Consider the following 71,237-nt stretch of genomic DNA (forward strand, 5'->3'; position numbering starts at 1 on the left):
TTTTATAGTCTGCCAGCAAACTTTATAGAATTTTCCTGTGAAGCCATCGGGACCAGGAGCTTTGTCTGAAGGTAGGGAGTTAATTGTTTTCCAAACTTCTTCTTCAGAAAAAGGTGCTTCTAGTTCATTGAGAGCAATGTTTGGCATGTCTAGTTCGGATAAGTTGACTGTCACTTCCCTGTCTATGCTCCTGCCCAGAAGGTTGCTGTAGAAGTCAAAAATAACCTGCTCTTTCTCTTCGTGTTTGGTAAGAATTACCCCCTCATCAGTTGTGAGCTTACTGATAAAGTTTTTCCTCTTCCGATGGCGAGCATGTGCATGAAATAGGGCCGTATTGGCATCACCCTCGCTGAGCCAATTAATGCGAGATCTGCTCCTTGCTATAGTGCGCTGAAGGGAGGAGAGAGCCAAACAATATGGCTTGAGTTTATTTTTTAGCCAAATCTCAAGCCTGGAGAGACCTCGTGAATCCTGTGCAATTTCTAGTTGATGGAGATCCACAGTTCAGCTAGCAAAGCTGAAAATTCGTATATAGGATTTGTAGAAACAAGAATGGGGAAATAAAAAATTTGTCATCTGCTTGTGCTGTAGAAGCTTCCATGGACCATGGAGTGCCTCCCTCAATACTGTTACTTGGCCTCTGTAACTTTGTTATTCTTGTTGCCAATCCATTATTTTCCCATTCTGTAACTTCCTCTATATTTCTTTTATTCAAGTAAAAGTAACTAGAACATTCTTTCCCCAGTTTTTTTTCTCTTTATCCTAATTGATTGTTCTACAATTTGTTTCCAAATCTAGCTGTGTTCTTCTCTCCCATTCTGATACTTGATTCACTTCCTTCTCTTTGGCTTGACTCCACCACATTAATCTTGAGCTGCCAGAGTATTAAGTCTGCAAATATCACATGGCATTAATCACAGCTGCCACATACAAAATACAAGTATGTTTGTTTAGAAAGATCTTGGTTCACCAGTCATCACTGATCTGAGGTTATTCCCACTGAGATATGAGCAAAAGACAAATATCTAATATCATCCTGGAGAAGATGTTCTTAAGTCCATGCTTTCTACTCAAATCAGCTTCCTTTGATTTCATTCCTCCTCAAACTACCAATCACAGGCAGCGGCACGTGTAATCCGTATTGGTTCCAGAACAGATTTTATGCTTGGCGATATTTTGCATCCTGCGATAAATTGGGCTGATAAGGAGTCTCCTGTTGATGCTGACGAAATGGCCAAGGTAATGTAGAAGGGAAACAGTTTTCTCCTTGGGGGCAAATATATCTGTCATCTGTTTGAACTTTTGATTGGGATTTTTGTTCTGTTTACTCTCAGATTAAGACTGCTTTTGTTGGGAATCTGCCAGCAAATGTTAATGAGGCATACTTGAGAAAACTTTTTGAACAGTTTGGGGAGGTTGGTGCACCAAGATTGCTGTCAGCCTGTCACATTTTGCAGCTTCTATAACCAATTTTTCATGCAATGTTAAAACAACTATGATCTGATGTGAAATCAGGTAATACGGGTTGCTATCTCAAGAAAAGGACAATGTCCAGTTGGATTTGTTCACTTTGCCAGTCGCTCGGTAAGTGTTTCTCTTAAGTCTGGAGACTGTCTCATCGAATTAATGCACTTGTACATTCTTTAAACAACTGTATTAGGTGATTGCCATAATAAAACTATAATATCACTTGCAGGAGCTGGACAATGCTATAAAAGAAATGGATGGTGAAACAGTGAGAGGACCTGATCGAGGACCGGCTTTCAAGATCCAGGCATGAATAAAAATGCTATCTGTTTGGGCTTATCACTAGTTTCTTAGTACTGTTTATTTTATTTTTCTACTTTGGATTAGACAAATTAAGCTTTCATGTTTATGTCAATAGGTGTCAGTTGCTCGACCTGCAGTAGACAATGAGAAGCGATCTCATGAAGAAGTGAAAAATAGAAGATCAAATGTATCGGGAGATAGGCCAGATTATTCTTATGGAAGACATGGACATGATTCATTTGATCGTCAAGTGAAAGCTCCGAGATTATCTAATTATGTATGTATGATAATCAACACATCGTTAATTATTTTGATATTTTCTTCTTTTGCTTCCTAGTTTTAAAAACTAACAAGTTAGTTTCAAATAAAGATATAATTTCCTAAAATTGACTCTGAAATGCCTTGAACTACTAAGACTTGGAATTTTTTGAACTTAGCTAGCCATTCACTTGCTTGAGCTTTGGATTAGTCAGCTTCAAGCTTATGGGTGTAAGGGCGTACCCAGTGCCGTAGGCTTCCCGCACTGTGCGGGGTCTGGGGAAGGGTTGTTTTTAAGCCCCAAGCCTTACCCACACAAATGTGCAGAGGCTGGGGCTCGAACCCGGGACCTTCCAGTTACAGACGTTAGGCTCTACCGCTGCACCAGGCCCGCCCTTCTTCAAGCTTATGGGTGTACTGTTTTAAAATTGGAGCGTCCATCATTAACCTGCTACCTCTGGTTGGCCTTATGATCTATTTGTATGATAGCTTCTTGTGTCTAAACACCTATTATATTGTCATCACTGTACATAAAGAACATGAAGGCATAAGATTCTGCATCATAGGTTGCAGCTCAATTCTTGTTTAGAAGGATAGAGGCACAACTATTTTTCTGGAAGCTCTCCTGTTTGATAGCTTGGCTTTTATAGCTTTATTTCTCATATCTTTATGGTATAATTGCAAAACCGAGCATCAGATACTCCAGCATCAACCAGTTAAATTGCACTTTTCTAGTATTCGAATATGGTTTTTGTAGGCATGCTTTTTTGAAGGGAATAAATTTCATATTTTCGTTAAGGAGAAAGGATGATGTGTTTGTTGATGTATCTGACAATCTTTTCTGCTTGTTTATCTCTTAGGTGCATGATGCCTCTGACCCCTATGAATCAGCTCTTGCTTCACTACCTTCAGCTGCCAAGGAAGTCTTGCTTCGAATTCTACGTCTGGGAATTGGTACTCGACATGATGTAAGTAATTTGTACAGAAAGGTCTCCGTCTCTATCTTCTTTGATGTATGAACTGGAGCACGATGTTACTGTCCATCTTCCTTTTCCAGATTGACATCCATTGTGTAAAAAAACTCAATGAGCTTCCTGAGTCAACTGCTGTGGCTGTCCTTAATCAGGTATTTCAGTTGTTTACACAAATGTTTTCTTAGAAGGGCGGGCCTGGTGCAGCGGTAGAGCCTACCGTCTGTAACCGGAAGGTCCCGGGTTCGAGCCCCAGCCTCTGCACATTTGTGTGGGTAAGGCTTGGGGCTTAAAAACAACCCTTCCCCAGACCCCGCACAGTGCGGGAAGCCTACGGCACTGGGTACGCCCTTTACACAAATGATTTCTTAGCTCTCATCCGACTATGTTATCATTAATCCTCACAAAGAGCACATGCAGTTTTTGATATCTGGTAGAGATAAACGCAATAAAGGAGATTATTTTGCTTCCTTGATTGCTAAGGTTACTACCTCATTCAACATCTTCCACATTTCCTTTTTGCACTTCTATATTTCTTTCCCTAAAAGTTTTATTTTGACTTGCAGCACCAGGCTGAGGCCTATGGCTTAGCACACACATTACATGGTACTACTTATTTATCGAGAAATCCTGAAATGCATGGCAAACGATACCCACATGAAGATTACAATTACATGTCACCGGGGTATGTTGCACTCACATCCCTCCTCTGGCAGGCCTTACAGCAAATGGTTCATGTGGTAGCCAAGCTCTAATAGTGGTCTCGATTTTACTTGCAGGAGCAGTAGATACAACTCAGGCCATCTTCCTTCATCATATTACATAGATGATCCACCAATGTCTCAGTCAAGGACTAGAAGATATGGTGAAGAAAGATCCACCATTGTGAGAAAGCCGGAACCACGACAGGATGAAGTAGACATCAGAAGATACCCTGAACCAAGATTAGCCCATGAATCAAGGCATAACACTGGAAAGCATCTTGATCGAAGATACATGCAAGAACAGAGTTTAAGTATTGAAAGATCAGCTGAAGAATCTGTTCTGTCTAGAGAAAGGGGATTCATGCCTGCTGCACGGTACGGCACGGACTTAGTCTCCGACTACCGGTCCAGGTCGCCTGCTGAATATTCAGCAGAACGCCAACAAGTAAGGTTTGATCCCTTCACAGGGGAGCCCTACAAGTTTGATCCCTTCACTGGGGAGCCCATCAGGCCAGAACCAAATCAGCGGCGCTCAGGAAGCTTGTACTGATTGCAGTGGTTGAAGCAACACTGAACATGCCAGATAAGACCATGCTCCTGAAACAAAGATAGATCTGGATATGCACTTCTTATCTGCTAAGTGCCTCTGCGTGCTGTCAGATCGTGGGTTCCCGAGCCCGAATTCGTGGTCCAAGAGCATGCTTTATTTATGTCTGTTGAACCATCTTGGCAGGATTTTTTGTGCCCATGTTGCTAAATATTGTGTTTGATAAAACATTCAAGAATATTTTTTTGATAGATTGATTAAATTCAGCAACATGATATGTGGAAAGGTATGCTTTTGTTGGTATTCTCTTGCAGTAAATAATGTAGTTTAGGCAGTGTAAGATTGCAAATACTACGTACATTGCAAGTGCTCTTTTTTTGGTTAATCTTTACCTATTCACTGCGTTCGGCAGCTAGCTCCTGCTCCAGCCCAACAGTATTTTCTTCTCACACCACTCCAGCCACCAGCTCCAGCTAGCCCAACATTATTTTTCTCTCACACCGTTCCAGCCTCCAGCTCCAGCCTGCCGAACTTGCCAATTGTTGATTGTTAACTGGAACTTACTCATTGACTTGATAATACTTATTTGTCCACTTTGGATGCTGGCAAAGTGATCATGCATGCCTTTCTCTTATCTACTCATCTGGAGCATTTCAAGCAAGATGACTGTGTGGACAGATGTCAAGACCAGTGGAACTTGCTGCCTCCTAATGATGACATCTTCTCTTCTAATGCTTCAACACCAGTTCACATGTGCCCTCTGAAACTTGCATAACGTAATAAACTGGGTTGCTTGAATCATGCCACTTATGCAAGGTGTATGAACTAGCGAAAAAGGGGGACATTGCTATGCGTATCAACGAAATTTCTTGAGAAATAATTGTCAACCATGCTCTGTTTTTTTTAGCTCAAAGCTAAAGTAACAGGGGGATATGGAGGGAGCAAATGGTTATGGTGATTGATGCAATGACTTGAACCAAATTGAAAGAAAAAAAGTTAAATCCACAAGAAAAAAACATTTCCCCCCAAGTACGCACATTGCCCTCTTCGAAAAAAGTAGGCCCATTGAACTATTGGGAGTTGAATTCGCAAGAGTTTATTGCTCTCAGTCAGATCGGATGCTTCCATCAGCTCATTGGATTAAGGCTAATGGATACACTCTGGATTTGCATTATGGTAGGGTAACACTCATTGACCTACCAGCCAACTTGACAGTATCCTCGTCACATGTGGACGAACTTCTCGGATCATTTCTGAATTATGGCGATTCTATCTACAGTAATACTCTGCAAATTATTGCAGATCCATCTTTATCCATTTGGCACTGCTCACGTGCTATTATTCCACATAATTTCATAGTTACTATGATCCAAATTCCAAATATTAGCCAACTTGCTGCAGCATTCATGTGCGTGTGTGTACGAATTAAAAATCCAGCATATTCAGTTGATGTGACCAGGCAGAACATGCTCAACGAACAGATCATGATGAGCTAGTGTGCTGAAGATGAGATGACACTGCAGCTGACTGAGTTCTTGAAGGGAGAACAGTACAAAGAGCTGGAAGGAAAGCATCGCCTCACTCACCCCAATCATCAGGGGATTGCATCACAATTAAGGCAAGCAGCTGTGCCTAGCAACTACTTAGTCCATGCATGGATATAGGCTCTGGGACCCAATGCAGAACCCTAAACAAATGGTGGTTGTGGCTTTTTTAAAAGGGAAAATGCTGGTTATATTGTCATCAGGGATAATGGACCCCCAAACACCAGAGCACACTAAAGACTGTTGGATTATATGCTATGCCTGAATTTGTTTGCATAATTTTGTACACACACACATGAGTGTGCAGCTTTTCTTCGACTTTCCATTCCTCGCTTAATTTTGCCATATCTTCAGCTTTAGCATGGTGCCCACTAAAGACTGTTGGATTATATGCTATGCTATGGCTTATCTTAGCTATTTCCGGCACGAAAGAATTACGATATGAATCCATGAAATATGCTACCCGGATAATTTTATCAACTTCCAAGAACCTGTGTGTGAAGGTAATTTGGTTACCGATAACCGCCCTTAATTTGAAGTCCTGTGAAGCAGTAATCTCGACTGTTCAGCTTGCAACCGGATTGAACATTCAAACATGTGAACAACATTCAAACAACTCCTCTGACCAGCTTTAAGCTCCAATTGATGTCGAAATCCAAGGAGTCCCTATTCCGAAAGGACACTGACAGCAAGATGCTCAATTGCCGATATGTGGCCATGATGTGAACAGAGGAAACAGTTAGAGAGTAGCCGTCTCAGGAACACACTAAAGCCACAACAATCTGCTCCGGTCAAATTGTTAATGTTTTCAGAAAGAAAAAAAGCTGTGTGTGTGTGTGTTGATGCCAACAACCTGAAAGATTTGGTTGTGACAACTACTCTCCATGAGAACTATGCGTCACCGGCAGATGACCGACACATGATGGCGGTATATGAACTACAAAGATGCCTGAACGAACTGAATACATATAATACAGTTACACCCATGATACGAACAGCTAAACTGATGCTAACTAGAGCAGAGATAACTGCACGATTCACTGCGACGATGTCATGTGCTCATCATATGAATGGAACCTGAACTCTATGAGCTAGCTAGACACATGTGAGCAGTGGTCCTGATGTTTGCTGGGATGTTGTGGGTTCAGTGGTTGTTGCGTGCATTCCGGGCTCAAAATTTTGCTGGGTTCTGATTGAACAGAGAGGGCCCCTAGGTACCTCGTGCACTGTCTCCTAATCTTGGAGGAAAAAGCTTGCATAATTGCATGTATACATGTCTTTTTGTGGGTAAAGATTGGGGATATGTGAGAGACACTGAGATCCGAGCTTATGGTTGGGTAGACCGGGGTGCTGGGTGATAAAGCATTTGGTCGCAGCGGTTGACTTGAGATTAGGGTTTAGGCACTATTTTTTTTAAAAAGATCGGTTTAAAAACATTAATTACCTTGTGCGATTTTTGTGATATATTTCCTCAGTCGAATATGATTGTTTTGGCAAATTGTAGCAATATTGTACTAGATGCAGGGAGATCAAACAGATAATGTCGAATCAGCAACTAAGATCAATCATGTGCGTGTGCACAAGAGAAATGAAGTGAAGATTATGCAAAAATAATATACTTAAAAATTAGAAATGATTGATTGCACAAATTTTTTTTGAAGGGAAGATTGCACAACTTTTAGAAAAGAAGAATCAACTAATAGTTATAATAAACAGAAAGGAAAAGTTTCGAGGAAACATTTCTTAATAAACGCAAAAGATAAGAAAGGGAAAGGTTGAGAGGCCAGCAAGAACAGGTAGTAGTTTGGAGGCTTTGGATTATGCTTTTGCCACCAAATGAATTGACTTGCCACCAGTAGTAATCCAATACCCAACCACTCCTTTCAGGCCCCCTCCCCAATCAACCTTCCTACCGAATTAACTAACACTTCCGCATTGGCAGAATTATCATTGACGAGATGGACCAGTAGAGTTTACCAGCAGCTAGTAAGTAGGTCAACGCAACAGTGTGCATTGCCTCTTTGAGTCCCAGCTCAACAACCTATCTGGTCAGCTGTCCTAGAGAGTGAGAGTGAAGTGACACCCCCAAGTCAGAATGCATGCATGCATGGTGCATTTCTTGAACAGTAGTTCTGTCCGTCACTGCACAAACACTTTCACTTTGAGTGCAGAAGCTGCACAAAATCAAGTCAGAACTACCGTGCCTTCCTGATCCGATCCCTCTACCAAAAATTATGAGAGGAATTTAGGAGCGTTTGGTGGCTGCTCTGTCCTTTTGCGCTGTGTTCGTACGCGAACAGCTTAGCTAGCTAATAGCTGCCCCTAATTGCTGGTGGATCTTCCCTGCTGGAGTGCTGGATGAACAATCACTTGGCTACAGGAAACCGTTAATGGCGACAAAGTCTCGCGAACAAGGTTAGTGTAGATCTGTGGTCTGTATATAAAGCTCCACTAGACAGTACAGCCGCCCGTGAACCTTATTAGCACTTCATATGTACGATTACAGACTTGCATCAGCTGATCTCAGATTCTCTCTCTACCATGTCAATGGAGAATTAATTTGTTGAAATGAACAACACAGAACGTTGAAAAGTTGAACAAAAGTGTGACTAGATTAGCTAGCACTCACTACTTTCAATTTTGTAAGGCATGTTTCGTTTCAGGACAAGTACTATTTGATCAACAGTTACCAACATTTTCCTTTTATTTTTCTTTAGAAAGAATATGACCTAAGAAACGATCCTCTTGAAATAAAATTAGAAAAAAGAGAGATCCCAGCACATAGGACAAAGTTCATGATAATGCGAAGACCGTATCTTCATTCTAGTTTTTTTTCTTTGTAACGACTAGGACTTCTTGCTAGCACGGCACTAGAATTGTAATATATTTTCTTTCTGCCTGAGAAAAAAAAATCACCTTGAATCATCCCCATAGGGCCGGGTCGACCCTCTCCAAAAGAATCCCAGAACGTAGTGCCGATGACTCTGAAGTAACTTCCCTCCCAAGTGAAGCACACGCAAGATGAAAGCAACCCAAATCCAAGGAAACCAATCACTGGCCAATGCATGTCGACCTTCCTAACTGTCAGTCCGTCAGCCTTTCAGTGAATTCGGGCACGGGACCTAATTTCACCCAACAACGACAGTGACAGTCTCGCAACCTCCCTCCACTCTGCCATCACCAGCACCCCTGCTGCCTTCACCATCTTCTGCCCCGACTCCGTCGCCGTGCTATCGACGTCTCAAAGCTTGCAATCTTCTCTGCGTCACGTTTATATATATATATATATATATATATATATATATATATATATATATATATATATATATATATATATATATATATATATACACACACACACACACACACGACGAGACTAAAATGAAACAAGGTGCATTTGTTATAGCAAATGCACAAACCCTCCGCCGGACTCGCCAACCAACCACATCTCAATCCCGCCAACCACCAGGAAGCCACATGCAGAGAATCTTTTATTGATTTGGATAAAAAAATACAATATCTCTTAAACGGTAGCTTCGATTTCAGATTTATTTGTATCAGGTTGTTGGAAAAAATATGCTGAACAAAATGAGATCCATGAATACTATATTTGATGAACATTTTTTTCAAGTATGTAATTGCAACATCACGATACTATGAGTTGCTATCATAGCTACATTACAATTGCAACTTGGCTGTAGCGTAGTTAGCACTAGTTGCGACCACTTAGAACCTTGTTTTTGCACAATTGCTACTAGTTTCAACTAGTTACAACCTAGTTGCAAGTCTAGTTAGTGAACGTTGCAACAATGTGCATTCTGTGTACAAAATACACTTATACTCTGCAATTGCAACTGAGAGACTACATCAATTGCAACAAGAAGAATAGACCAACTGCAACTAAACGGAACTAATTGCAACTGGACACAAATCGGTTGCAACTCGGACAGATTTGGTTGCAACTCGGACTGACCCGGTTGCAACTGGACGCGAACCATTGCAATTAGACACAATCCAGTTGCAACTAGAACAGTCACATTAGTTGCAACTGAGAGGGTGGGTGCATTCTTTATACAGAATGCACCCAGGTGCATTATACCATAACACTATATATATATATATATATATATATATATATATATATATATATATATATATATATATATATATATATATATATATATATATATGTGTGTGTGTGTGTGTGTGCGCGCGCGCGCGCTAATCTACACCCTAGGTGTAGAATAGCATTCTACACCCAGCCACATCAAATCAGCCCACTCAGCCACAACCGAACCGAACCAGCCCACCACCTCCGGCCCGACCCAGCAGCTGCCACCCCGCAGGCCCACGCCACCCCCATTCGTGCTCACCCCCCCGCGGGCCCGGCTGCCCCTCCTGAAGCACCCCGAAGGCCCGACCCCCCATCCACCCACGCAAAACCTAATCCAATCGCGCCCCTCCAGGTCTCGGCGACGGAAGCGCGCCGCATCCCAGGCGGGCGGGGGACGGCGGCGGAGGCGCGGCCGCAGCCCGGTGATGGGATCCCAGGCGTGCGGCGGCGGCGCGGCCGCAGCCCGGCGTCGGGATCCACTCCCGCGCCCTCGAACGGCGGCGTCCGGAACCGAGGTATCCCCCCTAGCGTCCTCAACCTCACAGCGAGCCGAAGCTCGGCCGGCCTGGACCCTCGCGTTCTAGTGCGCCCCCGGAGGTGTGAGAGGAGTCGCCCCTGCTAGGGGTGGGGGAGCGCGGCTTGGTGTGAGCGCCACTCGCCCAACGCGCCTAGCCCCCATTTTCTGCACATTCCACGATGAGCGTGTGTTTTTCCGCTGGGAAATTGAATCATGGTTGTGCTGGTCCAGATGAAGGAGCACCGCTGGGAAATTGAAAGTGCGGCTCTCACACCTCCACAACCTCTCTGCCTCTTTTTACTAATCCTCCAAAAAAAATTTCTATGCTTTTTGTGATGTCGTCAGCATGCGGTTCGTAGATTTGCTTGAACAACTTAGTTTAGTAATTTGTTTGAACATATTTAGTTTCAGTAATAGGGGGCATGTAGAAAATGGATTGTACCTATTTTCTCATAGGATCATATATGTGCTTTCACGCAAAATGTGGCGGTAGTCTAGCTAAATTTAAATTCTATTGATTTCAGTAATTAACATTAGTAATTATGTTCAGTAATCTTGTTTATGTAATTCAGTAGCCGATCCGTTGCGTTCAGATTTAGTTCTTTTTTCAAGTAATCTGTTTCCTTCATGGCTCTTTTTGCTTTTGCAAGTTCCTTGGCCATTGTTTCATGGTCGATGAGAATGAACTAAGTCCCACACATTCAGTATGTCATCTTTGTTAGTATTTCAGTAATTCTGTATTAGTAAAATCCCCTGCTACTACACACCTTAGTAACAGAGTAATTCTATCTTTGTATTTCGTCCATCCTATTTTTGTAGTATTTTCAATAATTCTCTGTTACTAAAACCCCTGCTACTGCGTACTTCAGTATTGAGTAGTTAGGCCAGTAGTATCAGTAATTTGTTAGTTTAGTAGTTAGACTCCTCAGCACTGATGATATGAACCAAGTAGGTAGTCTAGTAGTTCAGTAATGAAATACTAGACCATTGAGCTACATGAGATTGAAAAAGAGCTCAGTAACTAAAACTACTGAAACTAAAAAAACTACTAAGCTCGCGCAATTTTATATTCAGTAACTCAACATAGTTTGAATAGGCTAATTCCTAAATCATCTAGAGCTAGATACTCAACATAGTTTGAATAGGCTAATTACTGAATCATCTGCACAATTTTGACCGATATGTATGTTCTAGGTTTTCTCGGGGGTATGTTGCAAATGGAGACACGCTAAACCCGTTAAGCTAGTCGTTAAACAAGCAACGACGCTGACAAATTGAGGTGAGAACAGCGGGAGTAATGTTCAATATCCAAAATCACATGCCCATTTTTGTCTGCGTTTACTGTATATTTCAATGCTTTAAGCCATACTCAATGTTGGCTAGCTAGGCTAGTAGTTTTGTCTTGGATTTAGTGTCAGTAATTTTTTTAGGTTTTGTAGATAGGCCAGTATTTTTTTTATCAATGATGCTTGATGAAAAAGAACTAAACACAAATTCTTCCCGATATGGGGTCATCCTAACGCCCTCGCTTGCGATATATCTCAAGTAATCCAGTAATCCTTACAAATATCAGTAATCCCTCAATACCCCAGCGATACATGCATATTTTTCAGTAATTCTCTGTAATCTAGTAGAGTAGTACTACATAGCATTTAAGTTATTCTCAGTAAAATAATAACCTAGTAATTCAGTATCTTGGCTGTCTCACTCTATTTTTCTCAATGATTTTTTTTAGATTTTTACCGGTGGCAGGTTCATGTGGGCATAACACCCCTTTCCGACTCATCGTCTTATGCATATGACAGTGATAGTAATGAACTTCACAGGGGAGAGGGGTTCCAACTGAAGAGAAAGATACTTTGTGTTTTTAAGGCTTTTTTTTTATGTTTGGAGGCTGCATGAGATAGTTAATCATAACTAATATGTGTACATATGCGTAGTCACCGCCCAACTATATGTATATACTTGGATTCAGTAATTAAATACATGTACTATTCTGTATTATGTACTTTTTTCATTGGATGGGTTCAATAATTCTGAGATCCAGTTATTTAGAACTTTTCTGTACATTGGATGGATTTAGGATTCCTTGCAAACCAGTAATTATTTTGCAAAATAGTTCATATGTTCGGATTCAGTAATAAATATTGAGCAGATGATTGTATTAAGTAATCCAATTATTGGGTATTATGTACATGAAGTAATGTCCGGATTCACCAACATCTTACTTTCATAAATTATTTTTTGCAATCAACAATGGTGTACCTTGCAGATATTCAGTATTTTTTTCAGATCCATTTATAAATATTATTAGCATTACTTGTTGTATGCATTTTCTTCCAATATTTTTTAGGTTTTTGGTGGTTCATTTTAGAAATCTAGTAATCCAACCAGCAATTTTAGCAACATGTTATAACCAATGTAACCAGTAATCCAGACAAGAGATCATCAGCAATGTACTTTTTTGTTTCATCCAAATAAATAGCCATTGGTACATCAATAATTTTATTATTACAGTAATTTGAGAAATCATCATGTGCGTTGTAGATGAGCTTGTGGTTCTGCTGAAGCACAATGTTCCAGCACAAACCATTGCTCTTTTTTGCACCCATCATGATTCTATGCCTTTGATGTCTTGTGGTCATCCCCAACATTCGACTTTTGCTTGCCCCTCGAATGAGCAATCAAAAGCACTCAAAGTATGCAGCACCCCAATGACTCAATGTTGACCTCATGAACTATAGAAAAATACTAGAGTATTGATATCCTGAGCTACCGAAAATTGAAAATATAGATGATTGAGAGAGCTCAATTAACATAACAATACTGAACTATTTAGAAACTACGGAACTACTGAATCAAACAACAAAATACTAGACTAAGCTACTAAACTCGTGGAATTTTATATTCAGTAACTCAACATAGGTTGAACAATCTAGAGCAAGATACTCCAAGCCATGACAAAGCTTTCCAATAATTTTTCGATGCCCCAACTTGCTCGCCTCGGTACAGCTCACACACGGTCATCTTCGGGCACAGTGGCACGGACCACCGCTGTTCCCCGCGCATATTAACTGAAATACAAATACTAGAATACTGAACAATAATAGATTGAAAGAACATGTTAACTAAAAAAATAATGAACTACAGAAACTACTGAACAAATGCATTTTCTGGTAATACGCCGATAACTGGCGAATACATTTCTTCGGTAATTGAATAATTGGACTACCGAGCTACCGGAAATAAAAAAACTAATGAACTATCGCCATCACACAACACAATACAAATTACTGGACCACAAATGTAGATGAGATAGAGATAATTCAGTAATTGATACTACCAAAACTACAAAAAAAATCTACTAAACTAGTGCCTTTTGTAGGGATTGCTCCATTACCGACGAATCAATTTTCTTCACTTTTTGGATCAAAATACTGGACTATTGAACTACTGAATCAAAAGGATAATACTAGACTGCTGAACTAATGTATCAAAAGGATAATACTAGACTCCTGAACTACATGAGATTTGAATAAAGCTTCTCGACACTACTGAACACATTAGACTACTGAACATATTAGTATTACTGAATTAATGGATTAAAAACCTAAATACTAAGACTACTGAACTACAATAGATTGAATAGATCACCTGATACTACCCGAAAACTAAGCTAGTAAAATTTTCAAATTTAGTAACTAAATATAGATTGAATAGGCCAATACTGAACCATCCTAGCACCGGATAGTGATCTCGATGGCACCCACTATAACTAGAAATCAAACCATAAATTATTGAATTCAATCAGTCCATCACAGCAAAACACACGGAGAAAAGTTATAATAGAGGTATTAGCTCAATTACTGAGAGAGAGAGAGAAGTTGAGTGCTTCAGTATTTATCGAATTCCAATGGAAGGTTCAGTAATTTATTCATCCCCAATATGCTCACCACAGCACACCTCTAGGCATGGGGGTACTCCCCGCCGCTGCTCCCTGCCTGGGCGGGTCATGCCGCACGCCTGGCCAACCATAGTATGCGCCGCCGCCTCCGACAGGGTCCCCGCGCGCCCTGCCTCTGGAGTTCCTGCACGCTCCAGCTGCGGCCTCTGCACGTGCCTACTCCTTTCAGACCGCAGCTGCTGGCCGGCCAGCCGCCGCCTCCGCTGGCCCGTGCGGCCACCTCCCCCGTGTCGCACCACACCGCTGCAGCCTCCTCTGCTGGCCTACTCCTCCTCTGCCCGCAATTACTTAGTGAGAAGCACAATTGACACAGAATTTGCTGCTCCCGTGTGGCTGCACGCTGCTGCTCCTGGAATTCCCCCAACGCCGCACGTTCCTCGCCGCCGCCTACCTAGCAGCAGGCCCGCGCGACGACCGCACCACGCGCCACTGCGTGGCCTCGAGCGTCCAGTGAACCGCGCCGCTGCTGCCTTCGCCCGGCCTGCGCCTCGCCGCCGCAGCCTTGCGCCCGTCTGCGCGCCGCCGCTACCCTCGTCGGCCTATGCACCGCCGCTACCCTCGCCGGCCTGCACGCCGCAGCTGCCACTGGACCCGCGTGCCGCAGATCCGGGGACGTCTCGCACTCTCCTCTCGCCGCGCTCCGCGCGGCTCGCGGCTCGTGCTCGCGAATGAAGAAGCTAGACAAGGTGGGGCGGGTCGGTCGGTTAGCTAGATATGTGTTAGGCTGGTTGGGTGTAGAATAGCGCTGCCGTATATAATATATATATGTATGTAAAATTGTATATGTATATATACTATATATATATTTATCCATATCTTCCTTTGAGTAGGATATGATCCAAGCAAGAAGAGCCCCTCTTCGTCCTCGCACCAGCTTCCAGCCTACAGCTCCCGGCCGCCTTCTAACCGACGGCACCTACAATGCCTGCTGCTGCAACGTCTCCTCGTCCTCGTCTCTTCTGCCCTGCTCGTACACCAATATAATAGTGTTTGGTAGATGTTACCGAGATCGAGATGGGATGAATTTCAGGCAAAAAAATTGTATTTTCCCCCCTCCTCCTATCGCTTGCTTCTTCTCTACCTCTCCGCCTCACCTCCTCCTCCTCCATATAAGTAATAAGAAGCCCGCCCAGCTCTCGCCGTGGCCGTCATCAGTAGCAGTAGGTGGTCAGTCAATCCTCCGCTCGCCATCCATTTGATCGACCTCCCCTGCTGCTGACCGGCCACCCATCGATCGCGGCGCGGCCAAGCGATCCCCGCCAGCCATAAAGGCGAGCGCGACGGAGGGAGGGGGAGAGCAAGTGCACTGTTGCATTGCTGGCCGCCTCTGTCGTCGCCGTCCGTCCGTCCGTCTTGCTTGCTGAGGAAGGAGGGGAGTGGTTGCGGCATGAGGCGAGCGGGAACGGCGCGCGGCGGCCGGGGCCACGGCGCGGCGGCGGCGGGGCGGGCGGGGAGGGTGATGCGCGCCGCGGTGTCGGCCTTCTTCGGCGGGTACCACTGCTTCTCCTCCGTGGCGGCGCTGCTGGCTCTGCCGTTCTCGGCGGCCGTGCTGGCGTCCGAGGCGGCGGCGCCGTCCTCGCCGGCGCTGCGCGGCGCGGCGGCGCGGCTCCGGGCCGTGTTCGCCGCCGCGGGGTTCCCGCCGTCGCCCTTCTTCGCGCTGCTCGAGGCCAAGCTCGCGCAGACCGTGTTCACGTTCGCGGCCACGCTGCCATTCGCGCTCACGTTCCTGCTGCTCGCCAAGGCCTGCGTCGCCGCCATGCTCCGTGACGACGGCGACGGCGCGCCGCGGCCGCCCCGGCGGCGGCGGCTCGCCGCGCTCCCGCCCTGCGGCGCCGTGGCCCGCGCGTACCCGGCCGTCGCCGCTACGCACCTCGTCAACGCCTTCCTCATGCTCACCGCCAACGCCGCGGTGTTCTCGCTGCTGCTGCTCGCCTTCGGCGCCGCCGACCTGCTCGGCCTCACCTCCCACCCCTGGACGCTCGCGCTCTCCGCCGCGGGCGCCATCGTCTACTCGCTCGCCGTCGGCGTCGCCACCGTGGTCTGCAACCTCGCCGTCGTCGTGGCCGCCACGGAGCCCGGGTGCGCGGGCCACGCCGCCGTGCTCAGGGCGTGCGTGGCGATCAGGGGCAGAGTGTCCACCGCGCTGGCGCTGGCGCTGCCCACCAACCTCGGCATGGCGGCGGCCGAGGCGCTGTTCGGGCTCCGCGTCATCGCGCAGCGCCGGAGGGCCGGGAGGCTCGCGCCGGGGGTCGCCGGCGAGGCCTTCTCGATCGCCTACATCCACGCGATCTGCGTCGTGCTCGAGATCATCGTCAGCTGCATGTTCTACCGGAGCTGCAAGAGGAGTGAAGCGGACGAGCTCAGAGAGCTCGAGCCGGAGGAGAAGGGTGACCTCCAGGCTTGAGCTATCATGTCTCAGCTCAGCTTCAACTGCAGTCAGGTGTAAAAGAAACGGCAAATCTCACAACAAATAGCCACACAGGATCAGATCAAATGGTACAGAGCTGATCCAGAGAAATATAGAGAATTAAGATAGGTTTCTGCATATGTTTTATTTTTGTTGGCAAGCAGATGAAAGGTTGAGGTCAAATAAATCATTGTTATCTTGTACAGAAGGAAATAAGTACCTTCTACTGAAAGCACGGAATTTTGCTTTATTCAGCGCTTACGAGGGACACAATATGGGACTTGGGAATTTCGTATTCTGTTCCTCCTATAGACACTGACAGCTCCAAAAGCTTATGACCAAAGTTTGTACTACCAGCATCTCTTGAGAGTTATCTATCACAGTACAGAATATACAGAGACATGCTCCTGCCCTCCGGTCCGGTGGACCACACAAGCCATAGTGGCTGTTCTCTATTTTTACAACAGATATTACAATGCTGTAAACACCACAACTGCGAGTATAGGGGGAAGAGAAGATGGTACAAGAGGATAATGCAAAGGCAAACCAGCAGCAGGGCCACCCTTTTTTAGTTTTTCCTGTAACTAAAGTCACAAGGGGAAACAGTGAAGCTTGCAATTCTCCTGGTTTTAGTCCATCTCCAGAGTCCAGACCATTAAGACGGGGAGTGGAGGCCTTGGGGGGGGGGGGGGGGGGGGGCGCATCCACATACACTTTGCTCTATAATCTGACAAGAAGTGAAGAACATGGCTATACACTCATCGTTAGCTGGTTAGGAATCTGCCTGTGGTAACACTAATCCTTTTCTATTGCTTCTGACCTGATCACTACTTGTGCTCCTATTTCCTAATTTACAAGCACTGACCTACTCCTGCTGCTAGTATAAACAGAATGAAAAAAAAATCTAGTATGAAATCTGTACAGAAGAACCTAATTTGGTGTGGGCTAGCTTTGTACGGTGTCATGAGATCAAGCATGGATCTTCAACCGAAAAAGTATCTGTAGATAACACAAGCAATGAATATATGTTAGGGCGATACTGATTGATCTGTTAGAACAGAACACTGAATACAAATAACTATCTGTTACCTTGTCTTGTAACCATAAGTTGTCCACAAGAAATTCATGCATTTGGGTAACCACGAATGCTTCTGAGAAAAACTGTGCACACCTGCGGAGGTGGCATTTCCCAAGGAAGAGAAGGTGACCATAAAACTTTTGGTGCATACTATTTGAACGCTGATGGTGATCTTGGTGATTTGTCCCCATTCCCATTTTTTGATTTTACAGGAGTTTTGTCCTGGTTTGCTTCTTTTTCAGCCTCTTTCTGGGCTTTCTTCTTCTCAGCCTCAATCTGCTTGAGGTTCTCATCATGAGCTTTCCGAAACAATCCCACAAAGGTCAGAAGAGTTGTAGCAACTGCAGTGTTTATCAGATCCGGCAGTAAGATGCAAGAGATATAAATGTAATACTGCAAAACAGTGCTAACACATTTGTAAAAAAGAAAAAGAAAAGGAAAAGAAAAAAATGGGTCAAAAGCTAAAGCAAATAGAAAATCACATAAAGGGAACTGATGCAGTACACAGATCTATTTGCCATTTCACATCAACCGTCACAAATGGAGAAATTTGCCTAGGCAAAATGACCAGAAAATCTACTGCAGATCTAATGAAGACCACGCTTCAGTAGTATTGCGGCACAGAAGCGAGACGAACTCAAGAAATAGATCATATGATTATGTAAATCGTGGTTCCAAACAGTGTTCGTAAATGTGCAAAGAGGCCTGTTCCTTGCTACTGTGAAATGGATGACTTAGTATGGATGGAAGTGGGAATAAGTTAGAAATTGGAAAAAGTCCAATTTTGACCCCTCAACTATTGTGTTGGTCTAATTTTAACCCTCAACTACAAAATCGCCTAGTATTAGTACCCCACCTGTCAAAACCGTTCACTTTTAACACCTAGACGGGGGTGAGGCTGTTTTGACCCACGTTGAGCGGTTTTGGCGATGCCACTCTGGCGTTGACCACCACGTAGGATGTTGCTCTACCTGTCAGCCTGTCATCTCTCTTTCTCTCTCCCCCGAGCTCACCACCGCCGCCGAGCTCTCTCTCTCTCTCCCGAGTTCTCCCCTTCCTCTGCTTCTTCTCTGTAGCAGCGGCCGGCGGGAGCCTGGCGCGGCAGAGCTCGAGCGGGGCGAGGTGGCCGACGGCGGAGCTCGAGACACGGGGCGAGGCAGCTGGCGTGCGGAGCTCGAGCCCGCGGCGCGATGCCGCGCGACGGCCGGCGAGGAGAGCGGCCAGAGAGGCTGGGCAGGGACCGAAGAACGTGCGCACGACATGGTCTGGGATGGGGCAAAGCTCACCAGGGGCTCGGGCGGAGGGAAGCTGCAGCGGAGGAGCGGCACGGAGAGCAACGGCGGCGGCAGGCGGAAGCCGACGGCGGGGAGGCGCTGCAAGAGGGGAATCGGTCGGGTGAGCACTGAAATCGGTTGAGAGGAGGAAGGAGAAGGTGTGGGCGTGAGGCATCGAGATGGGGCTCACCGGAGGAGGCAAATCGCGGATGGCCGGATTTTGGGAAGGAGTGGTGAGGTCTCCGATCGCGGCGGCACCAACTTTTCCGTGTGGCACGGCGAGCCGTTCAAGCGGGAGAGCGGAGGCGGCGGCGGTGCCGCGGCGGGGACGACGACGGGCTGCCGCTCAATGACGAGGCCCTCCTCCTCGTCTTCTTGGCGCTCGCGGCCACGGTCGTCGACCTCGTCCGCTGCGCGGCCACGTGCCAGCGCTAGTGCCGCCTCGTCTCCGCCACCTTCATCTGCCGCCGCGACCCGCCGCGCTCAGACCCCTTCGTCCGGAGCCTCGCGCTCGGCTTCTTCCACTTGCGGACCGACGCCGCAGCGCCGCCGCGGTTCGGGCACCTATTTGCCGCCGGCGCGCGCCTCCAGCCATTGCTCGCGGCGCTCGCGGGCAGCACCTCCCGCGTCGTGGCGTCCCAGAACGGCCGCCTCGTCCTCGACCCGCCGCCGCACGAGCTTGAGGACCATCCACGCCGTCAGGCTCGGCGTCTGCAACCCAGTGACCGCCGGCTGCGGCGGCGTCAACGTGCTCCTGCCCCTGCGCGGCAGGGACAACCCCACAGGGCCTCACTTCACGCTTCCTACCTCCCTGGTCGCTCTCCTCGCCGGCTGTCGCGCGGCGTCACGCGGCATCGGTGGCGGCAACGGCTCTGCTCTGCTCCCTCCCTCTCACTCTCTCTCTGAGTCTTTCCCTCTCTCCCCCGGCAATGAACCAAGTCCGCCACGTCAGCGCCACGTGTCCAAAACCGCCGCCACGTCAGCGCAACCCACCGAAAACTAGCGCAGGTGCCAAAGTTGCACGGTATTACAACTTAGGGTGTCCATTGTGTCCGGTTTCGTAGTTGGGGGTTAAAATTAGACAAACCCAATAGTTGAGGGGTCAGAAATAGACTTTTTCCTTAGAAATTTGAATCACCACAGAATGGTCTAAGTCATAGTAGCTTCAACATCATCAAAAATAATCCAACTAGGATTCAATGTCACGCCTTCTGCAGGCTTGGACACTACCAACGAATCTCAAGCAATTTCCAGAACACTGACTTCAGTTTTCAAATGTAGTTGATGAATAAAACAACTGAAAGCAGGTGCAGGATACTGATAGTGATTTAAGCCAGCCTTACTGTTGGTGTATATGTGAGCCCATGTATAGAGGCCCATGTATAGGATCTATATATCCCACCCTTCTAGGGTTTGGAGGAATATAATCCATTATTCTCTCCAATATGGTATCATTTGCTTAGGTTTCTTCTCCTCCCATGGCCGCCGCCGCCGCCATGGCTGGCCGGCCGCCGCCCCTCCCTTCCCTCTCCTCCTTTCCTTCCCCCTTCCCTCCACTTCCCCTGCTCCGGCCGGATCCCCTGTTCTTGTAGCCGCCGCCGCCTGGGGTACCTTCCGCCGGCCGCCTCCCCTGCTCCTGCCCGACCCCGCAGCCGCCGCTGGCACGCGCGGGGGGCGCGGGGGGCGCAGGGGCTCGGGACCCAGCCGCCGCCGCGTCTTCTGCGATGGGCGCGTGGTCGCCGGCCGGATCTGCCGCGCCCAGGTCTGCGCCGCCGGCGCCGGACCGAGCGCGTGGTCCTCTGCTGCCGAGCCGGCAGCCGGGACCCCTGCTGCCGCCGCTGCCCGTGCAGGGTCCCATGCAGGGGCCGCCCCCTCCGCCCGTGTAGGGTGCGGCCTGGTTTGGAGTGGGAGCCGCAGCAGCACCAGCAGCTCGCGGTTCTCCAGCCGCACCTCATCTTCCAGGCCATGCCTCCGCTCCCTGCCACCTCCCCTGCTCTTGGCACCGCCGCCCCTGCTGGCTGCTGCCCTACCGCCCCTTGGCGCGCGCACGCCGCGCAGGCCGCCGCCTCCCTTGCCGCCGCGCACGCCGCACAGGCCGTCGCGCCCAGGGACCCCGCGCGGGCCGCTGCCTCCCTCGCCGCCGCGCACGCCTCGGAGGCCGTTGTCGCGCCCGCCGCGCATGACGTCGCGCCCAAGGACCCCGTGCGGGCCGCTGCCTCTCTCGCCGCCGTGTGGCCTGCGTTCGGGATGCCCGCCGGGGACGCGCCGTTCGCCGCCGCCGCCTTCAGCGGGCAGCCGATCGCCGCCGGCGCTGCTACGGCCGAAGCTGCTCTCGTCGCGGCCCTCCTCGCCGCCAAGACCCACCAGGCTCCGCCCTCTGGATCTGGATCCCGGACCGACCCCCTCCTTGGTGCTCCTCTCACCGGCCAGACCGGGAGTGGGGCAGGCCGCGGGCGTCGTCGTTGGGGCGGACGTGGTGGTGGTACTGGCGGCGCTACCTCTGGTGGTACTGGTGGAGGCCGTCGGGGCACTCCGACCCCGACTCCGGCTCCCACTACTGCTCCTGGCCCTGGAGGTACGCCCTGGCCATCATTCAGCGCCCCATGGCCAAGGCGCATCCCGATGTGGCCGTTTCAGGATCAGGGGGGCCCTCGTCTTCAGCCCCAACCGGCGGCCATGCTCGCCGCCGCTGCTCCCATGTTCGCGCCGTTCTGGACCCCGCCCGCTGCATCCTTCAGCGCCATGGGGCGGACGCCGCCGGTCAACACCGAGTGGATCGCCGATTCGGGTGCCTCCTTCCACACCACCCCACATGCCGGTATCCTCTCTTCTGTCCGACCCCCACACCCCTCTTGTCCTTCTTCCATCATGGTTGGTGACGGGTCTTGCCTTCCTGTTACCGCCGTGGGTTCTGCTCCTGGCTCCTTTCATCTTCCTAATGTCCTTGTTGCTCCTTAGATGGTTCATAACCTTCTTTTCATTCGTCAGTTTACAACTGACAATTCTTGTTCCATCGATACAACTGACAATTCTTGTTCCATCGAGTTTGATTCTTCTGGCCTCACTGTAAAGGATTCGGCCTCCCGGCGTCCGCTACTCCGGTGTGACAGCACGGGCCCCTTTACACCCTTCGCCTTCCTTCTTCCGCTGCACCACCCTCGCCTTCTTCTTCGCCCTGGCCGTCTTGGTCTGCCGCTTTTGCCGCGACGCCGTCTTCCACCACCTGGCACCGCCGTCTTGGTCACCCTGGCCGCGACATTCTGGCTCAGCTCAGTCGTAGTACCGATTTCCTGGTACTAGGGCTCCTGCTGAGCCCCTCTGTCATGCGTGCCAGCTCGGTCGTCATGTTCGGCTCCTTTCTTCTTCTTCTTCGCATGCGACGCATGCATTTGATCTTGTTCACTGTGATCTGTGGGCCTCTCCTGTTCTTAGCCTTTCTGGCTATAAGTACTATCTGGTGGTGGTCGATGATTTCTCGCATTACTCTTGGATGTTTCCTTTGCGCGCCAAGTCTGAGATCTTCCCCACCCTCCTCCACTTCTTTGCCTGGGTGTCCACTCAGTTCGGCCTCACCGTTAAGGCCGTCCAGTGTGACAACGGACGGGAGTTCGACAACTCCACCTCCCGTTCTTTCTTCCTCTCTCGGGGTGTTCAGCTGCGTATGTCTTGTCCGTATACCTCCCCTCAGAACGGCAAGGCTGAGCGGATGATTCGTACGACGAACGATATCGTGCGCACCCTTCTGATCCAGGCCTCTCTGCCCCCGCGCTTCTGGGCTGAGAGCCTCCACACCGCCACCTACTTGCTCAACCGTCTTCCGTCCACTGCTTCTCCTGCTCCCACTCCACACCACGCTCTTTTATGTACCCCTCCTCGCTACGACCACCTTCGGGTCTTCGGGTGTACGTGTTACCCTAACACCTCCGCCACTGTTCCTCACAATCTGGCGCCCCTCTCAACTCGTTGTGTGTTCCTTGGTTAGTCCCCTGACCACAAGGGGTACCGATGCTTTGACCTCACCTCTCGCCGCGTCCTGATCTCCCGACACGTCGTCTTTGACGAGTCGGATTTCCCCTGCTCCACCTCGTCCACACCTTCTCCTGACCCCGAGCTGGAGTATCTGTTTCCGACTGACCCGGTGGTTCAACCACCTTTTTGTCTGTCCTCTCCCTGCAGGTTTTTCCGGTACACCGGCACCATTCCCGGTGATCCCTGCTGCGCCGAGCGCGGCCCCCATACCCGCAGTCGCGCCACGCGCGGCCCCCGGACCTCCGATCGTGCCGCGCGCGGACCCGGTGTCTCCAGCTGCGCCACGCGCGGGCCCGGTGTCTCCTGTTGCACCACGCGCGGCCCTGGTGCCTTCCCCTGCACCTGCGCGATACGCTCAGCCGGTGCAGGTGTACCGGTGTCGTTCGGTGCCGACACCGGCGCCGCCTGCTGCTCCGGAGGCTCCTACGACACCTCCACCGGAGCCGTCGCCGCTGCCGCCACCACCGGCTCCCTCTCGAGCCGAGCCGGCGGTGTACTACCCGCCCGTCGTCCATCGGGATCCTCGGCATATCCATCCCATGGTAACTCGGCGGATGGCGTCTCAGGCCGCGACTCTCTCCGCCACCGAGGGAGAGCCGCGGGTCTCTCCGGTACCCTCCTCTGTCCGCTACGCCTTGGCGGATCCTCACTGGCGTCGCGCGATGGAAGAGGAGTACGCGGCTCTTCTTGCCAACCAGACGTGGGACCTTGTGCCGCGTCCGTCTGGTTGCAATGTGGTGACTGGCAAGTGGATCTGGACGCATAAGCGTCGGGCTGATGGCACACTGGAGCGCTACAAGGCTCGCTGGGTTTTCTGGGGGTTCACTCAGCGACATGGTGTGGACTATGATGAGACCTTCAGCCCAGTGGTGAAGCCTGCTACTGTGCGCACGGTCCTCTCGCTTGCGCTCTCGCGCTCCTGGCCTGTGCACCAGCTGGACATGAAGAATGCGTTTCTTCACGGCACTCTGTCAGAGACTGTCTACTGCTCTCAGCCAGCGGGATTTGTGGACTCGAGTCATCCGGATATGGTCTGCCGGCTCAACAAGTTTCTCTATGGTCTGAAGCAGGCTCCTCGGGCTTGGTACTCTCGGTTCGCCACGTTCTTGCTGACATTGGGGTTCACCGAGGCCAAGACTGACACGTCTCTCTTCATCTATCGCCGTGGGGATGAGACTGCATATCTGCTGCTCTATGTCAATGACATTGTGCTCACAGGCTCCAGTCAGCAGTTGCTTCAGAGTGTCATCTCCTCTCTGCAGCAGGAGTTTGCTATGAAGGATCTGGGTCAGCTCCACCACTTCTTGGGCGTCACTGTTGAGCCTCGCCCGTCTAGTCTTCTCCTTCACCAGCGACATTACGCACTTGATATTCTGGAGCGGGCTGGGATGACTGATTGCAAGCCCTGCTCCACTCCTGTCGACACTCAGGCGAAGCTGTCTACTGATCTGGGTGATCCGGTGGCTGATCCTACTGCCTACCGGAGTCTGGCTGGCGCTTTGCAGTACCTCACCTTCACCAGGCCGGACCTCACCTACGCTGTTCAGCAGGTCTGTCTCCATATGCATGATCCCCGGGAGTCACACCTTGCTGCGATGAAGCGTCTCCTCCGCTACGTCCATGGCAGTGGACCTCGGCCTGGTGCTTCACCGCTCGTCCTCTGCTGAGCTGGTGGTCTACACCGACGCTGACTGGGCTGGCTGCCCGGACACTCGTTGCTCCACTTCCGGCTACGCCGTCTTCCTGGGCGGCAACCTTGTCTCCTGGTCGTCCAAGCGGCAGCCGGTTGTCTCCTGCTCCAGTGCTGAGGCGGAGTACCGGGCTGTCGCTAACGGCGTGGCGGAGGCGTCCTGGCTACGATAGCTCTTGGCGGAGCTCCACAGCCCGCTCACCAAGAGCACGCTTGTCTACTGCAACAACGTCAGCGCCGTGTATCTCTCCACCAACCCCATCCAGCATCAACGGACGAAGCATGTGGAGATCAACCTACACTTAGTGCGCGACAGAGTCGCCATCGGCGATGTTCGGGTACTCCATATCCCGACTACCTCCCAGTTTGCTGACATCTTCACTAAGGGACTGCCCTCCTCGACCTTCTCGGAGTTTCTCTCCAGCCTCAACGTAGGCGGTGGCTAGTTGTGGCTGCGGGGGGTATTTGCCCTTTGTACTCTATTTGTACTCTCTTCTTGTCCAGTCTTGAACACCGCTGCGCCGGTTGTTCAGACTGCGGGGGGTGTTGGCTTTCTTGTTGTCTAGTCTTGAACACCGCTGCGCCGGTAGTTCAGACTGCGGGGGGGGGGGGGGGGGTGTTGGTGTATATGTGAGCCCATGTATAGAGGCCTATCTAGAGGCCCATATATAGGATCTATATATCCCACCCTTCTAGGGTTTGGAGGAATACAATCCATTATTCTCTCCAACACTGACCAAATTCGTAAACTCTAGTTCCTCATACTGGAATCCAGATGTGTCAATGATAAAAATTCACAGATTTAGCAGCATAATGGTAAAATGGAATAAAGACAATCTAATTTAACACCTTCAATGAACCATTTTCATGGATGCATTAGCATGAATATTACCTTGCTCAAAAGGAAATTTTGCAGGGTCTTCTCCAAAATAAAGGGCAAGCGCATCTGCACTTTTACCCTGCAAGTACTGGACAAGTTAATGAGGGGCGAATTTAAAGCTCACAGTGTTCATAATGGAAGCAAGAAGGACGATGAATGACTTACTACTTCAGAATAAAATGCTGATAGGGAGCGCACATCAGCACTAGAATAATCAATGAACTCCTTTAAAGTCTACATGGCATCGAAAGAATGGATAAATAAACAAAGTCTCAAACTTGCAAGGGAACATTATGGCTCCGCTCGCTGATATGACCAAAACTAAGATATACTAGCCACAAGAAAATTCAAACAGAGAAGGAACTGTGAACACCACAAAAAGGCGGTGAGAATATACCTTACGGAAAACATCAGAAACCGGCCCATCACTTTCTGAAGCAGTTAGTTCCAGTTCAACTTTCTCCAGCCCTTTTACGACTGCCTGCTGCTCTTCCGCCAATGCTTTCAATTGCAACTGTTTACACAAATTCCAGAATAATTAATAAATTTTATTAATATAGATTATCTATACTAGTCAGAGAAGCAAATTACCTTTGAAGAAGCTTCCAAGCTAACAAGATCTTCATGAAAATCCATTACTTCTGGTGACTTCTCTGCAAGGGACTGAAGTACATTTAAACCAGTCATTAAGTTCTGAAGAAAATTGAACCAATGCAAAATAAGCAGTGCATTGACAGGAAATGCTCTCATCATAATGAGAACATATCCAGTGCTACCATCCCTTAGGGTGCTACAATGCTAGACTTCTTGGAAAAGGTACAGATGACCATATAAATCGAGAAATATTAGGTTAGACAAGGCTTGCAAAAGATCAACTTTAAATATGAAAAGAGTCAACTCAGAATATGAAGTATATCAAGGTCCATTTTCCACTTCTAATATGCATGTTCATCTTGTTACCATTGCAAAATTCATTTTTTGCTGTCAATAGTCCTCTTGACCTTCCATCTTATTTTTGCCACTACCTTCGATTTCGTCCAACTAACCACACCCATGAGGTGTCACATCAAAATTTGCAAGGTCAAAAATGCCTCTATCACCTTGACACCTCCAGGCCATCTTTGTGCATGTATTAATCCATGACAAATAAGAGAGTAGAATAATTTGGGAAGGGAGGATGTGCATCTAGTGGCACAAGCAAGGTTGCATAGATCACAAATTAACATGGCCTTTTTTTAGGGAACATGGCCCAACAAATGCATACATCCATTTTTTTTTTTAAAAAAACAAACTATACCAATCTAGGAGGAATTAGATGGCTTTATATAAAGAATAAAATTGGCACCCAAATTCATGTCAACTTGAACTTGAGTGTAAATCTACATCCCAGTTCCTAACACATGCATATATACAAAATTAGCAAAATTCCATATGAACAGTATCTTCTAAATGCAGGCTAATGTTTAATTATTCAAACTTTCGATCGCAATTATCTCCATACCTTACATAGAAAGTGCATTAATGTCATTCTACCATTAGTGGCACGAGTCTCTATAAGTTTTAAGAGGCTGTCCAAGCGAAAACCTACAGCCTGACCTGCAATGAAATAGCAAGAATATTACTTTCTTCAATAAAGTTGATATAAGGTATTGGTAATTAAAATTATTTAGCGACAAAAAGAGCCCAAAGATACAATAAGTCGATATTAACACATGATCTAGCCCCCGATTAATTTGCCATTATTCCATCTACGTAATAACTTATTTATTGATATCAGTCTTTCAAAACACTAGGCTGGACCCTTTGGATAAACTGATCTGTATTGACCATGAGTGGTTTGCAAATACAGGTGCATCTGAACGTGAAGGCAATGTTTGCCATGGCTGTTTTTACGATAGTGGGTAATGGCGTGTCTACTAAATTCTGGATGGATTGCTGGCTATGAGGCTTCTTTTTTTTTCTTCGAAAAATGCAGGAGAGCTGCGTATCTTTGAATTAAGAAGAGAAAAGGGTAGAACCCTTAAATTATAAAACACACACCCTCCTAAATCCTCATAGTCCCACGAGTTATGCGTGCGCCTTTGGACAACATAACAACCACGACCACAGCTAGATTAACAATCTTCCCTTGTCAAGGCCAATAGGTAAGAGATCCCTTTGGCCCCCTGCCAAGCTCCAAAGTTTCATCTCTTCAGAGAGACAGCTCAATGCATCAGCTAGCATGGGTGTGGCGCCATAAAGACGGTTGCGGAGAGTCCATAAAGTCCATGATCCTAGGATGATGATAGAGTTGAGCGCTTGTCTAACTTAACCAGCCACCACCTCGTTGGTTCTAGATCACCATGAATCAAAAGAGGAACCATCAGGCTGAGGGAAAAGGATGTGAAGATCAAATCTTTTCAGCACCTCAAACCAGAATTGACGAGAAAAAACACAGGTCCCCAACAAGTGATTAATTGTTTCTGCTTCCTGATCACAGAGTGGGCAGCATGGGGGACAATCCAAGTCACGACGACCAAGCCGATAGGCCGTCCAGGCGTCGAGCACTTGTTATGGCTAAGGGACTATCATGGAGCTAGCACCTAATCTTGTTTCTTCGGTGCCTAAAAGAATTCTAAACAACTGAATGATACAAGAAGTATTGGCTGATCGACAATGGTGGGTATCTGATACAAGAGGGGCGCTATCAACAGCGCGGTGGCGGGATACTTAGAGCTTTGGGACATGCTGGATGTTTGGCAGCTGGAACATGGCATAGCAGGCTAGCATGTCTGGTGGTTGTCTGTATACATCAGGTACATAAGATTTATGACGTGGAGAAGTCTTTGAAAGTGCTGGGCACTGCTGTGATTCAAGGTATTCTTATGGCTAGCCCTCTAGAATCAATGCGGGCGCAGATAGATTGGTGAAAAGGGGGTTGCCTCACCTGGCAGAGTGCCCCTTGTGTCTCAATCAGAAGAAACTATGCATCATATCCTCATTCATGCATGGTGTCTCAAGAGGTTTGGTTTTCCATCCTCTAGAAAGTAAATCTACAGGCTGTAATGCCACAAGGAGACTCCTCCTCTAGCTTGTGGCATGGTGCACTCAAAAGACTAGAGCAAGGGATCCGCAAGGGCTTCAACATGTTGGTGCAAACAGTGATGAATGGAAGGTCCTTGTGGTGTGCTGCAGGAGGACCTCCCAGTATTTCCCTCGAAAAAAGGGACCCCGGTCGGTGTTATCCTGGGTAGTTCCAGTGTTTTGGTGGTGTGTTCATCTCCTTCATGTAAGTGACATGGAGTTTGTACAATCCTGTAGCATTTATGTTCTGTAACCTAACAATCATTGTTTTCCTTCTATTATTGAAATGGAACGCAGCCCTCCTCCATGCTCCAAGGAAAAACAAGGAACTGATAATACTGTCTAACAGGGTGAGTTGAAATTATCCCAGAAACATCAATGTTTTTCATCTGAACAGACATGCAGAGAATTAGTTTCGAAGATATTCACAACAACAACAACCCGAAGTCCATTACCTCTTGGAGTGCCTTGATTCAATGTATTCCCAATTAACAGAATATTCTTCATGATGACCTTCAACTTCTCAGAGCTTCTGAGCTGATTGGCATATCAGAGATGAGTTCTCTCATGATCAACATGGATGCCAAATGTAAAAAATAAAAATAAAAATTCAGGAGTAATGCTTACCTCCTCACAAGCGGATGACACAGTCTGCAAATTCTTCCTAACATCCCTAATCTAAGAGGAAAAGAAGAAAGTTGGATAGTGAAAAGCCATGAACAACTCGATAATCGAAATCCCAAAAAGTTACCAATGTATGACCTGTGACTGAAACTGAATCTTGAAAGCAAATATCCTAAGCTTAGATTCAACCCTTGGCACCTTCATTAACTCTAGAAAGAACTGCACAGGGGGGAAAAGGCAGCAAGGTAAATTGAAGGAGAACAAGCACCTTATGATTTGTAATAATTATGCAAATACTCCGGTATGCATTTGTATCCTTAGAAGAAAACGTAGATAAACATGTTAATTACATTTGAGTATGTCTATAAAACAGAATATGGATGCTTACATGCTCACACTTTCCAAGAGCTTCCTTGTCCCCGCTGTAGTTCTGGTGGACAAAAATATGCTAAGTAATTGACCTTATTTTGGCAATAAATTCAGGGAAGAAAATGATTCAAGATTATGAGGGACACATGGAAAGTTTTAAGTATTATTCAAAAACAACCTTTAGAAGCTCCATCTCCTCTTTTGTTGGGCAAAATTTAATGAGATTTTCAATTTGATCAGCATCCAAAACTGAATCATCCAAAGCTAGAGCAGCACTCTGTTATAAGTAGAGAAAGTAAACATATAGATACATTACAGTTAATACATGCACTTGAAACCTTACTTGACTATTAGTCAACAACTTGGGATTAATTTTTGTGTAAATTCCCATAAAAGGGAGATGATTCTTATCAGTGAAGCAACTGAAGTTGCGATGTGAGTAAAAATCACCAGAACCAGGTGATTGTGGACCTACATATTTTTCAAGAATACAATTCTGGACCAAAATATGCTGATAACTTCAAGACAATTTTGCTAGATTGTAAAATAGTGCGTATCGAAATTGTGATACAATCTGGTCGAAGTAGTAAGTGTGATGACCTGCCATATTGCTAGCTCTACCATATACAAAAATGCATTTTCAGTCCGAGGCAGATATGCAGACCAAATTGGGAAAAAGTGCAGCCACAACAGCCAACGCAGTTATTTTATCCACTTATCTGAGCTGGAGAACAAATTACAGATAGGAACTCCCTTTCTTGCCACTAAACATGCTGCTATTTTGTTTTTTCTCTCCACTTGACCCACTTGTCGTTAATCAATGGCAAAATTTGCGAGACAAACAAAAAATTCCCTAGAATTTATTTAATGCTTCCACTTTTACCAAACTGTTTAAAGAAAACTACTGTGGGTCTTCTATAACAACCTGGTTTCATGCTTGTATTGATATCGAAAGGCAAATAATTGCTCATGGTGAATGTCCACTATTCACAGCGAACTCATGCAATTGATGGAATTGTCAATGCTTCAAAAACTATGGACAATCTATGCGCTTTCTCTTCATTTATGACATAATCCTTAAGAAATGCAAAGGGTATAGGCACATAGCTGGTCAAAAGATACTTACCATCATATCAGAGAGCGGCATTTTAATTTTTGTCAACATGATCTCTGTGTTATTGGCCCGTCTTAGGTCAATCTGTGGATTAGTCAAAGACACCAACACACTTTTAGAGGAAAAAAATAGTAACACAAGTATAGTATTTTTTTATGGATGCACATGAGGGGCTTCTATTGCCACAATGCGAAATAATAAAAAAAAAAGGACCAACTTTAGTGACAGCATTTTTAGTGCTAACAAAGTATATTTTGAGATAAAGTATTAAAATGGAATGCAAATACAGAAACATTGCAGGTTTTCCTTTCCCAATTTTGGGGCTAGAAGATTAGATTTTTCATGCATATTAAGCCCCTGGGCACTTAAGATTAAAGAGAACAAAATATTACTAATCATAATTGACATTCTCCAATATTCTGAGAGTGACTCGTGTACACCAAATAAATAAATAAAAAACAGTTTAGCACATGAAAAAAAAGGCTCTTCAAATTTTTCATATTCACTCCTTTCTATGACTCAGGTCTCTGAGGGTAACTTGGGGAGGTGGTCTTACTTCAGGGTCCGAACATAACCTTACGTGTATTATGCGATATTGTACATCATTTAATGCTGGTTGGCTACAAAGGTAATTAACATACTATCATACTGAGGAGTAGATGGCATTCTTTCTATGTGGTATGGACCCATCTTATAAAAGGAAAATAAACTTCCATGCAACTACTAATAACTAACAAAAAGGCAGTACATAAACTCGAGATTGGCCATTGCTTTCACTAGCATGCGTAATCCTTGAGTAAGTTACCAGTTGAACTTTATCTGGTTTAGATCCAAGAGATTTTCCACGTCCTTCTGATTTTGAGCCACCTTTTGTCTTTGGAGCAATGGTAAACAGAGACTCCAGTTCATTTACATCAAATTCAGCACGACTGCATCAATCATGTTACCAGTTAACATAGTAATGAGGTGAGAAATATATATTGAATGTTACTAGAATCTACTATCATTGAAAAAATGGGATTTCAGTTAAGTTCATATGACATTTATCATCAGAGCAATTTTCAGAATAAATATAGAGAAAAGTAGAGAATCTATATCTTTTGGCAAGCAAGTGATTGATCAGTTGAGAGTACCTATTGGCATCCACTTGCTTTTGTAGCTCTGCCCACAAACTTCCTTGCATTGCCCTTGTTACTTTTACCCAGTGTAGTGGTTTTAGAGATGACCTCCGTGCTCCACTTTGTAAAGTCGAGCCTAATGCCCGAGCAAGGCCATGACCTCTTCCACCAGGTGGAGTAGGCATACCTCTTCCACCTGGAGGTGGAGGGGGCCCGCCAGGCACTCCAGGAGGTGGAGGGGGCCCACCAGGCACTCCAGGAGGCATTGGAGGGGCAGGTGCACCAGGAGGAGGAGGAGGGCCACCTACTCCTCCATGTCCTCTAGGAGGGGGAGGTGGAGGCCCTCCATGACCTCCAGGAGGAGGAGGAGGAGGGGGAGCTCCACCTCGAAATCCAGCAGGTGGTGGAGATAGTGGAGTGCCTCCTAGGCCTCCAACAGGCGGTGGGGGAGGTGGAACTCCTCCAATGCCTCCAGGTAGAGGCGGTGGTGGTGGAGCCCCAATATATCCTCCAGGAGGTGGCGGCGGCGGCGGAGCCCCAACGTATCCTCCAGGAGGTGGCGGCGGTGGTGGAGCCCCAACGTATCCTCCGGGTGGTGGCGGCGGTGGTGGAGCCCCTACATACCCTCCTGGAAGTGGCGGTGGAGGAGGAGCCCCTCCATATCCTCTAGGAGGTGGTGGTAGTGGTGGTGGTGGTGGTGATGGAGCCCCTACATATGCTCCGGGAAGTGGTGGTGGTGGTGGAGCCCCTACATATCCTCCAGGGGGTGGTGAAGGAGCCCCTGCATATCCTCCGGGAGGTGGCGGGGGTGGTGGAACCCCTGCATATCCTTCGGGATGTGGCGGTGGTGGAGCGCCTCCACATGCTCTTGAAGGTGATAGTGGTGGTGGATCCCCTATATATCCATTGGAATATGGTGGTGGTGGTGGCGGCGGTGGAGGTGGCGATCGTGAAGGACCTTCCAATCGTTTGATAGGTTGGAGCAATGACAAATCTCTACTTTGAAATCCAATTGGCAATGGAATTCCTCCTAGTCCTCCAGTAAGGGGTGGTGGTGGTGGTGGTGGTGGAATGCCCCTTAATTCTCTCGAGGGAGATGTTAGTGGAGCTTCCCTATGTCCTCTAGGAGGTAGAGCTGGTGGAATGTTCATAATTCCTCCACAATGAGTAGGCAGTGGAGATCCTCTTTGTTCTTTAGGGAGAGGAGGTGGAGGTGGAATTTGTTTAGTGACTTTAAGAAGAGGAGCTTTCCACGGTGATTTTGTACTCTCAATAGAAGGTGGTGATAAAATTTCACTCCCTCTAGGTGGTGGTGGTGGTGGCGGCGGCGGCGGAATTTTATCAATCTTTGTTAAAGGTGGAGATGAAACTACTACATGGTCCTCTAAGAGAGGAGAAGGTGGGATTGCTACATCTTTCTGAAAATGAGGTTGGTATGAACACGGAGATGGAGGTGCAATATAACGTAAAGGTGGTGGTGGAGGTGGAGGTATAATATGCCTTGTAGGTGATTGTGGAGGAGGAGGTGATGGAGGCGGAGTAATATGTTTTCTACGAGGAGATGGACGATTAGGGAGTGGAGGTGGAGGTGGAGCTACAAAAGATTCTCTAGAAAAAGGTGGAGGAGGGGGTGGGGAAGGTGTATTTTCATAATGTTTTCTTGGAGAAAGTGGAGTGAAAGATAAACATGGAGATGTTACAATTGTTGCATGACATGATGGTGGTGGTGGCGGCAGCGGTGGAGGAGACAAAAGTATAGGCTCAGACAATTTTTGTGGTGATGGTTGAATTGGAATGCCTCCATGTTCTTTATCATCAGCTATAGCAGGCAAGACTCCATTGATTGTTTCACTTTGTGATATCTCCACATTGCAGGGCTCCAAATGCAACAAAGATTTTGCATCTTCACTAGTAGTTGGGACATCCATGACAGTTAGTGTATCAGGTCTACTTGCTACTTCACCATCTACCAAATTAGAGGCTCCTAAGAGGCATTCTGTTGTATCTATACTACTTTTTGAAGGTGAAGTTAATGAGGAATCACCCAAGTCATGAACAGTTTGTGTACAATCATGACTAGAGGAACTTGTTTGTCCATGTTCAGATATTAGAGTGCTTGAATCACTTTGGGTGCAAGGATCATGTGGAGGTGGCAGTGGAGGCGGGCGTGGGGACTGAGGATCATATTTGTTGGAAGAAGGAAAATTTAGTGGTCGAGGTGGTCGTACTGCGGGAGGATGTGGTTTAACATGCTCTTGGTGTTTGGGCGATATTGAAGATGACATTGACATCTCTATGTAAGCTTCAAATGTTGATGAAGGTAGAGATGAAACAGTTCTTATTGGTCGGAGAAGGGGATGTACCAGAGATATTTTGGATGATGATCCCAAGGGTGTATAGAGTGAAGATGGTGGAGGCACAGAAGATGAAGCAGAATCATCCCTTCCACTTGTAGAAGCAACAGAGTTCTGCTTAGATTCTCTTTGTAATGGAGATAAAAAGGACAAATCTGTGGATGCTGCACGAAGGAGACTGCGCCTGGGAGACGATTGAGCAAAAAGACTACTTGTAGACAAAGGAACAAAATGTTTTTTCTTTGCATTGACAGAAGTTGGAAGGTGGGTTACGGCAATGATAGATCCTTCTGGTGGAATGTTCATGTTCGCAGAAGAAATATTAGAAGATTGGCTCTGGGAGCTAGAAAATGATGCATCAATTCCATCTGTTTGTTCTACAGTGCCATTACTGCCGCAAGCACGAAGCCGTTTGATTTGTTTCTTGACAGAACTTGATTCTGAAGAAGTACTTGAGCTCTGCAGATGTGATTCCCCTGATAGTGGAAGTGCCACCCTGTTATTTTCATCTGTGGGCCCAATCACTTGTACATTTGCATCTCTGATATGAAGTTTTTGTTCATTGCTGCTCTCTTCATGTTCAATCACTAGGCCATTGTCATAAGCAACATATTCATTTCCCCCACTGTCTCCCTCATCCTTGGGAAAAGTATCAAGTCTTTGCTTATCCTCAGCTTCTTCCAATGTAGTACTTTCTAGATTGTGGACTGTCTCACCTAATTCAGAGTCCATCGTATTCCCTTCTAACACCAGTTTGGGAGTTGTAACTTCAGATATGATGACCTCTTTGATCATCTGTATGTCCTTAGGACTATTAGTTTCTGATATAATCACCTCCTTTACTAAGACATTATCAATCTGACTCGAGTCTTGATTGGAACCCATACTTTTGTCACGCTTGGAACTGCAGTTCTCTAACATACATCCATGTTCTTTGTTGGAAGAAAAATCTCTGTCTTCATCTATTGTAGCTGCCAAACTTGACATCACTACTTCAGCTTTGTTGATGTGCATCGTATTGGCTTCATTGGGTGTGCATGTCTTTTCATCATTTGTTGTTTCTAACAACAGACCCAATTCATCAATTTTATTGTCTCCCGATCCATTGATGCCAATATCTAGCTCAAAATTGGTAAATGGTGAGTTTTTCCGAGGTTCGGCTCTTGGAGTTGGACCAAAGTCTGTAGAGGTTGTAGAAAGAGTATCGGCATCCTTATGTCCTTCTTGGGAGTCAGCATTACTGAAGATTTCTTCCGCTTCAAAGAACTCATCAGCAGAGGCAACATCGATATCGTCATCATCATGTGCTACTTCCGTGGACGCATCAGACTCAGCATCAAACTCTGAAAAGAGTACCTGGTTCAGGCATGCACTTACAATTAACATTGATATATTTGGTAACTAATTACCGCATGCATGCATGAGAAATCATAGCCTACCTCTGCTTTGAAGTTCTTTGTGAACTTGTGGTCGGCATCCCATGGGATATCGATGTCTTCAAAGTTCAATAGTAAAATGTGAGATTGGATAAAAAAGGTATTGAACATCACTCTGAACATTAACTTTTCATCTTCTGGGCCATCAGACACGTGCAGGCATTCAAGGACAACATCACCTTGGACGTAAGACCCAACATTTAACTTCACTGGCACATTGTCTGCCTGCAACAATAGTTAACGAGTAACTTGAATAAATAGTAGAACCATTTAGATAAGAACTATGCTTGATGGTACCTGTCTGTAACGCCTAACATGCTTCTTAGCCTTTGATGCTGGTGCAACGCTTCTGTGACTTCTGTCAATTGTTAGAATATCCTGCCCATGTACTCGAACTATAGGCCGACAACCACCTACTCCATCAAAGTTTGGAACTTTTCTAAGGATTACACAATCCAGGGTGAAAGGAATAGGCTGTGTGGGCCAACCCAACTCATCATCCATTTTGCATATGTACCCAAGATACCGAAGATGAGATGGTTGTGGATTCAATATGGTTAACATCTGAAGAAGCTCCTTTGGTGCTTGCTTGTACACCATATCTAGAGTTCGTTGCTCCCCGTTATATTGTTTCCTATACAGAAGAAGACCTGCAAGCATAAAAGCCAACACCGGCCATGCACCTTTCTCACAGTGCATTAGCAGAATATTTTGCTGGCCTTCAACCATAAGCCACCTCTCGCTCAGTCTTAGAAAGTGGAGAATGATTTCCAAAGGAAGTAATGGGCATCCTTGGTACTGGCAAGGGTAGTCTTTGACTGTAATACCATACGTGGAGAAAATGCCTGAAACCAGACCCTTTCCTTCATCTCTGAAGTTGAGTACCATCAATGAAGAATCTGCAAACTGTTCACGGAGCTGCAAAATAATGCTGTCCAGGTAATTCTTGTATTTGTATGGATCCATGGTTTCTGTCGAGAAGCAACAGTCGAATACTGCAAGCACAAATAGGCCAATCATTTTCTATTCATGTCAGACCTAATTTGAGCACGTTCGCAGACACTTTAGCAGCATGATGGAATCCAAAATAATTGAATATGGAAGAAGTTCATGCGTGCTTAAAGCACTAATTAATGCACAAGTTATCCTATTAGGGATAGACTAGAAGATATGTGGGGTCAACTAGGGGATATATATAAATCATACTACAATTACATGAGGCACTACTGCTGATGCATATTTAAGTGCTGTCATTTATATACTCATTACATGCAAACATCAAGGTAACGTTTATGAGTTTGCAAGGTAACATTTATGAACTAGAAATGTAACAAACATTTAGCGCAGAATGGTCTACATAGCCAAAGAATCACCACAACCTATCCTAATTGAGTAACCAGGTCGCAATGTCGCAATTTAATTACCATGTGCTGGACAGTTGCTGGCTTTAGTTTCAGCAAAAGCAAATGCACTGATAAGGGTCAACCCTACGCAAAGCAGCAAACCCATGCCTTTCCAAAGCATGACGTAATAAGCGAAGCTAGAATAACAAAGCTCAACACCCCAGGCACCGTAGCATGGTAATGCAGCGCGTAGTCACGTACACAGCACGTGTCCTGGAAACATATATGGCCACAGCTGAATTTATCTGCGGCATGGTTGTTTTTCCGACAACATTTCGTCCGCGAGCAATGTAGTCCCGAATTGAGCAGCTCCGTTTCTAATGCTGAAAGCAATAGGACAGCCAATTCCACTAATTCCCCCATGTTCAGAGGCCAGAGCCCGACGCACGCCGATTTCGAATTCTGGAGCAAACATTGCAGGAGGAATGAATGAGCGAATGTGGTTTACCGTACCATAGACGCGGTCGGCGATCTCGAGGAGCCGATCCGGAGGCTTGCGGTAGAAGAGCCTCCGGAAGAGGGCTATCCCCTTCCGTTTCCGGTCGCCATCGCCGCCGCCGCCGCCGTCTCCGGCGGCCTGCCCGCGGGCCCACTTGCTCCGCGAGGCCCGGGACCAGCCGACCGCGCGCTTGCCGGCGGCCAACCAGCCTGTCCGTGGCGGCGCCAGCGATCGGGCCCGGTGCTGCTGCCCGCTACCGACCCAACGCCCGCGCCCACCCGCCAGCGCCCGCTACCACGCACGCCGGCGATCGGGCGCGCCACCCGCCCGCCGAGCCCCGTCGCAAATCGCGGCAGGGCGGGAGCAGGCAACGCCGCGGCGGAATCCGGCCAGCTAGGGTTTCGCCCTCGTCGAGGAATTTTTTTTTCCTTGGTTTTTTTTGCGCTGCAAAAAAAAATTCTGGGTGTTTGAGGTGGCGGAGAAGGAAGCGGAGGGAGGAGGGAAGGGAGGAGGACAGAGGGGAGAAGAGAAGAGAAGGCAGGAGGCGGCAAGCACGAAACAAACACGGGCGAATGTCTGCGGATGACATGTGGGGCCGGCGCCAACGGATTGCTCCAGGCTGCGGCCGCGGCGCGACGTGACCGTTGCCCCTCGGGTCCAGGCGCGCGCGCCCCCAACGCCAAGCAGCGATCACCTACCTGATGGGCTTGGCTTCCTCGGATGATGGGCCGAGGCTTGTTCGGATCATGGGCTGTTTCTGCTACATTCTTTCCCAGGGGGAGAGGGCCCGGCCCGGTCCGGATCAGTTGGGCTGGTCCCGTAGCTCTTCTTGCTCGGGACTGATCCACGATGATTGTTTGGCCCAGATTAACTACAGGCCACATCCATAATTTCCAACTGGCCGTGCAGTACCGTAATGGGCCTAATCTAGACGGAAAGAAATCCCAATTCCTGACCTTCCAAAAAAAGAACCTCTTCAAGGTCAATTTGGAAGAAATTCTTTTTTCTTTGCGAGGAGTTTGAAAGGAATTCATGATCTTTCAAAGAAAAAAACTGCCCAAAATACCAGTCTGAAGGGGAAAAAAAGTACTACCTCCGTTCCAAATTGAAGTTTGTTTGATTTCTTTATCCTAAATTTGAATACTCGTCTTATTCAAAAAATTTATGCAAATATTATCAAATTTAAGTCATTTTTGAAAATCTTCTATTGATAAAGCAACCCAGAACAAAAGAAGTGATATTTTGCACAAATATTTGAATAATACGAGTGGTCAAATTTAGAGTAAAAAAAACCAAACGAGCTATAATTTGAAATGAATGGAGTACGGTGTTGAATCTAGAGCAAATATGACTGGACAATTACACATGCGACTAGGTTGCTAACCGTCAGGGAAAAAACACACACACAAATTTTGTGCACGTGGGCAGTTGACTGAACAGCTGCATGGCATGATGCATTGATGCATACCACGAGCACACACTGTGTCGATCAGGAAATGACACGTGGACGCTGCTGCACGCATCAACCGCGTTAGCATCCATCCGACCATCCCATACGTTGGTGCGCCGAAGATGTCGGTGCATCTCGGCACGGACGCAGCACGACGATGACAACACACTCCAACGGTGACTATAGTAGCTCATCACGTTCCCTTTCATGATCGACTGTACTTGCGCACCAATAAAAGGGTTTTTCATTAGTCTGAAAGAGGAAATTATATTTAAAAAACAGTACGGCTGTTCAAACGTCTCGGCCCAATAATTGGCCTGTCAAAATTTTGGAGATGTGACCAAGATATAACTGCTGATCGACCGAGAGAGCTACTCCTACAGTTCCCTGATTTTTTTTCTCTCTCTCTATTGATAGTCATAATTACGTAGTTTTTCTTAGAACAAAACCAAATATGATTATATACCACATTAACATAGATCTAACATATACCATAATGTAGCCTGGACTTCAAAATTACTGCTACATCCGTTCATAAATACTTGACACCTTTTGTTTTTTTTTATAGTGTAAGTCGTATGAGATTACAGTTATAATATATGACTATTTTTTCTATTAAAATACAGTTATAATATCTAGCCATTAAATGTATGAGATTTTACACAAAACTATTTTTCTAGTTAATGGCTGGCCACCCAAACCCAAATGATTGTAATAGTTTATGTAAAAGTGAGATATAACCATGCCAAACAACCAACAGATCTCCACTTACCAAACAACCACGAGAGCATGATGCAACAAACTAGCTAGTGCACAATAATTTAGTCCAACAACCACACTAACTATACACAGTGCTACATAATATACATCCTAGTTAACAATAATATGGTGTTACTTAGCATATATAATAATGTCTTTCGTTGTACTATATTGCGAGGCGCATTATTCTGCGAGACCGACGGGGAGCACGCACAGATCATGACGGATCAGACGGTTGAGGCTTTTGCAAACAGAAAAGGAGGGGCTCGTTTTAAAATAAATTTGGATTAGTTAGGGGATGCAAATCAGCCAAGATCTAATTAGTGGAGCAGATCAGTTTGCGATTATTAGTGGCCTAATAATGAGTGGGGAGAGCCAGCGAGAGAGCCGCATGCCTCTTGTCCAAGCTAGCCGGCCTGGCCGGCGACGATACCATACCAGTCGATTTGGACGTGTGCACGCGGTAGGGGAAAGCGTAGTACTAAGTATTTTTCTTTTGTTCAAAAAGTACAAACAATCATATTTTTCTTTAGCCCGGTTCGACTTTGGCTATTATATATTTTCTCAAAAAAAATAATATTCGTAAACATACTTTTGGTTAAATGCGGATGAGAATAGTCGCACTACTGGAAAACAGGCTATGGAAACCGGTTGGAAAAGGCCTTATGTAACACCCCTGTGTTAATCGTCTCGCTAATCAAGAGTTAACTCGTTAATCGTGGACTCAAATTCGTCGTTAACGCTAATCGCGTTCGCTTAGCAAACATCTAATTAGCTGTGTTCGATCTCGTTTTTGTCCTTGTTCCGAGCTCCAAATCAACTTTCGCCCAAAACGAAAGTTGTAGATCTTCTTTTCCTCTACAACTTTTGTTTTGGCCAAATTTCATGTTCCCATATGAAATTTGGAGTTTCACCTGTTCAAATTCGAGCAAAATCATTAAACGAAGAAACAGTGCAGCTCCAGTGCTCAGCACTGTGCACGCCCGCGCCCATACCGGCGACTGAACGCCGGCGAGCGCGTCCACGCGTCGGCAATCGCGCCCGGCGCCGCTCTTCTCCTCTCACGGACGCCTCGAAGCTTCCCGTGCCGTCCCAATCCTCCTTCCTCCTTCCTCTGAGCTAGGTCGAGCTCGAGCGAGCGAGCAGAACTGAGCGACATCGCCGTCGTTCGTCGCGCCGGCCACGGCTCACCACTCTGCCTCGATTCGTCGCGCCCGGAGCCGCGCAGACTCGCCGTCCACCCACTCCGACCACCCACGAGCGCGGACGAGCCCCTACCCCGACCGAATCGAGCACAGACGCTGTCCACCGTCGCCGTTCCCGTCGAGCTTCGCCATCGCCGTCGAACTCCCTCTCCCGGCCTTCCTCCGCGCAAAATCAATCCACGGTGAGCTCGGCCGCAACCCTATCTCACTCCCCGACCCTCTCCCCACCCTAATCCGCGGCTGCCGCCGTCGAAGCGCCGCCGCGCCGCCGCAGAACGCGCCGCCCGCCGCCCGCGACGTCGCCGGCCCTCCCTGCTCCAGCCCGCGGGCCAATACCGCGCGCCCCGCCGCCGTTTGACCCCCCTGGTGCTCGCCCCGCCTCGCCTTGCCGCCGCTTGGCCCTGCCGCCGCCGGAACGCAGCCGCCGCCGCCGCCCGTGGCCATGCGCCGCCGTGAGCCGCCGGCACACGCCGCGGGGGCCCCCTGCGCACGCTCGCGCGGCGCCGCCGCGAGCCGCACGGCCGCCTGGGGCCACTGGCCCTCATCCGCCCCTCCCCGCGCGCCGCCTGGCCTTGCCCTGGCCGGCCCGGCCGCGCCGCCACCGCGCCACCCCTACCGCCGCCGCTCCAAGCCGCGCGCCGCCCCTGCGCCCCACGCCCTGTCCCGCGCCCCGCACTCCGGGCGCCCTGGCCTCGGTTCCGCCGAGCCACGCCGCCGGCAAGCCGCCGCCGGCGGGAGCCAGGGCCGCCGCGGGCCGCCTGCCCCTGGCCGTGCACCAGCCGGCCGGCCGCCCGTGCGGGCAAAACAGAGGAAGGGGGGGAGCAGGCCTGGGCTCCCTTGCATGTGGGGCCCGGCTGTCAGCCGCCCCCCCTTTATGTTTTCCATTTTTCTTATTTTAGCTGAAACTTTAAAAATCCATGTAAATTCACAGAAAAATGCGAAAAATACCAGACCAGTTTTGTTAGGTTTCTAAAATCTTGATCTTCAGAGGAAAAATGCTTGAGCATGCACTTTGTCACTGTTACCCCTGTTAATTTTTGTTTTGTGCTTGAGCTAGTTTAATTATTACCGCTTTTTCTGTTGCTCTAAAAATTATGAAAAAATTGCAGTGGCTTTATCCTTGCATGTGTAGTTCACTGAAAAAGTTTCAGGTGCTAGTGTTGTACACTTTTGGGTAGATCTATTTATGTTCTTTTTCCTTGCTAGGGTTAGTTAATTGCTTTGATAGCAGTAGCTTTTGTTGGAAAATTTTGGGTGGCATGCTTACTGCTTTCAAGTTAAGCTAGCAAATTTTTGTTACTAGAGCTTATGCGCAAGTTAGGGTTTTGCTTATAGTTGCCCTAGCCTTGTTCTTTTCTTTATCTAATTGTTGTTAGTTGTTTTTAGAAGGAAACACTTCAGGCTAATTTGAGTTAATCGTTTCATCGCATTACGTGCTCATGCATTGCACCATATCCTAATTGTGCATGACATATTTTTATTCGTGTAGACGCCACGACCGACGCTGTCCACGAGCTAGTTGCTGAGCCGGTCCAGGAGCCACGAGCAGGAGCGCAGCAGGAGGACGCCGTTGAGCACGCCCCCGGAGACCTAGTTAACCCCGCTGACCTGCAAGGCAAGCCCCGGAGCATAACCATAATTTAAAATTACTCAATGTTTATTTAAGTATTGTGCATTTATGTTCTAGGAGTTGAATGGAACCATAGTATGCATGTTTTCCCTAGGTACCGTGGGCCTATACTAGTATGCAGGTGTCGATAGAAATGCTTTGCTAAATAGGATTTCGGTAGAAGTCGAGTGATTGCTGTCACTCGCGAGTTTTGGATCTTGATTCCTTAGCTTTGGGCTTGGAAATACGTTGTTGAGTAAAAAGAATTGGAGACCGGGCGGGAATGAGTTGGTTTATGTGAGAAAATGGACTCCCGCCTGTGTCGATTGAGGACCGTACCGTTGTTGGCCCTGATGACCGAGTTTGAACAGTACTAACCACATACCGGAAGTAGGAGGTAGTCGAAACCGGTAAGCTGTGTACCACATTACAGCGGTGATTTGAATTCCGCCATGCTACGCTGGGCGTGGGAGTTGGCGGGTGTTGGATAGGATGCCGCCTCCGGGTTCTCCGGGAGTTCACCGCGAGGGGCCCATCACCTGGGTTTTAGCAGGCGTAGTTCAGATGTCGTGGTAATGTGGGAACAGTTGACGCGCATGGCCCGGCGGGGCTTACATGTGTCGTGTGAGTTAGGTCCACCTTGCAAGGTTAAATCGGATCGATTCGCCGTCTCTCTCGGTTAAGAGAACCTTGGTCACTGCGTCACATCGTAGTAAGAAGTGAAATAAGTATTGAAAGGTAGCGATGGAATGTTGTATTTGTTGTTCTAAAAGATAATCTGTTCTACCATGTGTGTTTTAGATGAATAGGCGAACTTAGTAATACTTGGTATACTAAACGGAGCTAAAATATTGAAAGTAAGGATTCACTTCTAGCAGCTTTTCAGCAAAAGAACTTCAGAGCCAAAAAGCTTTGCATGTCTAGTTAGTGGGCTAAGTATACCCAGAGTCGGGTAAGCCTTGCTGAGTATTAGTATACTCAGGGTTGTTGTTGTAACCCCTCTGAGCATGTTGTGTCCCGGCGGACTTCGAGGAGATCTGTGCGTCCTGGATTGGACAGCCGCTTCCTCCAGGTTGGACCGTCGAGTGGGCCCCGTCTTCCCCGTGAAGAGTGGGCAGGTTAGCGTCACATCGGTGGGCAGGATGTGGAGCTCACCTTTTATCGTCGTCGTAGCTATCGTATTGTATTTCGAACTCAGTTTTAAACTTCCGCTGTGCGTTTGAACTCTGTTGTTTGTATTTAAGACTTTTATGTAAAACCTGTGTTGTAAATTAATTTGAAGATTTCTGTATGCGGGTAACACCTGTGCTCGTCTTCGTACGGGTCTAAGTGCAATTGTGATCCTGGAGTACAGTAGTTTAATCGGGATTTTACCCGACAGCCTGTCAGGTTACACCGTTTTAAGTGCACAGTAACTGGATTAAGTATTAAGATGATGGTTAGTGCATTTAAGCCGGTCTAATTTGGACGGTGCTGCTACAGCTGGCATCAGAGCTCTAAATTGCACTGGGGTGATTACCTTGCAACGATTTTGGGTTTTTCGAAAAGTTGACGCTAGATGCGCTAAGGAATAGAATAGATAGTTCGTATGCCCTAATTATGTTTTATAAGTTAGGTGGCAACTAAGTATCTATTTTATTCCAGCACTTCCAGCTTTTACTTTTTGTTAAACCTTATTTCGGTAACGACGCACCTACGCTGAGGTAAGCAAGGTAAGCATTCTGGTAGTCCTTAGAATAGCCCACGTGTTTCATACGTGCGCGGGTCCCGTATGTTGAGCATACGAGGAGGTGATAAGGCTCGATTCAAACGAGCCTGTCGCTATCTGCCGCCTGATATGGAGTGCGGATTTCATGTCGTGTGATTGTGATCACGGCCATTTCGTAAGGCAATGTTACGAGATGTAAACCTGTCATGCGGTTGGCCATGACCGTGACCCTTGGGACACGTCTACCCTTGGATGTCCCGTAAGGCGAGTGTACGGGAAGTGAATACGTTGTTATGACGTATGCAGCGCTGCCCATTCAGCGTCGAACGTCTGGGTGCCATCTCTATAGTGGATGGTAATGTATGTGTGAATATGTGGGAAACTGCATATGCGTTACCCGTGTGGCGTAGGACACATGGGGGCCGTTCGTGTGTGCTGGCACGAAGGGTCCAGAAATGGATAGTTATATCTGTCTCTGTGTTCTTCTGCAGGAAACTAACTCCGTAAGCGCGTTATAACATCCTTGATCGTGGGAACGACTAGTCTATATATAGGGAGAGAACGTAATTGTGCCACCGATTGCTCTCGTATACCATATTTTGGTACTTGTTTGGGTGAGAAACGCTAGAACGTGGCATGCATCTTGTATTCCTGAGTTGTGTGTTTGTTTTGTTACCTTCGGTTGCGCTTCACAAAAATTTATTTGGATCACCATGTTTTTACTATGTGTTCTTAAAAATTTATTTGTGTTGCGTTACCAAGTTTAAACCTGTTTCTTTTGAAAACTGTCACTTACGTCAGCGCTATGTGTTCTTACAGATGGCTAGCTTCACGCACGTGATCGTGGACGTTGAGGGTTGGGCGCATTCCAGTGCCCTCCACACCGGCCACTTTCCTCGTCTGCTGTGGCAGATGCTCAGGGCGTTTGACTACACTGAGCCCCCACAGTACTCCGGACACGAGTCTAGCTTGCTGGGCACCGAGCGCTGTCAGATGATTGTGAAGATTCCTGCTTGCCCCGCTCGCTTGGATTGGGACTCGTGGCAGCTCACTGTTTATGGTAGGAAGCTGGCAGACTCCTGGGAGATTGCAGCTAGGAGGGCTATTGAGGAGTTCTCAGAGAAGCATAATGCAGAGGTGATAGATACTCCTTACAGTGTGTTTCCTCTGAGGGATGAGACCACTCAGGCCTATGCAGATCGGGTTAACCGCAACCTGAACATCATGATGCCCGACTACAGCGTCAGGACAGCACTCTCGTTCAGCTACTCCTCAGCCTTGAGCAACATGTATGAGCAGCTTCGCGAGGAAAATGCGATATGCAGGAGCAAGGCTCGAGAGGCTCACCTCCATGAGCAGCACATGATCGGTACTCAGGATAAGATCAAGACCCTGAAGGCCAAGTCCAGAGCGAGGAAGATCAGGATTCAGGAGTTGCAGGAGGAGTTAGAGAACAGGACTCAGATGGTGCAGCACCTTGAGGGGCAGCTTCAGCAGGCCCAGGAGTGGATTGAGGATGCCCAGGCTCAGGTGCAGGCAGCAGCAGAGATGGAGGCTGATGCAGCAGAGGAGGAGCCAGAAGAAGAAGAAGAGGAAGAGGACCCTGAGGAGATCGAGGGAGTGTCTGGAGTCGAGTCGGGACCAGGGACTCCGTGAGGACGCAGCGGGATAGTGTTGATTCTCCCCTTGCAATGTAGCCTTACTGTAGGATAGTTGGGTAGGATGACCAACATAAAGCTTTAGGCTAACCTTGGGTTGAGAATTCTTTTGTGGCTCAGTAGTTCGAGTCATGTAGGATAACCCTCCTAGTGTGGTGTGTAGCCGGGTCGTGTAAGACCCCGTAGTGGTGTGTTGTAGGGTCGTTTGTGAACCCTTCTCCCATGTTAGGTTGTTGCCGTAGCATGGCTTGGGTTGTACTAAACCTTGTTCCAGCTGAAGCAGCGTGGCTGCTTAATGTAAATTTTACTCCCATAATGATCTTTTCTGTCAGTGTGTGAAATTTCAGAATTGAATTGTGTTTTGATCGTCTTCGAATCTGAAACATTGTTGAGCGAGGTTTAGTATTGCATACGTTAGAACTACTCTGGACGAAAACTTGTTGTGTTGATACATTTTCAACCAAAGCAAGTAAATTTAATTCCCTTGGTGAACCATCTCGCGAGAGAAATGATTCATGCCGTGTGTTCATATTATATATGCACATTCTTTATATTGCATGAATTAGTCCTGATAGCGAAATGGCTAACCAGGGGAATGACTATTTTGCAGATGGGTGATAATCATGACAATGACAATCACGAGGCACTGCCCCAGCAACCTCCCTCTTTGGCTCAAGCTGTTGCAGCTCTTATCGCAGACCGCAACGAGCAGACGGAGTTGATAAGGCAACTGGTGCAAGCCCAAGTCAATGCCGGCAGAGGTCGACATGCTCTCCCGCTAGCACCAGCAGAAACTGACTATGTCGGTTTTCTGGCCACCCAGCCACCTCTGTTCCACAAGGCCGATGATCCCCTTGAGGCTGATGCCTGGATTCGCACCATTGAGGATAAGTTCAGCATCCTCAATTGCACAGAGATGGACAAAGCCGCCTTTGCAGCGCAACAGCTGCGAGGACCTGCGAAAATATGGTGGGTCAATCACAAGGCTCTACTTCCCGCTGGTACACGTCTCACCTGGGATGAATTTGTGGCAGCTTTTAAAGCACACCACATCCCTACCAGCTTAATGAGGCGAAAGATGGCAGAGTTCCTAGCCCTGAAGCAAGGGACTAACACCGTGCTGCAATATGCTCAAACCTTCAATCAGCTATCTCAGTACGGCGGTTTTCATGTGGATACTGATGAGAAGAAGCAGGATTGCTTCAGAAGGGGACTCAGCACAAAGCTTCAAGACAAGCTAGCTCTCACCACGTGCAATAACTTTACTGATCTGGTTAATAAGGCCATCACGCAGGAAGATGCCACGCTGGCACACAAAGCTGACAAGAAGAGAAAGGCACCTGCTGGATCCTCCAGCAATGCACCCCAGAGATACAAGCTGGTTCAGACAGGGAATCAGCAGGCTTCAAACCGTCCTCCACAGCAGGGCCGTTGGGTCACTAGGCCACCCCAGCAACAGCAACCGTGGGTACCTCGTTTCCCGACACAGCAGCAGAGGCCGCTAATGCTACAAGCTCCACGCCCCAACAACTACCCATGTTACAATTGTGGTAACCTGGGGCACTTTGCGCGTGACTGTCGTCTGCCACCTCGGCAGAATAACTACAAGACTCCTGCGCTGAGTCAAGGTTCCAGCCAGAAAGATCAGAAAAAGAAGATTGTACCTGCCAAGACTGGTCGTGTGAACTACACTACTCTGGAGGAAGTCCCGGAGGGCACTCAAGTGATGGCGGGTACGTTCTCTGTTAATCACTGCCCTGTTACTGTGCTATTTGATTCTGGAGCATCTCATAATTTTATCAGTGAAGCATGTGTGGCACGACTTCACTTACAAGTATCATGCCTAGAGAAATCCTACATTATTCAGACACCTGGCACCCGATTAAATGCTGGCCAAGTAGTTCGAAATGTTCCCCTTACCTTGGGTGGGAAGAATTTTCCACTCACTCCCATTGTTCTTCCAAGTCATGGGATAGATATCATACTTGGAATGAATTGGATGAAGAAGCATGGCGTTATCATCAATACCTCTTCTCGTATTCTTCAGTTCAACTCTTCCATGTATGGTTCTATGGACATTCATCTTTCACAGCATGCAATTCCAGCCACTGTCATATACCATCTGGAGGGAAAAATTCTAGAAGTAATTCCGGTGATTTGTGAATACCCCGATGTGTTTCCTGAGGACTTGCCAGGCATGCCTCCCGATCGGGATATTGAGTTTGTCATTGAGTTACAGCCTGGCACAGCCCCCATATCTCGAAGGCCATATAGAATGACTCCCAGTGAGTTAGCTGAATTAAAAATCCAGTTACAAGAGTTGCTGGATAAAGGCTATATCCGACCGAGCACCTCACCTTGGGGTTGTCCGGCTCTGTTCGTAAAGAAGAAAGATCACGGACTGAGGCTATGTGTGGATTATCGACCGCTGAATGCAGTCACCATCAAAAACAAATATCCACTTCCTCGTATTGATATTCTTTTTGATCAATTAGCTGGAGCTAAGGTATTCTCAAAAATAGATCTACGATCTGGTTATCATCAAATCAAAATCAGACCGGTGGATATACCAAAAACAGCTTTCTCTACTCGTTATGGTTTATATGAGTATTTGGTGATGTCTTTCGGATTAACCAATGCTCCCGCTTATTTCATGTACCTCATGAATTCGGTATTCATGCCGGAGTTAGACAAGTTCGTCGTGGTCTTCATTGATGATATCTTGATCTACTCCAAGAATGAGGAAGAACATGCTCATCATCTTCACATAGTACTTCAGCGTCTGAGAGAGCACCAGCTTTATGCCAAATTCAGCAAGTGTGACTTCTGGCTGAAGGAAGTGCCATTCCTCGGTCATGTCATATCTGCTGAGGGCATCTCTGTGGATCCCAGTAAAGTGCAGGATGTACTCGATTGGGAAGCCCCAACTTCAGTCCCTGAAATTCGCAGTTTCTTGGGTTTAGCTGGGTATTATCGTCGGTTCATTCCAGAATTCTCCAGAATTGCGAAGCCAATGACTGAACTTCTGAAAAAGGGTGTTAAATTCTATTGGAGTATTCAATGTGAGGAAGCTTTCCAGAAATTGAAGACACTTCTCACTTCTGCTCCAATCTTGGCCCAGCCGGACACTACAAAACCTTTTGATGTCTACTGTGATGCCTCAGGCACAGGACTTGGCTGTGTTCTGATGCAGGAGAACCGAGTGATTGCTTATGCATCTCGATCACTCAAGCGTCATGAAGAAAACTATCCCACTCATGATCTTGAATTAGCAGCTGTGGTCCATTCACTGAAGATCTGGCGACACTATCTCTTAGGTTCATTGTGCAACATCTATACCGATCACAAGAGTCTCAAATATCTGTTCACTCAAGCTGATTTGAACATGCGTCAAAGAAGATGGCTTGAGTTGATTAAAGATTATGAGCTCGAAGTGCATTATCATCCAGGCAAGGCAAATGTGGTTGCCGATGCGCTAAGTTGCAAAGCTCACTGTCATTGCATTTCAGCTATACCATTAAGCGAGTCTCTTTGCTTTGAAATGGAAAAGCTGAACTTAAGTATTGTACCACATGGCACATTGGCTCATTTAGAGCTTACTCCTACTCTTCGCGATCTCATCGTAGCGGCACAAAAGCTAGATAAAGGGGTGAAGGAAATTCAGAGAAGACTATCAGAAGGAGACCCTAAAGTGAATTGCTTCCACCAGGATACTGAGAATGTATTATGGTTCAAGAACCGATTAGTGGTGCCTAAGAATTTTGAGCTTAGAAAACAGATCCTTGATGAAGCCCATACTTCACGACTATCAATTCATCCGGGTAGCAACAAGATGTACCAAGATCTGAAGCAACGATTTTGGTGGACTCGGATGAAAAGGGAAATAGCCAAGTATGTGTCAGAATGTGATATCTGTCGGAGGGTTAAAGCCAGTCATCTCAGACCAGCTGGGACTCTTCAACCCTTGAGTATTCCTGAATGGAAATGGGAAGACATTAGTATGGACTTTATAGTTGGCCTGCCTCGAACTCAAAAGGGTTACGATTCTATTTGGGTTGTGGTCGACAGGCTAACCAAGTTAGCACATTTTCTTCCAGTCAGTACTCGTTATTCCACAAAAAGATATGCTGAATTATATGTTGAGCGTATCTTATGCCTGCATGGTATACCAAAGACTATCATCTCTGATCGTGGTAGCCAATTCACTGCTCGTTTTTGGGAACAATTGCATACTTGCTTAGGAACTCGAGTAATTCGCAGCTCTGCTTACCACCCTCAAACAGATGGCCAGACAGAGAGAATTAATCAGATTTTGGAAGATATGCTCCGTGCTTGTGTCTTAACCTATCCACAAAAATGGGATCAATATTTGCCATTAGCTGAATTTTCTTATAACAATAGTTATCAAGAAAGCATCAAAATGGCTCCATTTGAAGCCTTATACGGTCGTCGATGCCGTACACCTCTTAATTGGTCTGAAACCGGGGAAAGAACAATCTTTGGGCCCGACATGGTTCAAGAGGCCGAAGAACAAGTCCGCCTTATCCAAGCCAACTTAAAGATTGCACAATCTCGACAGAAGAGCTATGCAGATAAAAGAAGAGATCCACTCGTCTTTAAGGTCGGTGATCACGTCTATCTGAAAGTATCACCTTGGAAAGGCGTGCAAAGGTTTGGAATAAAAGGAAAGTTAGCTCCCCGCTACATCGGTCCATATCCAATTGTGGAACGATGCGGTCCTGTGGCTTATCGGTTGGATCTTCCAGCGAATCTTTCTACGGTTCATAACATCTTCCATGTGTCACAACTCAGACTGTGCCTTAGAGTTCCGACGGAAGCTATTGAAAGTGACTCGATTCAATTAGAGTCTAATCTCACTTATTCTGAGCATCCTATCAAGATCATTGATCGCAAGGATCGAGTTACTCGTCGCACAACCAACCGATTCTACAAAGTTCAATGGAGTAATCACTCCGAAGATGAAGCGACTTGGGAGAAGGAGGAATTTCTGAGATCCAAGTATCCGGAGTTTTTAAACGCTCATCCAGGTACTACATCTTCGAACCCTTTCCGCCTGTTTGAATTCTCTCATGCTGGAATCTCGGGACGAGATTCCTTTAAGGGGGGAAGGCTGTAACACCCCTGTGTTAATCGTCTCGCTAATCAAGAGTTAACTCGTTAATCGTGGACTCAAATTCGTCGTTAACGCTAATCGCGTTCGCTTAGCAAACATCTAATTAGCTGTGTTCGATCTCGTTTTTGTCCTTGTTCCGAGCTCCAAATCAACTTTCGCCCAAAACGAAAGTTGTAGATCTTCTTTTCCTCTACAACTTTTGTTTTGGCCAAATTTCATGTTCCCATATGAAATTTGGAGTTTCACCTGTTCAAATTCGAGCAAAATCATTAAACGAAGAAACAGTGCAGCTCCAGTGCTCAGCACTGTGCACGCCCGCGCCCATACCGGCGACTGAACGCCGGCGAGCGCGTCCACGCGTCGGCAATCGCGCCCGGCGCCGCTCTTCTCCTCTCACGGACGCCTCGAAGCTTCCCGTGCCGTCCCAATCCTCCTTCCTCCTTCCTCTGAGCTAGGTCGAGCTCGAGCGAGCGAGCAGAACTGAGCGACATCGCCGTCGTTCGTCGCGCCGGCCACGGCTCACCACTCTGCCTCGATTCGTCGCGCCCGGAGCCGCGCAGACTCGCCGTCCACCCACTCCGACCACCCACGAGCGCGGACGAGCCCCTACCCCGACCGAATCGAGCACAGACGCTGTCCACCGTCGCCGTTCCCGTCGAGCTTCGCCATCGCCGTCGAACTCCCTCTCCCGGCCTTCCTCCGCGCAAAATCGATCCACGGTGAGCTCGGCCGCAACCCTATCTCACTCCCCGACCCTCTCCCCACCCTAATCCGCGGCTGCCGCCGTCGAAGCGCCGCCGCGCCGCCGCAGAACGCGCCGCCCGCCGCCCGCGACGTCGCCGGCCCTCCCTGCTCCAGCCCGCGGGCCAATACCGCGCGCCCCGCCGCCGTTTGACCCCCCTGGTGCTCGCCCCGCCTCGCCTTGCCGCCGCTTGGCCCTGCCGCCGCCGGAACGCAGCCGCCGCCGCCGCCCGTGGCCATGCGCCGCCGTGAGCCGCCGGCACACGCCGCGGGGGCCCCCTGCGCACGCTCGCGCGGCGCCGCCGCGAGCCGCACGGCCGCCTGGGGCCACTGGCCCTCATCCGCCCCTCCCCGCGCGCCGCCTGGCCTTGCCCTGGCCGGCCCGGCCGCGCCGCCACCGCGCCACCCCTACCGCCGCCGCTCCAAGCCGCGCGCCGCCCCTGCGCCCCACGCCCTGTCCCGCGCCCCCGCACTCCGGGCGCCCTGGCCTCGGTTCCGCCGAGCCACGCCGCCGGCAAGCCGCCGCCGGCGGGAGCCAGGGCCGCCGCGGGCCGCCTGCCCCTGGCCGTGCACCAGCCGGCCGGCCGCCCGTGCGGGCAAAACAGAGGAAGGGGGGAGCAGGCCTGGGCTCCCTTGCATGTGGGGCCCGGCTGTCAGCCGCCCCCCCCTTTTATGTTTTCCATTTTTCTTATTTTAGCTGAAACTTTAAAAATCCATGTAAATTCACAGAAAAATGCGAAAAATACCAAACCAGTTTTGTTAGGTTTCTAAAATCTTGATCTTCAGAGGAAAAATGCTTGAGCATGCACTTTGTCACTGTTACCCCTGTTAATTTTTGTTTTGTGCTTGAGCTAGTTTAATTATTACCGCTTTTTCTGTTGCTCTAAAAATTATGAAAAAATTGCAGTGGCTTTATCCTTGCATGTGTAGTTCACTGAAAAAGTTTCAGGTGCTAGTGTTGTACACTTTTGGGTAGATCTATTTATGTTCTTTTTCCTTGCTAGGGTTAGTTAATTGCTTTGATAGCAGTAGCTTTTGTTGGAAAATTTTGGGTGGCATGCTTACTGCTTTCAAGTTAAGCTAGCAAATTTTTGTTACTAGAGCTTATGCGCAAGTTAGGGTTTTGCTTATAGTTGCCCTAGCCTTGTTCTTTTCTTTATCTAATTGTTGTTAGTTGTTTTTAGAAGGAAACACTTCAGGCTAATTTGAGTTAATCGTTTCATCGCATTACGTGCTCATGCATTGCACCATATCCTAATTGTGCATGACATATTTTTATTCGTGTAGACGCCACGACCGACGCTGTCCACGAGCTAGTTGCTGAGCCGGTCCAGGAGCCACGAGCAGGAGCGCAGCAGGAGGACGCCGTTGAGCACGCCCCCGGAGACCTAGTTAACCCCGCTGACCTGCAAGGCAAGCCCCGGAGCATAACCATAATTTAAAATTACTCAATGTTTATTTAAGTATTGTGCATTTATGTTCTAGGAGTTGAATGGAACCATAGTATGCATGTTTTCCCTAGGTACCGTGGGCCTATACTAGTATGCAGGTGTCGATAGAAATGCTTTGCTAAATAGGATTTCGGTAGAAGTCGAGTGATTGCTGTCACTCGCGAGTTTAGGATCTTGATTCCTTAGCTTTGGGCTTGGAAATACATTGTTGAGTAAAAAGAATTGGAGACCGGGCGGGAATGAGTTGGTTTATGTGAGAAAATGGACTCCCGCCTGTGTCGATTGAGGACCGTACCGTTGTTGGCCCTGATGACCGAGTTTGAACAGTACTAACCACATACCGGAAGTAGGAGGTAGTCGAAACCGGTAAGCTGTGTACCACATTACAGCGGTGATTTGAATTCCGCCATGCTACGCTGGGCGTGGGAGTTGGCGGGTGTTGGATAGGATGCCGCCTCCGGGTTCTCCGGGAGTTCACCGCGAGGGGCCCATCACCTGGGTTTTAGCAGGCGTAGTTCAGATGTCGTGGTAATGTGGGAACAGTTGACGCGCATGGCCCGGCGGGGCTTACATGTGTCGTGTGAGTTAGGTCCACCTTGCAAGGTTAAATCGGATCGATTCGCCGTCTCTCTCGGTTAAGAGAACCTTGGTCACTGCGTCACATCGTAGTAAGAAGTGAAATAAGTATTGAAAGGTAGCGATGGAATGTTGTATTTGTTGTTCTAAAAGATAATCTGTTCTACCATGTGTGTTTTAGATGAATAGGCGAACTTAGTAATACTTGGTATACTAAACGGAGCTAAAATATTGAAAGTAAGGATTCACTTCTAGCAGCTTTTCAGCAAAAGAACTTCAGAGCCAAAAAGCTTTGCATGTCTAGTTAGTGGGCTAAGTATACCCAGAGTCGGGTAAGCCTTGCTGAGTATTAGTATACTCAGGGTTGTTGTTGTAACCCCTCTGAGCATGTTGTGTCCCGGCGGACTTCGAGGAGATCTGTGCGTCCTGGATTGGACAGCCGCTTCCTCCAGGTTGGACCGTCGAGTGGGCCCCGTCTTCCCCGTGAAGAGTGGGCAGGTTAGCGTCACATCGGTGGGCAGGATGTGGAGCTCACCTTTTATCGTCGTCGTAGCTATCGTATTGTATTTCGAACTCAGTTTTAAACTTCCGCTGTGCGTTTGAACTCTGTTGTTTGTATTTAAGACTTTTATGTAAAACCTGTGTTGTAAATTAATTTGAAGATTTCTGTATGCGGGTAACACCTGTGCTCGTCTTCGTACGGGTCTAAGTGCAATTGTGATCCTGGAGTACAGTAGTTTAATCGGGATTTTACCCGACAGCCTGTCAGGTTACACCGTTTTAAGTGCACAGTAACTGGATTAAGTATTAAGATGATGGTTAGTGCATTTAAGCCGGTCTAATTTGGACGGTGCTGCTACACCTTAGGCACCGGTTTTCCAACCAGTTCCCGCAAACCGAGACCAATGGCCTCGTCTTAAGACACCGGGTTTTTCAGCCGGTATCAAAGAGGCTGCCACGCTGACGCAAGGTGGCAGCTCCTTCGGTGGTCTTTCCAACCGGTACCAATGACATTTTCTTTTTTTTTCCCAAATCCAGTTTTGTTTGTTATATTTATTACTGTTTATTCTTTTATAATTGCTAAACACACTCGAGCTCTACAGTACTATACGTTTATTGGTCGTTCGTGTTCGTTTTCAAAGAATATTTGAAACTAACTAAAAGTGAAATACGAGCATATAATTAAGCTAATTAGATGAATTAATATATTTACAAATATACAAACATCAAGGCATCACGTTTAGAAATATTTACAAATGTACAAGTCATGTTTGTAGTCCAACTACTGGTCCCCTCAGGAGCTCGATGGAAGTCCTCTATGGATGTGACCGTCGTGGTAGAACTCGCCTCTAGGATCCAAGATCTCATTCAAAATGAATCCGGAGAGCTGCTCGCACACGGCGTTGATCCGATCAGTAGAGTAACATTCTGTGACATCCCAGCTTAAGTGGGCCAGTGGGCCGAGTTGAACAGTGTTGGGCCAGGTTACAGTAGCAGACGCAGGTACTGTAGCTCGAGGGTTACTGTAGCCGAGTTGGGCCGGGCCTAATGTCGGTACTTAGCACGTCTGGTACTGTAGCGTCGGGACACTGTTCATCGCGGGCACTGTAGCTCGGACGGATGATCCCATACTGGGAATTGAGAACGGAGCAGACCAGCTTAAATAGCCGGTCGCGGGAAGGCTAGTAACTTCGGATTAACTCTTTTGCGCGAAGCGAGGACGAAAGCGCAAGAGAGTTATTTAGCAGGTGTGGTTTACTCAACATGTAGAGTAGATCTTAGCCGTTTTCCCGGGCCGGGTCGTTACACATTCATCCCTCATTTGAGACATCTATCATTTAGGAAAAAAGGATTAACATCATGTACGTTAGTATAATTATGAAAATGTACTAGTGTACGTTAGTCGCATACGTAGTAACCGCACCAATCAGTTCTTTGTTGTTGTCTTGCACACTTAAGGAGAAACAAATAAATTACTCAATTTAGAACAATTTGGGATTATATACATAACTAGACAAATCTTTATGAATCAACATACCGGATAATCCATGTTAACGTTAAGTTCGGACCTCCATTGACCACGTCCTTTGTTATTTTTCACAATTTTTTTCCAAACCCTGCGCTCAAAGTTAAGTTTGATATTCAGGAATTGTTATTAACAGAAAAAGGGTTTGATTGTGCAAACTGAACTTACCGGTTGAAGGGGTCTATGATATGTTGGATTGCGGACTTTGAATTTCTCATTGAGTCAAAGACTATAAGATTGCCGGTCTCTACGGAAAGTATGAGTAAAATTCAATGATAACTGCAGATATAGATAGGATACATACATACATGCATTAGACGACTTATTATTTATATAGTAATATAACAGAGGATTGAGTCGACCTAGGCTTACCCAAAGTTGTATGGTATGAATATATAGGATTTGTAATTTTGCATAGTCAACGAATCGTACATGTTTTGGCACGTTTCCTTGTAATTTTCGTTGAGCACTTTCTGATTGACTAGCAAAGGAGACATGAAGCCGATCTGATGGTGCCATCCATGTTTTCAGCTTCTTTGGGTCTACTGTCTAAACGATACAATAGAAATTTTATAATGCACACATATAATTATGTTCTTGTTAAGAAAAAGTATTAATGTAGAGGTAAGTGATACTTACAAAACCCAAATGGTCATGATAGAGGCGTCGAGGGCTTGTCGATGGTAAATGTTATATAAATTTTTGAAGTACACCCAGAAGTCGTCCTCCCCGTGGAAGAAATCATGGTCACGATACTTGACTCCAAACATTTTCCCTTCATCATTCGACATTCGCAGATACCATCTATGCAAATTGAACATCTGCGTGCCTAGACTTTTCTCCTCTTCCTCAGTGACAAAAGGTTTTCCATGCTGGAATGGAGTAAGAACGGGAGCGACAGGAATTTCCGCCTCCACTTGCCCCATTGCCTCCTCTAGCGTTAATCCAATTTCAGAAAGAAATATCACGGCCTGTAGGTCCACCTGGAGTTGTACGTCCGTCCAGTGTAGGAGTGGCAACCCTGGCACCCGGAGGAGCTCGAGTTCTTTTTGTTGTGTGCCAAGCTGAGGAATGGTCTTGTCACATTTTTCCTTCATATTTCTCACCTTGTGTGCCTTTGTCAGAGTACATTCATAGTCCGAGGGTAAGCTTTTCGGTTGTGGTGGGTTGTCTAGGCTCGCGAGAAGCTTTTTCCCTAATTCTAGAGGTACCTTTTCCCTCAGCGGGGGGACTTTAGGCTTCAACTGTTCTTTTATATATCGAGCAGTGTCCTCTTTCAACTCCTCAGCGGTCTTCTCGTAGGTCAATTTTGCTTCTTCTTTGAGGGTCCAGCCGCTGGGAGGGATGCTGTCTTTTTCTTTCCTTTTTCTGGTGCAGGAGGAGTTGGAGTACTCGTGGCCCTTAGCGCCGACGGAGACGGTGGTGAAGGAGCTGGTTGTAGGGACGGCAGTGAGGGAGGCCGCGGAGACTGGCGATCGGTCTGCACGGGAGCCGTTGTGCTTGTAGTAAGTTTGATGTCGGCCTTGCGCTATAGAACGACCCCGTGTAGTGTGTCTCCCAATGTCTTCTCTCCATCCCCTCCAACGAAGTCGAGCTCAAGATCCTCATTGTTTCCAACTATCTGCTCGACTGTGATGGAGGTGTAGCCAGAGGGTATCGGCCTTCCATGAATTGTAGTAGAAGGATTCAGGGGCAGGGCTGACCCGTATGCGACATGAATGGATATCGCACATGAAGCTCGCACGGTGTCGGCATGGTGACATCATCAACTGGATACCTCTGGTCATCTACCGTCGTTGGCTCAATCTGGGGTTGCTGTTCAGCTTGTACGTCGGGCGCCGCCGTGGATGCACAGCTGCTGCGTCGCTGTGAGGCCGGGCTTATCACAACATCCGGGTGCGACCCAGTAGTGCCCCTTTGGCTCAGAGCTAGCTGCACTGCCTCATTGACCCTGGCGTCCATCTGAGATTCCAAGGACGCAACCTTCCTGTTCATCTCTTCTTGTATGGCACGGAGTTTTTCATCCTGTTCGGCTTTGCTCTTTCGGTGAGTCTTGTAAGAGGAACCTCCGGCCCAAGCAACTTTCCATGGGACCATGCCAATGCCGCGAGCTCGTCCAGGGTGTTCCGGATTCTTTAATGCCCTTGTCAGCTCATCATTCTCCCTTTGAGGCTGGAATGTTCCTTGTTGGGCCTCATCTACTGCAGCGACTAGATCGCGGGACACTTCTTGCATATGCTCGGGCACGACCAAACTTCCATCCAACTGGTTTAGTGTCACGCCATTAGTAAATAACCACCACTTGGATCTATCCGGCCAATCCCAAGTCGTCGGCCTGATGCCTCTATCCATAAGGTCCTGCTCCATCTTCTACCATTTTTTAACTGACTTATTGTACCCTGCAGCCCCAAGGTGGTGGCTATACTTCTTATTTGATACATTCACCTTGGCCTGTTCGGATTTTTCTTGGGCTTCCTCTGATAGTTTGTATTGTTTGAACTCCTCCCAGTATGGTTTAACCTGAGGAAGATCGTCCCAGTTCGGCTCCTTATCCTTCTTAATGTAATTGATGTACAACTTTTTCTTGAAAGTTGCAAAGGCAAGGGTCATCTTTTTCAAGGCACATTTCTTCACAAGTTCTTGGTCAACTCCTTCAGGAAGAGTTAACATATCCTTGAGTTCTGCCCATAGCATTTCCTTTTGATGTGCAGGCACGGTGTGTTGCTGTTCTTCGGGTTTGCTCGTTTTCCATAGTCTTGTGGTGATCGGAATTCTTGCCCACATTGGTTGACAAATTTTGTGCTAGCAGCCTCTGGAGCACTTGGACAGCCCTCTGCGTCCACTTCTGTGACGACCTGTCTTCCCTCCATTTTCTTGGTTGGCCGGCGTCTCCCTTTTGACTGGCTCAACGAAGTCGATGCGGAGGTCGACTAAATTACAGAAAAGATATGTTAATCGCAAAACTAATCTACCGAAGTCACCATGCATATAGTTTTAAAATTCGTACTGGAACATGCTGTTGTTGATTGGGCGGCGGCGCAAAGTCATCATCTTCTTCATCGGCATCTCCAGACATATTCAGGAACGAATCAGCTGTCCGAGCATCTTCTTCAGCGATTGGCTGGGTGGTGTTGGCCCTCGTATCTTCGTTTATTGCATCCAACATGTATTGCCTGGCGGTCTCGTCATCACCGAAGGGGTCCATCCTTAACTGAAACCATAAAAATGTGTTAGAGTATGTGTCCATCCTTAAATGAAGCAGGAGAATTCAATTCTTTGAACGAATATGTGTGTTTGAAAGAAAGAGAGTGTGTGTGTGTGAGAGAGAGAGTGTGTGTATGTTAGAGGGAGAGAGAGAGTGTGTGTGTGTTTGTGAGTGTGAGTGTGAGTGTGTGTGTGTGTGTGAGTGTGTGTGTGTGAGAGAGAGAGAGAGAGTGAGAGAGTGTGTGTGTATGTTAGAGGGAGAGAGAGTGTGTGTGTGTGTGTTAGAGGGACAGAGAAAGAGAGAGAGTTAGTGAGTGTGTGTGTGTGTTAGTGGGACAGAGAAAGAGAGAGAGAGAGAGAGAGAGAGAGAGAGAGAAAGTTAGTGTGTGTGAGTCAGTGTGAGTGTGTGTGAGTGAGTGTGTGTGTGTGTGAGAGAGAGAGAGAGCGAGAGACCGAGCGTCGGTGAGGAGACAGCGAGAGAGCGTCGGTGGGGAGACAGCGAGAGAGCGTCGGGGACAATGAGACAACAAGAGTTAGCGAGAGATCGATCGCCGTTAAGAAGTCGTTAAGAAGCAGAGAGCGTCGTGTTTGATTTCATAATTAAGAATGAAGAATTCATAATACATAAATACATGAGTTACAGAAATACACGAGTTACATAATAAATACATGAGTTACATGATAAATACATGAGTTATAAAAATACATGATAAATACATAAATACAAGCATTATTCACTCTCTATTTAAATACATGATTAAATAAAGTCTCACTAATAACTAAATTCTATAACTAAATTATACACTATATATAATGAAAACATTGTACACTATACATAAGACTAATAATAGAAATTCTCTCTAATAACTAAATTGTACACTTGTAACTAAATTCTCTCTTTAATATTTTAAAAGCATGAGGTAAAGTCCATTAATGGGTTTAGAAAAAAATTATCTAAAGCTAACTACACTTTATAGAGCTCATGTCTCAAAGCTCATAAGGAGAACAATTTTAGAACTTAGTATAAAATAGCAGTTATGAATAGCTGTTATGAATTTAATAAGGAAAATTGTAGATTCAAGATTAAATCTAAACAATTAAATTTACCATAGTAATGACCAAGTTTTATATTTCTAGCATGTAGTACTGGACTTAAGAAGACTAACAAAATTGATTTGACTCAATTTGGAGCCCTACATTTTGAACTGTGATTTTTGCAAGGAAACCAAGAAATAAAAACAAACTTCTCCTTTTCTTTTACACTGCCGGTCACTTACAGGTGGGTCCCGCTGACTCTGGGCCCCACCGGACAGCGAGACAGGGACAGGGGAACGGAGAGGATGACGACGGCGATGGCGGAACTCGCTGTCGGCGAGGTCTCCGGCAAAACCAACGGCAACACTCGACTCCTCTCTTCACCGTGAACTTGACGAGCTACAAAACCCTAGGCTGGAGTGACGAGACGGAGCTCGTCGGCGACAATGGCGGCACGGCGACGCAGTTCGATGGCGAACACGCGGGTCTAAGCGACGGCAAGCCAAACCGGCTAGTGCATCACGTTCAGAGTCACGAGGCGAAGCTATTCCCCCCGAATCGCGACCGGATTAGGGTTCCGGCGAGGCTTGGCCATGCGCGGCTGCTCGGCGGCAAGTCCGCGGCGGTGGCATTGCCGCATTCCGAGATGAGGTGACCGGTGCAGCTCGATTCGTCCTAAGCCAAGCAACTAGAGCTCCTACACTGCTCGAAACACCTGGAGACGACGGAGACGACGCGGAGGCACGGGAGGGCCTCGCGAGCTCGAGCTCGAGCTCGCGGCCATGGTGGATGCGCAAACCGCGGCGAGGTGAGGAGGAAATGGGACGGCGTGGCCTTACCAGCGCGCGAACGTGATCGCGAACGACGTCGAGGCAAAGCGCGAAGCGGTGCGCGGGCTCGGACGGGGTCGGCGGCGCGCAGGGGATGGCCCGCCAGCGGCGCGCAGGGGACAGGGGGGCATTGTTGAGGCAGCGGTCGAGAAGTGCACAAGGGCGTCGAGCCAGACGGGTTGCACGATGGCGTGGCCGAATGGTGGGAGCGGACGGGCCGGGCGGCGGCGGCGGAGGTCGAGGCGGCGGATGGCGGCAGCGAGTGGAGGAAGATGGATAGGGCGGGTGCTTATATGGTGGAAGCCTTTGGCACCGGGTAATAAAGTCACTCGGTACCTAAGGCAGCCTTAGGTACCGGGTGACCTCCCACCCGGTGCCTTAGGTGCCCAACGGGCGGGAACTGAAATTCCCCTTTGGCACCGGGTGGGGAACGAAAACCGGTGCCTAAGGCTTCCACGACATTTGCTTTTCCTGCTTGTTGGCGACAATCTAACTGAAATTACTCGATAGCGCAATGGTAACTCTGGGTATTTTGTTCGCCGCGGCCATGGTTCGAAACTCCTCAACCCCCTTTTTTTTGGACTAGGCAGCCTTAGGTACCGGTTCATATTTCGAACCGGTACCTAAGGCTTTTCTGTTTCTTTTCTTTTCCCTTTTCTGGTTGTCTAATAAATCTGTTAGTTGTCTAATAAATCTGTGAATTGCCTAATAAATCAAATATTGCTTCATGATATTCGAAAAAAAATATTGTACCTAATAAATCAATTATTGTTTGTGTGAATGAGTTAATGGCCCAACAAATTAGTTAATTGATTTATTAATAGCCCAACAAATTAGTGAATTGAATAATAAATCTGATAAATGCTTAGTAAATCAATTAATGTTCAAATAATTACATTAATAGCCTAATAAATCATTTAATCGTCTAATAAATTAGTTAATTGAATAATAAATCATATAATGCCTAGTAAATAAGTTAATTGCCTAATAATTACATTAATAGCCTAATAAATCATTTAATCGTCTAATAAATTAGTTAATTGAATAATAAATCTGATAAATACCTAGTAACTCAGTTAATTGCCCAATAAATATGATAATGTTCAAAGGAAATATTACAAGAGTTTATCATTCAACTAATAGAATATTAACGATGGTTCACTTTACAATCGTTCCTTCATTGTGATCATGACGTGCGTAGGGAGCCTCCTCTTGAGCTAAAAGAATACTTGTGTCAACATCCACTGCGAACGGAGTCATGTTTTCGACCTTGTTGTATTCTTCTTCATCTGTGACATCGTCGACTCCTATAATTTTTCTTTTGCCTGCCAGAACTATGTGGCACTTTGGCTCATCTTCCGCACCTACAAAACTTGATTTATTTCTAGACTTATCCTTTTTCGGTTTGCTAGACATGTCCTGCACATAGAAAACTTGGGTGACATCCTTAGCTAGGACGAATGGTTCGTCTCGATAGCCAAGCTCTTTGAGGTCTACCGTTGTCATTCCGTACTCATCGATATCGACACCTTTTCCTGTGAGTTTAACCCATTGGCAACAAAATAGAGGGATCTTCAACGGCCCATAGTCGAGTTCCCAGATCTTTTCAATGTAACCAAAATATAAGTTCGTTTGGCCACTAGAGTCAGTGGCATCTATACGGACACCACTATTTTGATTGGTGCTCTTGTTATCTTGGGCTCTTGTATAAAATGTATAACCATTAATTTCATATCCTTGGTACATCAGGATTGAATTTGCTGGACCCCTGGCCAGCCAAGCTAGCTGCTCATGAATTTGATCATTGGCCATGACTTCCTTCTACAACCAGATAGCGAATGTATCGTTATGATGTTTTGTAATCCATGTCTCAGACTTCAAAGGGTACATGCTTCGCACAATTTGCATGTGCTCCTCCATGTATGGAGCCACCAAGGCTGATTGTTGCCGAACTGTGAGATGTGCTTAGCTCAACGTGGCATGATCTGTGGCATTTACTGATTTTCTTCCAAGTGTGCCCTTTCCAATCAGTCGCCCCTCATGTGGTTACGAAAAGCAATGCACGAAGGTTAAAATGCTCCCCTGTGTGCGCATCCCACATACGAACACCCTCCTCTTTCCACAATAATAGAAGATCCTCAATCAGTGGTTTCAGATACACATCTATATCGTTACCGGGTTACTTCGGGCCGGGGATAAACACCGGCATCATAATGAATTTCCGCTTCATACACAACCAGGAAGGAAGGTTGTATATACAGAGTGTCACAGGCCAGGTACTATGGCCACTGCTCTGCTCACCGAAAGGATTCATGCTATCCGTACTTAAGCCGAACCTTATATTCCTCGCATCATTTGTAAATATTGGGAATGTTCTGTCCACTTTTCTCCACTGTGACCCATCAGTGGGGTGTCTCAACATATTGTCTTGCTTACGTTCTTCTTTGTGCCCTCGCATCAATTTAACATTCATTTTGTTCATGAACAAATGTTTCAGACGTGGTATTAGAGGGAAATACCACATCACCTTGGCAGGCACCCTCTTCTTGACACGCATCCCCTCAACGTCGCCTGGATCATCTCGAGGAATCTTATACCGGCATGCGTTGCATACAGGGCATGAATCCAAATTTTCATACTCACCTCGATATAGGATGCAGTCATTAGGACAAGTATGTATCTTCCGTGCCTCTAATTCTAAAGGACAAACAACTTTTTTTGCCTCGTATGTTATCTCCGGCAAGGTGTTACCCTCAGGGAGTAAATTTTTTATAAGTTTCAGCAACTCCTCGAATCTCTTGTCAAACAAACCATTTGATGCCTTCCATTGCAACAATTTCAATATGGTACCCAACTTCTTTTGGCCTTGTTTGCAATCTGGGTACAACAATGTTCTGTAGTCCTCCTATATACGTTTCAGATCTCTCGATTCCTTTTCTGTTTGGCAAACTTCCTCAGTTTCGCGCAGCATCTGACCAAGATCATCTTCTACAACGTATCCTTCAGTATCTTCTTCAGGCTCACTCATTGCAGTGCCATTGAAAAAGGTATTATAATTGGCTGCAAAGTCAGAAATCCTGTCCTCTTCTTCTACATTATTATCCAGCATAATTCCTCTTTCTCCATGCTTGGTACAAACATAGTAGTTCGGCATGAAACCACTATTGAACAAGTGACTGTGGATGGTTCTTGATGATGAGTAATCCTTCTCATTCTTACAGAATTTGCATGGACAACGAACGAAACCGCCATATTTGTGTTTCTCGGCCGCTTCTACGAATTCATGCACGCCATCAATGAACTCTTTTGAACACCGGTCGGCCATGTACATCCATTGCCGACTCATCTGGGTCCACAATATATTTATATACATCATTGTAGTGTACAAATAGTTTATTCATACTACCAATTTAACTAACATTGAATGCGCTATTAATAAAACTTAACTACAAAATTATAACGATGCATATGGCCTTCTGATTGCATGACTGTGTAAAAACTTTGTTTCTCTATATGGAACTTTATATTTTTGTACAAAAAACGACGCATGTGGCCTTCTGGCTGCATGACTGGGTAAAAAACTTTATTTCTATATATGGACCTTGGTTTGTTTGCCTAGAGCCTTGAGGAATTGGGATCATCGTCTGTGCAATGATTCTCTTTGGCACCGTAATTCTGGCTGTATTAATGGCAGTGGCACGATAATGTTTTTTCTTGTAGACGCGCACGCTGTAGCGCAGCAGCGGTAGGCCTAGCTGAGCTGCGGGTCTCGAATTGGCGCAGCATGCATTTCGAATGTGGAATCTTGTAAAGTTTTGGAATTTTGAAGGGAACTACATAAAACCCTCTTGCATATGTAATTGATAATATTTCCATACAAAATTTGAATTCAAATATGTAATTGATAATGCATATAACTATAATAAATAGATACTATTCACTTATCAAATAAATTGATAAAACATATAAATACAATAATTTGATAGTATTCACATATCAAATAAATTGATAACACATATAACTACAATAAAATGCTACAAATAAAAATAATTATCACATGTATAAACTAAATTAAATGATAACTGCTTCTAAAAACCAATTGCTAAGTTATGGAGAAAAATAAATAATTTTTTTTTGAAAAAAATAAAGAATCGTCCCTCCTCCCCTCACTCAGCTGCCATGAACAGTGAGTTCACAGCAGCTTGGAGGGGGGAGGGGTTGGGGTATTTATAGGCGTGGGCCAAAGGCACCGGTTGGTGCTCAACAACCGGTGCCAAACTGTGACACCCCGGCCCAGGGCTTAATATGATTAATAGGATATTCATACCAATAAGTTGCAACTTCTTTTCCGGAAGCCGGTCTCCAATGAACTCCGAGGTTAAGCATGCTTGGCCCGGAGAAATTTGGGGATGGGTGACCGACCGGGAAGTTCTTCCCGGGTGCGCACGAGTGATGACAAAGTGTGCAGAAAAGACTGGTGTTGGTCTGTGAGGACAGTCTATGTCCTAGAAAGCAGCCAAATGTAAGCGGGCCCGGCCTCGGGGAGGCGGGACGTTACAGAATGGTATCAGAGCCGACTCTCGCGGTTTCACGGGCACATACGGGCGTAAGTGCGGAGGCATGAGCACGGGCGCGTGGGGGCGCAAATGCCACCGGAGGTGATGAAGAGCTGTTAAATTTAGGTAATCTAAGAGCCGGTTTTTAAAAAAGTCGAGCTTTAATTCTATTTAATATTGAGTTAAAAAAATTAAAAGATCTAGTTGGACTGTGAAGTGACAACTAGAATCATGACCTATTACCATCTCTATCCATCCCCATGCACGGACTCACACATGCGTCGCCGCGTCGGTGTGCGTAGTGGCGGCCCACAATGTTTTTTTTTGTTTTTTTACTACAACTTAGCTTTTATTAAAAAAGTTTCTTGCATTTATATCCTGGAGGAAATAATCCTTAAAATGGAACCTCGGCAGCTGTGACGTTGATCAGTTTTTTTTAAAAAAAAACATTCCTTCCGTCAGGATCCAAATGTGTAAATAAGATCTTTAAAATGAACTAAACTGCAAAAAGAATATGCATATGGCGTGGTAGAAAGTGAAAGGCAATGTTAATTGTGTGCGCTGCGACACCGCTGACACCGATCTCGATCTCGATCTCGATCTCGAATCGAGAATTACTGCAAACCCGCAAAGGAAAAAAAAGGTTGTTGCGATGGTAATAAAAAGAAGGGATATAAAGGTGGCAGATGGATGATGATACCTTTGATGATGGAGTACGTTCGTGGCGTCGTGCGCGACCCTGTCTGTCTACGACTGCGAGTTCGTGCGTGCAGACTTTCAATTGTGTTTGTGGGCAGCTACCTGCGGAATCCTGGTGCCCACACGTGCTATCGCGTTAGTCGTTAGTGCCCGTGCACGGCTGCACGCTCGTTGCATCGACCATTCGTGCATGCTTTACACGAGTGGAGGTCGACGCTCGACACAATGTACAGGGCTCTCTGAGCAGAGATGTGATTCCCTAACTAAACTTCAGTTCTGTTACGTTAAAAAGAAGTCTATAGTTAATTAATTAGGGACCAAATAAACAACGCACTCTTTAATCTCAACTGCTATAGTTAATTAGGAGTAATATAGTTATTTTTCATTAATAGTAGTATGTCTAAAATTATCTAAATAAACAGTTTTCGTGGGATGGAGGGAGTAAATCCATAAATTTTCAAAACGCACATTAGCTCCTTAAATTTGCCTTCCTCTTAAGTCAACGCACGGTCGCGAAAAAAGCTCCTTAAACTTGCTAATTGTATCATGTGAGGTCTAATTAATATTTGTCTAAGATAAGTAAAAAAATTATGGAATTAGTTCAAATCCAAAATTATATTAAAATATCTACATAAATAATAACAAATTTAGTTGTACAAATATGTTCAAATACAAAATAGCGGTAAAAACCTTTGGCAAAATGAAACTGATATGACAAAAATTGTAAAAAAAATGAGAAAATGAAAAGGGATAAATTTTGGAGGAAATATTGGGAAAAAACATTCGGTGATAAAATCTGTAATAAATTTTTTTAGAAAATAGAAATATAAGAGTTGAGTGTAAAAATTTAAAAGTGAAATTTGGACCACATGCAAGCTCTACATCACTTTGGACGTAATCCAAATTTCACTTTTAAAAAAATAGTCTCGCGTGACATAATTAGAAAGCTTGAGAATCTTAATATGTATTTTGGAAGTTTGGAAACTTACATGATATTATGAGGACTAGTGGTGTATTTAACTCGAAAAAAGAACATGCACAAAGAAAATAAAGTTAAATATACCAGCGGCCCTCGAACTTGTCCTGAGGTGCCACTTAGGTCCACGAACTTGCAAAATCGAAATCTGACACCCTGAACTTGTAAAGTTGTGCCATTTAGGTTCATAACCCGTCAAGAGGTATGAATATATGCAAAAAAACTCTTAAATTTTATCATCTTCTATATCTACATCCTCCTTGTCTCTTTCAACTCTCTCTCACCGCCGGCGACCACTCCGGCCCCCGCGTCCACAGCCGTCCAGGTGTCCCTCGGCGAGCTCCTCCAGCCGGCGCCACCCCTCATCGTCGTGCCGCTCCCTTCCCTACCCTCTCGCGCGGGCGACGGGCGACGCGCGGCGGCCGGTGCGCGCCAGAGACCGCGGCGGCCTGCGCACCTCCTCCCGTGGTGGCCGGTGGCTCCCTCCTCTTGCCTCCTCGCAGCGGCGGCCATGGCGGTGCGCATCCCCCGCCGGCCGGATCTGCCACGCCAGCTCCTCCGGCCAAGCCCCTCCTCGGCCGCCCTATCCATCCTAACTCGCTTAGGGGCGAGGCGCGAAGCAGGGGCGGCCGGCGGGCATCGTCGCGGGCAGAGCCCCGCCATGGCCGCAGCAGCACCTTCGGCTGTGACGGGATGAGGCGATCAGGGCCCCGCCATGGCGACGGGCCTTCGGCTGCGCGTGCCGGGCCGAGGAGTGGTCGTGGCGGCCAAAAGCGCACGCACCGGCGTCTGCGCGGGCGGGCGTGGCGCGCAGCGTGGGCCGAGCGGGCGGGCGGACGTGGGTGGCGCACGGGCTCGCCGCCGCGGCGGCGCGCCTGCTCCGGCTCGAGCTCGCCTCGCCGCGGCCGCCGCCCTCTTGCTCCGCACGCCAGCGCCTCTCCTGCCTCCTCCGTCAGCACCTCCCTCCTCTCCGGCGGCGAGCCCTCTTGCTCCTCACACCAGCGCCTCTCCTTGCCTTCTCCGCCAGCGCCTCCCTCCTCTTCGGCGGCGAGCAGGGCCGCGCGCATGCTTCCCCGCCCCATGCACCCCGGCGTCAGCGCCTCCATGGTGGATCTCGCGGCGGCGCCCCCCGCCCCTGCACTCCCTCCTCCTACGACGGGCGGGCAGCGCCGGGGCCGGCCTGCGCGCGGCGGGGGGCTGCTCGGCCTAGGGCGGGGCGGGGCGGGCCTGCGCGGCGGGGGCCGGGCTGCTCTGCTCTGCTCGAGCGCCCTGTTCCCTCCGTCATGCCTCCTCACTGGCTCCGGCGGCAGAGCCTCGCGCGTGCCGCCGTCCCGCCTCCCGTCTTCCTCGACCCGGCGCAAGCTCCTTCCTTCGGCGTGCGCGGCGGCCAAGGTGGGGCAGAGGGAGCGGCGAGTCAGGGGCAGCGTGCCGCGAAGGTCGTGAACTCTAGGTGGGGGCGGCGAGCGCGGAGTCCACGAGCTCCAGGGGCGGCGGCCACAAGCTTCAGGGGGCGGCGACGTCCGCGGCGGCCGCGAGCTCCAACAGCAGGGGCAACGGCGAGCTCCACCCACTGGCGGAGGAAGCAGAGGAGGCGTTGTGACATCCCGGAGTTTTAAAATGCTAAGCAAGAAATGTTAAACCTGTCATCATGCATCATTAACCAAGAAGCCTTGAAATGAATGCACGTGTATGCATGAATGTCTCTATGTATGTGTGTTTATGTGTATTTGAACTCAGGTGAGAAAACTTAAATAACTTTTAAAATGCTGCAAGTTTGCATCTGAAATTGCTTTGACATATCACTAACATCATGGTAAACCAAAGTCTAGTTGATGTCACGGGGAGAAAATAAAATTTTGCACATGAAATGACGAGTTCTTCAAATCACAGTTTTTAAATATTTAATTTATCTTTCAAATTGTAACAAACAGGTTTTCAAAATAAATTTTAAACCGATGCTTAAATGGACTTTTGCCCAAAATCAATGTTATAGGTTTTCAAATGACGAATAACTTTCGGGTTCAAAGTTTTTCGAGTTGCTACACAAAAATGGGAGAAAAAATTGAATTTCGAAGCATATAGTACCTTTTCAAATGCACTCAAGTTTCAAATTTTATCTTTCAAACCATTGTTCAAATGAAAAAGTTCCTAAAACAAAAGTTATAGATCTCGAAATTTTAAGCAAGTTTGCTATTCAAAAGTTTTTTTGTTTGAGGCCATGAAGAAGGAGAAAAGCTGAGTTTACGAACTGGACTTTGGAACTTTGAGTTATTTACAGAACTGCCCTTGCCACCATCTCATCCTTCCCTGTTGCAACGCCGTCACCTCGCCGTTCGTCGCCGTCTCGCCGCCGGCCACGCGCCGAGCTCCCCGGCCAAACCCGCCACCTCGCACTCTCGGTTCCTCCTCGATGTTTCTCGACCTCGCCACGTGGCGCCGTCTCCCGGCGCGCACGCCGACGGCCGCTCGAAGCGCCACGGCAACGACGCACCGAATCGTGTCGTGCACCCTTCTCCATCTCCCTGCGCCCTCGGCCCTCTCCTTCCCTTGAGCTCGCGCAGCGCACATTCCCGACCTCCCTCTTCACTCCCTTCCCATTCCCGAGCTGAATCGGGCTCGCTCCTGCACGCCCGAGCGTCGCCGCCCACCATGGCCGCCGCCGAGGCTCGGCCTCGCCGTGGAGGTCCCCTCTCCTGCCACCATTCGCCCGATCCGAGTCCGCAGTTAGCTTCCCCAAGCCTCTGTGCTGCTCGACGACCGTTTCCCCACCCTCCAAGGCCATCGGAGCGCCGCCGCCGCGGTCTAGCGCCGCCGCCGGCCGTCTGCTCCCGCGGAACTCCACCCTCCGCTCCCACTTTGCCAAAATCGAGCGCACCACGACCTTCCTCACGTCCTCCCGAAGCTCCTAGGCCCAGCCACCGTCGCCCAGCCATGCCGGAACGTCGCTGCCGGTGAACAGACCCGCCGCCGCCCCTTGCTTCACACCGGCGAGCCCCGTCCGGCCATCCCCGCGAGCCCCGAGACCACCCACAGGTGCGCCTCGACGCCCTCTTCCTTTTCCCCCACCTCTCCATCGCCGCCGGCGAGCAAGCACGCCGGAAAAAGGCCGGCCGCCGATCCTCTGTTCCTGGTCCAACCAGGGACCTTCAGTTAAAAGGAAACAAAAATTCCAGGGGTTAGTTTGCAAAATATACATGGAATTCAAACAGCAAAGTTTGAAAATTCGTAGAAAATTGTAGAAAAATCAGAAAAATACAAACTCAACTGTTCTAAAATCCTTGCACCTATAACTACAACTTTTGTTACATCCACTTTTGCATTTGACTAATAGTTTTATCTCTATATTAAATATTAGTTTTATCCACATTTGTATGTATATCAAGTTATATCCATGATATTTAGTTTATTTTTGGACAATGTACTATACCCTAGATGAATATATCACTGTAAAAATTTGAGGACATTTTGTCAAATCTAGCTATATGTTTCATTAGATCTTGGTTTATGCCTATGTTAAATATAATTAAATCCACAACGTTCTATTTTAGTTTTCCTGAGCTGAAATTTTTACAGAAGCCTTACCTTAGTTTCTATATGCTATATAAAAATTTTGGGAACTTTTAGTAATGTATAACTAGTCCTTTTCATTTATTCAGGAATAAACTTTGTAAATCAAAAACTCTAGTTTACTTCATTAGAAAAATCTCATATTTTTACTAGAGCTTGGTTTTCAGAACATGATCATGTCTGTAAAATTTTAGCCACTGAAACTAAGTATTTTACTCTATAGATTTGTAGTTAGACAAATGCCTAGGAAAGGAATCTAAATTCCTATGCTTGCTGTATAGCTCAATAAATTATGAAAACTTTACCACAAGCTCATCTTAAGGAATCTAACATACTGGTCAAATTTCATTACCAGGACTTACATTCCCTAGCCGGAGAATTATTTT

At 47.3% G+C, this 71,237-nt stretch overlaps 3 protein-coding genes across 12 annotated transcripts in view; 2 read left to right on the forward strand and 1 right to left on the reverse strand.

Annotated features, from left to right (window-relative positions):
• Positions 1-4,635, forward strand: part of LOC120699881 (heterogeneous nuclear ribonucleoprotein Q-like) — a 16,110-nt gene extending 11,475 nt beyond the window's left edge. Inside the window, exons 8-17 of one of the 2 annotated variants that reach the window (XM_039983979.1) lie at positions 1,120-1,239; positions 1,335-1,415; positions 1,516-1,584; positions 1,697-1,774; positions 1,886-2,047; positions 2,889-2,996; positions 3,086-3,154; positions 3,420-3,482; positions 3,566-3,684; positions 3,779-4,635. In XM_039983979.1, the coding sequence (XP_039839913.1) occupies positions 1,120-1,239; positions 1,335-1,415; positions 1,516-1,584; positions 1,697-1,774; positions 1,886-2,047; positions 2,889-2,996; positions 3,086-3,154; positions 3,420-3,482; positions 3,566-3,684; positions 3,779-4,253 (1,344 nt within the window). In that variant the 3' untranslated portion in view covers positions 4,254-4,635. The remainder of the gene's footprint in view (positions 1-1,119; positions 1,240-1,334; positions 1,416-1,515; positions 1,585-1,696; positions 1,775-1,885; positions 2,048-2,888; positions 2,997-3,085; positions 3,155-3,419; positions 3,483-3,565; positions 3,685-3,778) is intronic. The other variant, XM_039983980.1, reaches the window with a different exon arrangement.
• Positions 4,636-15,228: 10,593 nt separating this feature from the next.
• LOC120699884 lies at positions 15,229-17,028 on the forward strand. The gene has a single exon (XM_039983991.1). The coding sequence runs from the start codon at positions 15,777-15,779 to the stop codon at positions 16,791-16,793; it is 1,017 nt and encodes a 338-aa protein (XP_039839925.1). The 5' UTR covers positions 15,229-15,776; the 3' UTR covers positions 16,794-17,028.
• Positions 16,944-37,936, reverse strand: LOC120699883 (formin-like protein 12). 9 transcript variants are annotated; one of them, XM_039983981.1, is made up of 18 exons: positions 37,682-37,936; positions 36,123-36,820; positions 35,829-36,050; positions 32,051-35,745; positions 31,723-31,846; positions 30,930-31,001; positions 29,982-30,080; positions 29,823-29,864; positions 29,573-29,653; positions 29,438-29,488; positions 29,266-29,347; positions 27,249-27,343; positions 26,339-26,410; positions 26,145-26,261; positions 25,913-25,981; positions 25,760-25,826; positions 17,886-18,215; positions 17,010-17,795 (listed from the first exon to the last, which is right to left on the reverse strand). In XM_039983981.1, exons 2-17 carry the CDS (start codon positions 36,789-36,791, stop codon positions 18,025-18,027), a joined length of 5,748 nt encoding a protein of 1,915 aa, XP_039839915.1. In that variant the 5' UTR covers positions 36,792-36,820; positions 37,682-37,936; the 3' UTR covers positions 17,010-17,795; positions 17,886-18,024. The 9 variants fall into 9 exon arrangements, with proteins under 9 accessions (XP_039839924.1, XP_039839923.1, XP_039839915.1 ...); XM_039983990.1 differs by lacking the exon at positions 37,682-37,936 and having other exon boundaries at positions 16,944-17,795; positions 32,051-35,732; positions 35,829-36,046; positions 36,123-36,262; XM_039983989.1 differs by lacking the exon at positions 37,682-37,936 and having other exon boundaries at positions 16,944-17,795; positions 35,829-36,046; positions 36,123-36,262.
• Positions 37,937-71,237: the final 33,301 nt, after the last annotated feature.

The sequence above is a fragment of the Panicum virgatum genome, chromosome 3K (assembly GCF_016808335.1).
Source record: "Panicum virgatum strain AP13 chromosome 3K, P.virgatum_v5, whole genome shotgun sequence".
Classification (NCBI taxonomy): domain Eukaryota; kingdom Viridiplantae; phylum Streptophyta; class Magnoliopsida; order Poales; family Poaceae; genus Panicum; species Panicum virgatum.

Coding starts and splice junctions, on each gene's coding strand:
- LOC120699884 (XM_039983991.1), top strand. CDS start 15,777: ATGAGGCGAGCGGGAACGGCGCGCGGCGGCCGGGGCCACGGCGCGGCG.
- LOC120699883 (XM_039983981.1), bottom strand. CDS start 36,791: ATGGATCCATACAAATACAAGAATTACCTGGACAGCATTATTTTGCAG. Junction 31,002..31,722: donor AACCAGATAAAGTTCAACTG/GTAACTTACTCA, acceptor ACTAATCCACAG/ATTGACCTAAGACGGGCCAA. Junction 26,262..26,338: donor GCTTGGAAGCTTCTTCAAAG/GTAATTTGCTTC, acceptor TTGTGTAAACAG/TTGCAATTGAAAGCATTGGC.